The 71,174-nt window shown below is 48.5% G+C and overlaps 2 protein-coding genes across 3 annotated transcripts; one reads left to right on the top strand and one right to left on the bottom strand.

Annotated features, from left to right (window-relative positions):
• Positions 1 to 9,011: 9,011 nt before the first annotated feature.
• On the top strand, positions 9,012 to 19,484 carry OTOP3 (otopetrin 3). Its single transcript, XM_039500753.1, has 7 exons — positions 9,012 to 9,408; positions 11,533 to 11,669; positions 13,610 to 13,668; positions 14,647 to 14,765; positions 15,736 to 16,377; positions 16,492 to 16,658; positions 19,314 to 19,484. Exons 1-7 carry the CDS (start codon positions 9,012 to 9,014, stop codon positions 19,482 to 19,484), a joined length of 1,692 nt encoding a protein of 563 aa, XP_039356687.1.
• A 4,686-nt stretch (positions 19,485 to 24,170) lies between these two features.
• On the bottom strand, positions 24,171 to 68,970 carry HID1 (HID1 domain containing). 2 transcript variants are annotated; one of them, XM_039502125.1, is made up of 19 exons: positions 68,722 to 68,970; positions 57,215 to 57,364; positions 53,846 to 54,016; positions 49,651 to 49,764; positions 44,177 to 44,283; positions 43,043 to 43,159; positions 41,208 to 41,430; positions 40,403 to 40,459; positions 40,154 to 40,294; positions 39,071 to 39,161; positions 38,361 to 38,512; positions 36,933 to 37,011; positions 36,017 to 36,181; positions 33,913 to 34,140; positions 32,063 to 32,229; positions 28,179 to 28,259; positions 27,657 to 27,748; positions 27,041 to 27,199; positions 24,171 to 26,538 (listed from the first exon to the last, which is right to left on the bottom strand). In XM_039502125.1, exons 1-19 carry the CDS (start codon positions 68,785 to 68,787, stop codon positions 26,475 to 26,477), a joined length of 2,424 nt encoding a protein of 807 aa, XP_039358059.1. In that variant the 5' UTR covers positions 68,788 to 68,970; the 3' UTR covers positions 24,171 to 26,474. The 2 variants fall into 2 exon arrangements, with proteins under 2 accessions (XP_039358059.1, XP_039358061.1); XM_039502127.1 differs by having other exon boundaries at positions 32,096 to 32,229.
• Positions 68,971 to 71,174: the final 2,204 nt, after the last annotated feature.

Raw genomic sequence — 71,174 nt, 5'->3', positions numbered from 1 at the left:
GCTCAATGTCTCTCTCTTACAAAGTTATGTTTACAGAGGAAAGAAATTTCAATGTACTGAAGAGGAAAATTGCAGAGCTGATGAAAATTAACAATCATTTCCCGAGGCTGTTTGTATATTTCTCAAATAAAAGAATAAATGAAAATCATGCTAGTTTACCGAGCAGAGTTTCTTTTTCACCAGCCAGCTGGAGTCACGTGGAGGTTCGGCCCATGTCACACCAGAGTGAGAGGAAAGAACAAAGATTTTGTGATAGTTGAAATATTTTGCCCCAAAAAAAGGAGTTCACATTTCAAAAATTCATAGATTTTAAGGCCAAGAGAGACAGTTAGCACATCTAGTCTGACCTCCTGTATATTGCAGGCCATAGAATTTCACCATTTACCTCTCTATGGAGTCCATTAACTTGTGTTTGACAAAAGCTTATCTTCCAGAAAGGTGTGCAGTCTTGATCTGAAGACATCAGGAGAGAGATAATTCACCACTCCCCTTGGTACTTTGTGCCAATGGGGAATCACTCATTAGAACGGGGCTTCTCAAATTGGGGGTTGGGACCCCTCGGGGGTTGTGAGGTTATTACATGGAGGGGTCGCGAGCTGTCAACCTCCACCCCAAGCCCCGCTTTGCCTCCAGCATTTATAATAGTGTTAAATATATAAAAACATGTTTTTAATGTATAAGGGGGGGGTCACACTCAGAGGCTTGCTGTGTGAAAGGGGTCCCCAGTACAAATGTTTGAAAGCCACTGGGTTAGAAAATGTGCCTTATTTCTAATCTGAATTTGTTTGGCTTTAACTTCCAGCCATTGGTTGCTTTTCTTTTAGTCTTTTTATGAAGGCAAAGTCACACTAAAATATCAGCCTGCTACATCGTATATTACCTATTCGGGATCAGGTTAATATTCAGAGAACCTGGCTAAAGATTCTGACTTGCTGGTGGGGGAGTCCTCTTCTAAATACCCTTCCTCTTCTTAGTTTTCTTCTTGTGTATGTACTTGATGTGAAAGCTTTTCCATCATGAGAACAGTCCGTATTTTACTATACCACAATTCCATGGGGTGGATGTGTCACATTTTTCCAATAATTTTCAATACAGAGTCTAGCTGCTAACAGTGAAAATGAAATTCATTTGCCATTCAGTTTACAATGCAGATCCTTTCCTAGATCATTAAGCAAGCAGGTCAGGGAGGGATGTCCCAGCCATTGATTCTTGTAATGCCGTTCTCCACTACACTCAAAGCCCATTAGAACTTTTTTTAAGACCAGCTCTTCAGAGGTTACAAATTAATATGTAAGAGAAACAAGTGAATGAACTGGGAACTGGCTGGACAAAAGAAAAACTAGCCAGAATCTTAAGTTCTCCCTCTGAAGAATTTACTACTGCTGGTGAATTGTACTTTTCTTATTATTTGCCATCAGAACATGTTACCCTCTGTCAAGGTTACAGGGCTGGCTATAACTCGGATCCCTCTCTGGTCTCTCTAAGTCCAACCCCACAGGCATCAGGACCCCCGCTTTCCGCTCTCTTTGAGCTACAGAACCCTGTGCATCACCCGTACTTCCCCAACAGGTCCGAATGAGTTCAGGTACTTGAATTTCTTCCCTTCAGGAGTTGTCACCAATGGTGAATAGACTTAATTGATTTTAACCACAGGAACACAAAGCATAAAACATAAGAGAAAAAAAGATTTAAAACCAACAAAAGATCTACACTCATCTATCTTAACTAGAGTCCTAGGCCCTGGCAGACCCTAACCTCTGGGGGCCTGGGTCTCAAATCATCAATTTTTTCAAATCAAAATATTTGCAACATTAAGATATTTATACGTTCCCCATTAGTAACAGAGCACCTCACAGTCTTTAATGTATTTATCCTCACACCATCCCTGTGAGCTGGAGCAGAGCTATGAACACTATTTTACAAGAGGGGAAACTGAGGCACCAGGTGGCTAAGTGACTTGCTAAGATCACGCAGGAAGTCTGTGGCAGGGCAGACTTATACCTAGGTCTCCTGACCAGCATCTTAACCTCTGGACCAGCCTTTCTTTCATGGTATCTCAAAGTAAAGCCATTTTGGAAGGAAAAGAAATCAGCTCTCTATTAGGGGCTGCAGCTCCTGGCAGCATAGATGGGAGATAACCAAACGTCTGCATGGGACACAAACCAAACAACTATCACATCAAACAAAGAGTCCAGTGGCACCTTAAAGCCTAACATTTATTTGGGCATACGCTTTCGTGGGTAAAAAACCCACTTCTTCAGATGCATGGAGTGAAAGTTACAGATGCAGGCATTATTACACCCTAACCCTAAGCCCAAATTGATGGGGTTAAATTTGCAAATGTTATAGACTAGGACATTCTATAACAGATTTAAAAGTAGCCATCCTTGAACAAAAAAACTTCAGAAGCAGACTCCAAAGAGAAACTGCAGAACTAATGTTCATTTGCAAATTTAACCCCATCAGTTTGGGCTGTGGCTGGCTCACTACAAAAGCAACTTTCCCTCTCCTGGAATTGACACCTCCCCATCAACTATTGGGAGTGAACTACGTCCACCCTGATTGAATTGGCCCTGTCAACACTGGTTCTCCACTTGTGAGGTAACTCCCTTCTCTTCATGCGTCAGTATATTTCTGCCTGCACCTGTAATTTTCACCCCAGGCATCTGAAGAAGTGGGTTTTTTATCCACGAAAGCTTATGCCCAAATAAAACTGTTAGTCGTTAAGATGTCACCGGACTCCTTGTTGTTGTTGTGGATACAGTCTAACACGGCTACCCCCTGATACTTAACATCAAACAAAGCAACTCGAGAGCTGCAGGAGAACAGGGACAAAGCTGGAGCCTCGCCCTTACAGTTCGGTTGCTAAATGCAGAGTTAGGAACCTAAATAAAAGGAGCCTGGTTTTCAGTGGTATTGAGCACCAACGCACTCCCATTGGTGTCAGTGGGGTTTGCGGGAGCTCAGCACCTCTGAGAAGAAGGCCACTATTTAGCCTGAATTTGGATTGAGGAGCCCAGGTTCACTCGTGTTTCAGTTTGGATCTGGATTTCACAGCTGGGCCCTTCCCCATTCACCAGCTCCAGTTCCAGACACCCCTGAATTCTGAGGAAGGCCCCATCCAGACGTAGAGCTGGGTTTGAGGGCTTCAGCCCAGCTCTACCCAAACCTGAAAGTCCCACCCAGATCTAATTCAAATCCGGGTGCCAGGAGAGGACACGAGTCACTTGGGCCTGAGCCATCAAACGCACAAAAGCCAGGACCTTTCGCCATGTACGTACACAGCGAGGGAACCAATCTAACAAACAGATAAGAAATTGCTTTATGGCAGGTGAACAATAGGGAGAGGAAAAGGATGTGATTAGGGCCCGACCTGAGTCATGGTGTCACGGATACAGAGAATCTGTCCCTCTTCCCTGATTTCCGAACCATTCCTTGCTCCCAAGGTCAGTTTTTGATTTAGTCAAAGGAGAGTCAGTGGGAGGGGGAGATAATCACCTGTTGACCCAACAGTTCAGCAGCCACATGGGAGATGTGTCCAGTCCACTGGCCGTGGAAGAGGTCGGCTGCTCAATGCATGCAGGGACGGGGGAGTTGTTGTCAGGTTTGAAGGTTGGGAGAGTGGGGTCAAGGCAGGGTGCTTGTTAAGGGCTGAGGGGTTGGATGTTTGCTGGGGAGAGGGTGGCATCTGGGAGGGGACTTCACCAAGGGGCTGTAGGTGGGAGGATTCAGCTGCTTGAGGTGGGGGAGAGACCAGGTTGGGTCTTTGCTGAGGGGTGGGGAAATCAGGTTGGCTGCTTGCCTGGGGACAGGTGGGAGCCAGAGGTGAGGCTTGGTTCTTGTTGAGGACTGGCTGGGAGGGAACGGGGCAACTCCAACACAGGGCCACTGCCCAGTTATTTTTGCCCACCACGTTGGTTGGCTCCCCCACCTTCCACTGCAGCGAAGGGAAGGGTGCACGGAGAGTTCTCTGGGGGAAATGGCACAGACTGGGAGAGGCGGCCATCATCTGAGAGCCTCAATCACCGTATCACACCAGAATCTCAACTGCCAATTAGTTCCACACTGAGACGTCATCCTGGGGCATTTATCTGTGGAGGGGAAGGGTGTGGAGCTGATCTGTGGAGTGTCTTAGGCAACAGGCATTCCACAGAACCCTCTTGGACAAACACCAGAGCTTCACCTACTACTATCTTGGCTCTGACTTACAGTTTGACTATGCAGATACGCTCAGAGACACCCGTAGCTTTATTAATGCTGAGTGCACAAAAAAAGCTGTTAATCAGAATGCTGCAGATAATGGAGGGGGAGAGGTTATTTCTGGTATTAATGACTTTGATTCAGCCCGTGAGCAAAGAAAGCCGTCTCTATGCTAGAAAACTGCACCTGTTTAATGAAATGGACTTAAAAATTGAACTCGTTAATCCGGTGCAACCCCCAATGTAGATGCACTTAAGTTGGTTTAACCCTGGTTTGTATCGATTCAACTTGAATCCATTTAAAAGCTAGGGGAAATACAGTTAAAGAGATGCGTGTTTCAACATATACAAGGCCAGAATCTCAGGGTTAAGCAAAGGTGAACCAGTTGGGTTTCAGGGTTTGTAAACTCCCAGCACTTTTCAAGCGTTGAGTTTCATGAAACACTTAAAAAAAAAAGTTTCACGGTATTCAAAACCTTAAACTGTTATTCCTCAAGGGAACTTTATTTACTTCTTTTCCTTCCCTGGGGAGCGTTCAGCTCTTAGGGGGGTTGATCTGGTCTATTCGAGTGGCTGATCACCCAGTTCCAATCCCCATCCAGGCTTCCTCGAAGCTACAGGGAGGGCGGGATTTGGAGCTCTGGTTCTAAAGGTAGAATCTAGGATTTCCGCAAAGCCAGTTCCCGTCTTCCTGCCCAGGAGATACCCACACCCAGCTGCAGAAAACTTAAACCTGCAGTTTTAAAATCCAATATTGCACCAAGTGCTCTGGAAAGAAGATTCTAGGTTTGTTATTATCCTACCTGGAAATCTGTTTTTTTCTGCTAAACATATAGGCTACCAAATGGCATCGCTGGGTAGCCCAGTGGCCTGCTAAGCTCCAAAATGGGCATTAAGAAAGGAGTTTGATTACCAATCTAAAATGTTGATTGCCCATACATAAGACATGCCAGAACAGACAGTGGTCCGTCTAGCCCTGTATCCTGCTCTGGCAGTGGCCAGTACCAGATGCTTCAGAGGTAGGTGCAGGAAACAGTGTAGTGGATAGTGATGAAATTACTTGTTGATAGGGGAAATTTCTTTCTACTCCCACCTCCCCATCAGTTACTGGCTGGCTTATACCATGAAGCATGGTGGTTTATAACATGCAATAATATCTTAAAACGCCATTCCTAGGACAGAACTTTGGAGCACTTCCGCACTTGACTTTTTAACAAATAAATCATTCCTGTCCTTGTTTTCTGCGCCTTAGCCCGTTTCTGACCCAGGACAGTACTTTGCATCTCACCCCATGGCTCCTTCCTTTCCTTATCAGTCTCTTGCGCAGGACTTTGTGACTCAGAACTCAAAGTATGCTGTAAAAGTGACAACCCCAGAGCTGTAACGCTAGACATTTCTGTTCTTAACAACCTCTCTCCCAGTGTCGTTTCACCTGTATCTGCACCCCATCACACATGGGCTTTCAGGGAACACAAACTCAGCTAAGAACAGCACAGTATTGTCCCTGGCTTCCAACCAAAAACAGAGGTCAGTTCACGTTTGCCAAAAATATTCCAGTGGCCTAACGAAACTCACCTTCAGTAGGGCTGGGAGCATACAGCGGGCTGAGAACAAGCATTGTACAGCTCAGATCAAGATGAGCCCAAAGCACACTTGAGGCTCTGAACACCCCAAAACTTTGTGTTATTGGAAATTCAGATCTGGTTCGGAATTCCTCCTTTGGAGCCCATCTCTCATGTCAGGCAGTGATACAGGTAACTAATCTTCACATACTCCTGTGGTTCGGTTTGGAGATGCGCCTAAGAGTTTGCGTGTTTATCTGATCATATGTCTAGCCACACTGTGCTACACACCTCTCCTGACCACCATCTCCCAAGATTCACCACCACTCCTGCTTCTGGCAGGTTTGGAAATACCTTGAGACCAGTTTTTTCCATTCTGAGCCAGAACCTCAGCTGGTACAAACTGATGTAGCTCCATTGATTTGAAGCTGAGGCTCTGGCTGTGTATCCCAGCCTTTCCGCTTCCAGAACCCAAGAGAACAGCTCAGAGACGTGCAAACAGCACAACCAGGTCTCTAAAAACCCTCACACTTTGCAAACTCAGGTAAAACTCACCTGGTTTTGGTATCACCTAAGAAAAAGCCACCTCCCTTTTGGCCTGTTTCTCCAGAAAGACTCAGAGAAAATGAAAAATGGTGGGGGGTGCAAAGAGATCCAAAAAAAAATTTTTTTTTTTTAAACTTGAAAACCAGTTCAGTTGAGGTTCATGATGAGGCCAGGCAGAAAGTTCCGGTTGTTTTAGTCAGCCCAGTTTGCCCATTATCCCCCACCTGGAGCTCCCTCGAGTGCATCAGTGAGGGAGAAGTGGCTTTCAGACACTGCAGAGCTTCAAAAGGCATTAGTCACTTCGGCTTGCGGTTTTCACCAGTCAGCACATCCTGTGCAGAGAACTAACAGGCAGTTGACACGGGCTGGCCAGGCAGGTGTTTAAGAGGGTTGATTCCTATTGGCTGCCCTCAGCCGAACTAATGAGCCTCTCAGCGAGGTCATTAATATAATGACAATAATATTCCAAAAGTAAACAGGCAAAAATCAATGCGCTGTGAGAGCCCAGGTTACACTTTCCAGTTGGAAGCCTTGCCTGCCTGCCGCAGCTCTTCAGAGAAGCTTGGAGAGGGCCGGGGCCGAACAGCTGTCATTGAGGGGGGTGATTTTAGCTTTGCCTGCCTGGAGAACGTAAAACGGGTCCCACCAGTTGCTGCTTCCACCCTGCGGATTTCAGCAGCCCTCGTGGAGGTAAGAACGTATCTGAGAGCTCTGGCCAGTATGGACGCCTCTTCTCGGCTTCTCCTTTCTCTGGGTCATTCCTGGGGATTGGCTGAAAGGTTGGACGTGGTCCTGTGCTTCCCACCGGGTCCCTTTTCTGCTGGCTTGGGGAATCTTCTCCAGCAGGACGGATGTATTTTGATACTGTTATTCTGGAGGTAGCTCCAGCTAGGAAGTGTCTCCGCCCAGTCTCTCCCTAACCCACCCTCAGCCCAGGCCCCTTGCTCTCCGGATCACCCCCTGAGGGAGTGAGGGTGGGATTAGCACCAGCTGCTGAAATTGGGCTCTGAGACGATCTCCTTTCTAAGGAGGCCTGGGTCTGGGACCAGGTCTCCCCCAAAGCCAGGGGGGGATTTATCACCACCCTGAAAAAGTGGAGAGAGGGGGGGTTCTGGGATTTCCACCCCCTGACAAAGTGAGGGGTTGGGTTTTTCTTCTAATGCTGTGGATCCCTTTCAATCAGAATGAGATTTGCCCCGTGAGCAAGCCCCTGCCTGCCCAGGGATCTGTTTTCCCCTGGTGTATTTAAGCTGCCCGGAGCAGCTGAATCAGCCTGGGTCCATTGCTTGGAAGACGTGTATAAATTACCCCACTAACGGAGCAAATCATGCTGGGTCTTTTAGGCTCTAGCAGGGTCTTTTCACCTGCTTTGAACAGAACATTTTCTTAGCCCTCAAGAGCTGCATCGTAAGATCTCGCTTAAGCACCATTTTAAGCACCATTTGATGCATTGTCTCGGCCTCGGAGGCTGTTCTTCTCCCATGGTTCTTGCTGTAAACTACAGCTAGGTCCAAACTGAAAAGAGCCCCGAAGTTTGAGCCTGCTCAGACCTGCCGGGGTTGATTTGGGCCCTTCTCTGTTCAAAATCTACCATCTCCTAGGGACAAGCTCCGGGTGCTTATTCTACCATCTCCCACTGCATTTCGGGGGGAAGAGGCTTCCAGCTCTGTCCCCTTCCTGAGATATGACTTGGGGGTGGAATGGGGGGAAAGGGCAGTCAGGATCTTTTGCTGACAAACTGGTGCAGGACCAGGCAAGTCTCACACATCTTTGAAAGTCCCAGTTCTGCTTTGTGCTCCTCGGACACGTGCAGGTTGGTTGTCTCGTGCATTCAGTAAGAATAGCATGGGGTAATTGTCGGCAGAGATGGGCCTCAGTCGAAATCTCATGACCAGATGGAGCCCTGAACTTTGGAGAAGTTCTGATCCGGATCCAAACTTTGCAGCCGATCTAGATACTTATGAAACAAGCTGAAAACCTGGATGCAGAGTTGGACTTGGAAGAAATCTGGGGAGCAGGGTGTGAATAGTGCTGCCTGTCTTTGGTACCCTGCCCCAATGCCTCAAGGTACCTTAACCAACAACAAAAACTTCAGCTGGCCTCACAATGCTTCCAACCGCATGTGATGGTCACATGGGAGTATCCAGACTTGACAAAGGGCCAGGATCACACATGCAGAATGTAAAAGATAATGCATGGAACATGCCAAACTGCCTTTAACCCGACATTTATGTTTTCATCTTTCCTTCATTCTGGTGGGGATCTTTGCTGGTAAGGGTGAGGCCACTTTTAACATCTGAGCCTCCAGCTGAGAGGGTCTGGCAGTGAGCCGTTTCCTCCCTCTCTGATCCTGCTGCCAGAGAGGAAAGATGAACTCCTCCTGCGAGCTGCAAAGCATGCACAAGGGGTGGAGGCCCCAAACGAGGAAGGTCCCCAGGAGCACTTGCTTTTCTTGCACTCAAGGCTTGTCCTGGGAGGATTTATGTAGATAAATTGTGCCAGGGACTAAGCTGAGACCGCCAAACTCATCGCACATGTGACTTTATCTCCATGTGAAGTCAAGTGGCTCAGTATGTAAACAGCAGCAGCCCCTAACATCCTTTCCATCGATGCTCTTATTAATCCCCATTTGTTTAACCATGCAGGGGATCCCAGCGTGAACTCTTCTTCTGACCAGACAGCAGAAAATCGTGGCTGCTGAGACATGGCTGGCAAGGAAGCCACACGGCAGAGGCACCTTAACCAGGATACTGATGGCGAAGAGTCAGCATCCGTGCAGGCCGAAGCCTGGAAGATCCGCTACGAGAAGTGCTGGCTGCACCGACGCTGCTCCTCGCTGCTCCACAAGGACAAGCAGGCTCGGAAGGCCGGGCAGCTGTTCTCGGGGCTGCTGGCCATGAACGTGGTGTTCCTGGGCTGCGCCTTCATAAGCAGCATGATTTTCAACAGGGTGGCAATTACCTTGCGTGACGTCAGGATCTTCCTCTCCATCCTCAAGCTCCTGTCTCTCTGCTGGATCATTTACTACTTGCTGTGTACCAGCAGGAAGCCCCATGCTGTGCTGTACAGGGACTCCCATGCCGGGCCAGTCTGGGTGCAGGGTAAGTGCTGCACACAACCCTCTTACCTTTGTTCAGTGCCTCGCACTCAGACCACTTTACACACCAGGGACCACTTCACCCACCATCAGAATGCTGCCACCTCTGGCACAGCAACCCAGCATTTCCTACCGGTTAGAGCACAGGGAACGAGGCGATCCGGGCTGTCTGCCACTGTCTCAATCTGTGACCTTGGGCAAGTCATTTCGTCTCTCCTCCTCCCCCCCGCCCTCCCCAACCCTTCACCTCCATGTCTCAGTTTCTCCATCTGAATGGCTGGGGTCATACGACTTCACTGCCTCTCAAGGGTGCTGGGAGGCTTCAGGTCCTGGATGTTTGTCAACTGCTTTGAGACCCTCTGATGAACAGACACTAGGGAAGTGCCAGGCTGTTGTTCTAAGACCAGGAGCCCAAGACTCCTGCATGCAGCTGGAGCTCCGGGAGGAATTCAGGACAGCAGAGTGTAACTGTCCACCTTGGAATGTATCCAGGAAACCAACCACATCATCCTTCCTCTTGCAAAGCGAGAGCCTGGGGACCTCGCGGGTGTCTACACCACAATTCAACACCTGTGGCTGGCCCGTGTCAGCTGACTGGGCTAGCAGTGCTCAGGCTACAGGGCTAAAAGATTGTGGTGTCTACGTTCAGGCTCCGGCTGGAACCCAGGGTCTGGGACTCTCCCCATTCACAGGGTCTATGCTGCAATTTTATAGCCCTGCAGCCTAAACCAGAATCAGCTGCAGGTGTTTAATTGCAGTGTAGATCTACCTTTAGTGATCACAAATGGGACGGACACCATTATAGCTAACAGCACTTTCTGCAGCAGAGCACAGTCCGCCCCTTCGGCCATGCTGGCACATTGGCTCATACTGAGTCAAAAGGGAAGATTTCTGCTTAGCAAATCCCCTTCTTGCAGCACCAGGGTTTTCCTCGTGGAGCTCCCAGCCAAGGCCTGACCAGGCCCAGCCCGCTTTAGTTGATGAGATAACACCTCCAGATTGCTCTGTCCTTGGTTTATTAGGGCCTTTTAATTACTGCACTGGCTCAGGAGTAAAATGAAGCACTAAGGGCCAGATTTTCAAAGGGTATTTAGGCATCTAAAGATGCAGTTAGGTGCCTAGGGGGATCCTTATATACCCCTAACCAAGTTAGACACCTACCTCCCCTTGATTTCAATGGGAGTTAAGCATGTTAGGTTGAAATCAGTGGGAGCAAGGGACCAAGCTAGAGCTGAGACACATTTTTTGGCCAAATAATTTGGTTTGTTTGCCAAAAAATGCGGTTTCGGGGTTGGCTGAAGCTATTCGTGAAATTGAGTCGAATTTGGCCTGTAGCTCTGGAAGGCAAACAAAGTCCAGATGTTTTGTTGCCACGTTTTCAGAACTAACCACTTCGATTTTTTTGGTCTCCAACGTTTCATTCGGAAGCTGACCTAGGTGTTTTAAAAAACTAAAGAAAAGGGTTCAAACACTTGAAAGCCAAATGAACACGTGAAAGATGGTTTGTTCCAAGTGAACTTGAAACAAAAACATTTTTAAAAAATTGTTTGGTTCAACCACCAAACTGAAAACTCAGTTCTTCACTCAGCTCTCCACCTAAACTGCTGAGAAGTCCAGTAGGTGCCTCTCTGCATCCTTAAACACCTAAACAGCTTTGAAAATTTGACCCTCAAAGCTTTACTGAGCGACATCCAGCGCAGCTAGATTTCTACCCAGAAATCCTCACTCCCAGTGAACTAGTCTCTACTGGAGCACCTTGTGCAAAACATGGGATGAATTCCACCTCCCACACACATGTAATCCAGGTGAATGGCATGCGTTGTTCATGTAACTTAATTAGAGACTGAGCCAGTATTGCCAAACCCAAGTGTTCAAAAATCGTGATTCAGGGATCCTCACCCCACCCCCCAAACAATCATGGGATTTTCAAATTTTCCCAAATTTCGGGGCACCTGGATCCAGGATTTGAATTCAGGCCCACTCCTGAAGTTCCAAAACTAGAACTCTCCCAGCCCCACAGAGTGCAGGAAGCATGAAAGCAGGAGATGTGGTGATGGTTGCTAAACCTGCACCACTTTCAGCTTACTCCATGTATGGACCCTCGCTCACGGTTTTACTGTTTGGACAGGGTCTCTAGTGCTGTTTGGAGCCTGCACCATCCTCCTGCATGTGTTCGGGATCGGTTACAACGTCAGCCACATACATTGCAAATCCCCACTGGAAATCCTGTTCCCATGCATAGAAATCGTCTTCATTTGCATTCAGGTATGGAACGTCATCTTCTCTGGAATCCAGTCACTCCACCATATAGCTGGGAGGCAGGGAAGGGAGGGAGAGAGAGATCAGAGGTAGGGGTTTCTTGTTAAAAGTATTTTTAGTGTCAGTTATTGTTTTAAATACCAAACCACATACAGTGCCAATACATGTGGCACAAATAGTACTCAAAGACATAAAAGTAAAATCATTACTGTGATAAAAGACAATAAATCTATCATGGGATTTAGTGGAAGTTCCCCTACTTCCTTCTGCAAAGTCAGTAACAAGACAGAGATAAGTGAAAATCTGGTACATTACCCCTCAACAGCCCAGACAGCTGTCTCTGCGCTAACGTCCCCCAGGAAGCTTTTTCATTTGAAATCAGGATTTCTCTCTGTTTGCAATTGCCAAACCCCAATGGCAAAATCAATTGCCCATTTAAATTATTTAGACGTGCTTTGCAACCAGAAGTTCTGTAAATTATGACATCTCTGTGACCTAAAACCATATACGCAAATTCTCCAGATTCTATTAGAAGCAAACTCCTGTGCCTAGCAGAGCGAATGGAAACATATTTTCAAGTCTCTCTTTTTGGATTAGATTCGTACGTACATGTGCCCTCACATTCACACAGGTATACAGTTACACGTTAGCCAGACCTATGGTATATCTGTGCTGCATGCTTCCTTTGGCGGCATGTTACATCCCTGCATATCCCCCCTAGCATGGGTATAAGTAGCAGGGTAGACCATGAGGCACGGCTTAGGCAAGTAAAGACACCCCTGAGAGCACAAACCCTACACCTTCTCTACTCTGCCTCCCTGTTTACACTGCTATTTTTAGCAGTGGAGTGTCTGCTGCCTCCCTACTGCTGGAGCCTTTCCTCACTGCAGGGAAAGACTATGGCAGCTCCGGCCAGGGGGTTTCCAGGTTGCTTCCTCCCCACCAGGGCCTTTCCTCACCCAGTGAAAGGCTCTAGCAGCAGGGAGCTGCTGAAACCTTCTGCCACTGCCAGAGGCTTCCACCGATGCATGTTGTTACACACTACTACAATGTGGACGCATCCCAGCTTTTCACTGTGCGTGTAGCTACACGTACACCACATGCCTCCAGCACTGGTGTGTAGTGTAGATGTAGCCAGATATGTCCCCCGCACACACACACATTAATAGGTATTATGCACATGGTATTAATACTGGGTATGTTATTCTCAGTATTAACGTTGGGCAGTTCTGCTAACTGACGCGTATTCGGCTCACTTCTGTCATGCTATCTAGCTATCTATCCCACAATGCTCTGCAAATCTAAACGTCGCTTTTGGCATTAGCAAATAGGAAACCTGTCAAGGACAAGATACCCGAACGGTGTGTCCTAGTACAGGCTGTATTGTGACTCCACGGCCCCTCCTGGCCTTTGGAATGTGGGATCCAAAACAAAAGATAAGGCAGGAAGACATTAATACAGAACAACAAGGTAAAAAGCTGATTGGTGGATTTTAGTCTTGGGTGCTGTAAAAAGTGCTTTTAGTTTGCAAACCACCCGACTATAAATATGGCCAATTAAAATGCCTATTTCGGAGCAGCCCTTCTGTGTAAGCTGAACTGCAGGCTGCCAGAGAGCTGCTTCCTGGAAACAGCAGAGCCGTAGGTATTAAACGGCTACGCTTGGTTCTTTGGTCTTTTGAATATTATTTTCAATATCAAACCGCAAGTGTTAGTCAAGCAGCTGGCTGCACTTTAGACAATACATGTTTGCCCACGTGCAGATGCTGCAAAATGGATGCATATGCACACATAAGCTCAAGCACTCCTGTGCCCATTCACACACACGATCACAAGCACTCCCACTCAGACGCTTGCATTGGCACACGCTCCCACGCCCGCACATCTGCACACGCACCTGGTGCCAGGTTTACAATAGGGTCATTTGATTGTTTCTGTTGCTTTCAGACGTACCTTTTATGGCACCACTCTAAGGACTGTACCCAAGTCCAGCACAACCTCACCAGGTAGGACGAGAGAAGGAGGGGCCTTGTTTAATAGCCCTTCACGTTACTTTGAACGCTCCCATACCTGGCCTTTCTGACTCCACTTTCCCCTCCTCAGCAGCCCTCCCAGGGGCGCCTTATCATCTGCATTTCAGCTTTAAAGATCTTTGTTTCTTAAAACTGAGGGATTTTCTCTTTAAATGCAGGGCAGAGCAATGTGTCACTCTTTCAAATGGGCCTCGGGTGGGCTTTGCCTTCTGAGCCATCTTCTTGTTTGGTCTGTGTGGCATTGATTTCCTAATCCCGTCTCCAGTCCACTTGAATTTCCTCAGTGGAGGATAATGACCTAGTCGACATGAATAGGAGGTTGTGGATTACAGTGGAGAGGCACAATCCTTGCAGGTAGACGTACAAAACTGCGGCACCCACATTAGAGCTGACATCCATGCCAGTGCTGGGGGCCAGCGGGATTACTGCCAATTCCACCAAGCAGGAAAATTCATCTTTAAAGGATGAGAGATTTCACAAACCAACCCCCAACCTCAAGAATCTGTCTACTGCATGGGCTTGCCGAGGCACTAGGTTTTGACTTGACCTCACCCATTTTCATGACGTCTACATGGGTTAGTCAGCTTTCTTCTGGCCATCACATGTTCCCATGACAGCCGCAAGCCCCAATGGGCCCATTGCACAGTTCGCAACTGGTTTAAGAGGTCAGGTGTAAGTCTAGTGGACGTGAGAACCTGTGCAAATTACTGCAAGTGGGAATGGCTATGACTGTGTGGGAATGGGCGTGCTTATGTGTGCAAATACATGAGTGTGCATGCCTGAGTGTATGAGTAAGCACCAGTGTGGGTGGGTGTGCCCATGTGAGTGCAGGTGGTACCATCCAGGTTGGAGAATGGGTGTGCACCATAGAACAAGGAGGCACTAAAGGCAAAAGACCATAAGAGACGCTCTCAGGTGACACGCTGTAAAAGTGCTCTTTCCCTTTTACAGATGTGGACTGATGCTGACCATGGCCACAGACTTCCTCCTCTGGCTGTTAGCGGTGACCAACGACTCTGTTCACAGGGAAATTGAATCTGCACTCAAAGGTCTTGTACAAAATTTTCCAGGCATGGCTCATTCTTCACTGCTTCTTAATAGCAACAGGTAGATGAGTAGATGGAGAATCCACCAGGTCAGCACTAGCCCTTTGCCTCAGCCATTCAGTTTTCTGGATCATCTCCACTGGGATGCATGGCTTCACTAAAGCACAAGGAGTTGGTGTCTATTTTTCCGGGGAAACAGGAAGTTTTGCTTAACTGCAGGTTGAGGTCACCCGTAGAGATCTAGATTTTTTAACGATCCGTACTACAGTTTGTGGGTCATTCGGAACATGCTGATTTGCCTGGAAAGCTATTTAGCCACTAAACTTTGGAGATAAAGAGCTCTCCTGGGAGAAGGTCTAAGTAGAGAAGGACAGAGAATACATATTACACACAGGGCGAGGGCTACACGTAGTCATGGTCCGGGACTGGGTCTGGTCTCTCCTTCCAGAGAGAGAGAGAGAGAGAGAGAGAGAGATGCCCATCAGTTCCCTAAGTGACTAATTCATCATGACACAGCAGAAACCTCAAACCCTCAGGCCGATGTTGCAGACCTTTATCAGGGGGTCTTAACCTCCCAGATGCACGTGAAGAGAGTTTAGTGGATTGAGCAGGGACAGAGGAATCAGAAAAGCCTTAGCACTGATCCTGGCTTTGCCGTTGGCATGCTGTGTGGCCTTGGACAGGTGACTTCACCTGTCTGTGTCTTGTACAAATGGAGAAACCAAGATTCCCCCCCTTCTAGGGTGGACTGGGAGGGCTGATTAGTTAGTGTTTGTACCGGGCTTAGAGCATGGGAAGGGCAAAGTATTATTACTCTGAATCTCCCGCCCCCCGCCAGACTTGAAGGCTCATTTGGCTTCACGCAGGTCATTAGGCTTTCTGGGGCAGGCAGGTATGTAGGACCTCACTGCAGGTAGCCGGGAAATAGACAAAAAAAAACTTCCCAGGCTACTCGTGGCTCCCAAATGACCCCCTTCCTCTTCCCTCACTCCAGGCAACGAGTCCAGCTCATGCACATGTCCAAACACAACAGCCTGCCTTGTCTTCCAGAAAGGCTATGTCTTGCTGTACCCCTTCAACCCGGAATACTGCCTCATCGGCAGCTCCATGCTGTACGTCATGTGGAAGAACGTGGGCAGGCGCATCCCTCCCCACCACACCATTCATGCCAAGCCCAATTTCAAGCTCCGTGGTGTCATTTATGGGCTGGTGCTGGGCATATCTACATTGTTCATCGGGATCTGCATCTTCATGACCTACCAGATACAGGCTACCAGCTCAGCGCCTAGCGAGGATACCCTTGTGCTGTATTATTCCTACTACGTCGCGCTTCTGCCGATGATGACTGTGGGTGCCGTGGCTGGGACGGTCATCCATGGCTTGGAAGAGCGTGAGCTAGATACTCTGAAAAACCCAACCCGAAGCCTGGATGTGATCCTGCTCATGGGAGCAGCCCTAGGCCAGATTGGCATTTCTTACTTCTCCATTGTCGCCATTGTGGCCACCAACCCCGGAGACCTGCTGGACAGACTCAGCCTAACCTATGCGGTCAGCCTCATCATTCAGCACATCACGCAGAACATCTTCATTATCGAGGGGCTTCACCGGCAGCCTTTGGTGGAGGATCCTGATGCCAGCCCGGCTGGGCCCCACACACAGCACTCGGGTCCATCCAGTGAAGAGACGGCCGTGTCACACACCAGCCAGGAGCCCACGCCGCCCCCTGGCAACAAAGAGACTGAAGCAAAAGAAGGTGAGAAGCGTGAAGACTGTGACCCGAGAAGAGTTTACCCGCTAGAGATAAGGCAGCAGCTCAGGAGGGTTTCGCATGCCTACAGCCATACCTACGGCCGCCTGAACTGGAAGAGGAAAGCCCTAAAGGAGATCTCAATCTTCTTGGTCTTGTGCAACATCATAGTGAGTATCTCTCTCGAGCTGCCTTCTCTACATCCCGGGCCTGGAATGAGACCATGTAGACCGGAGAACACCTTGGTTCTATGTGTGTACACACACACACACACACACACACACACACACACCCGGAGCGGCTCCAGGCACCGGCACACCAAGCACGTGCCTGGGGCGGCAAGCCACAGGGGGCAGCCTGCCCGTCGCCGTGATGGCAGCAGTCAGGCTGCTTTCTGCAGCATGTCTGCGGGAGGTCCGCCAGTCCCGTGGTTTCAGCGGCAATTTGGCAGCAGGTACGTTGAAGGCGCCGGACCGGTGGACCTCCCGCAGGCAAGCCGCCGAATCCGCATTACCAGCAGACCTCCCACAGGCAAGCCGCCAAGTCCGCATTACCAGCGGACCTCCCGCAGGCAAGCCACCGAAAGCCGCCTGACTGCCGTGCCGGAGGCGGCAAAATACATAGAGCTGCCCCTCCCCGTACCTTCTCTTTCCTTTCAGCCATCCATTTTTCCCCAGGCCTGCTAGTAACCTCTTACTCACCAGCACTGAGGCTCATGCTACAGTGCAGACAAGGTTTCCTGTTAACCTCTCACTCCGTTGACCCTAAAATATCTTTTTAAAGTGAATGACTCCAGCGTGGCTGGATTTTCTGTACATGAGTCGGGGGGAGATTTTCACAGAACATAGGCAGCTAAAACCCCCTCAGATGCCCTGATTTTAGGTATATTAGAAGTTATTAGACACATTTGGTGTTGAATAAAAAGTGCCTAACTAGAAAAGTGGGAAGCACAGCGGATAGTAGTGGATCCTTGTCATCAAGAGTCTCCAGTATTAGGACCTGTCTGCAATGACACCCACACAGCTAGTTACAACCCATTTCCATTGTACAGAATAGGCAGGACCTTAACCACATCCTTGAACCGTGATAAAAACTTTGGACAGAGCTATAACATTGGCTTGAGGATGCAATTAAAACTTAGGTGGCTCCCATCTGTCACGGTTTCTGCTGTCCCTTCTCCGAGTGTCTCTAAGTGCACACACACGGGTGTCAGGCCTTTACCACTCCCCAGGTGGAATTCTGCAATCCACCCACTCGTAGACCAGGGCATGGGATACACCCTCTGGTTACCAACTGTGGCTGATTCTGCAGGTCCCACTGGGGCTGGCCCGTGGGAGAGTGTCTCGTTGGGAGCCGGTGACAGTGTGCATTTGCAGGGAAACAGAAGCAGCTTCTTCAAAACAAAGCGTGATTTATTCTGCCCCCAAAGGGACACAGTGCTATCAGAAGTAGATTTAAAGACCTACTTGCATAGTCCTTTACCCAACTTCCACCTCTCCAGCCAAAGCTCTGGCAGGTCCATCTTGGAGTTGGGAGAAACAGCTCATTGCTTCCAGCCTGCTTCCTCGGCCTCTGAGTGAGTCCTCTCAGCTGTTTCAGTGACACATCCTGGCCAGCCTTTCTCAGCTCACCCCCTTGCAAATATCCCTCCCTTTCGGCAATGGGCACCTTTTTAACAGGCCTTTGGATCCCAGGCTTAGCCTTGGGAAGAGTAAAACATCCTAGCCTGGATGAAGTCAGCGAGGTAACTTCTGCTTCCAGCTGTTGGCCCAGCCTTTATCTTAACTCCGCTGAAGCTGAGGACCCGAGAGGCTGTCGGTGTTTTACCTGGCCTGCTCAGTTCTATAACTCCCCCTTCACAGCTGCCTGTCAGTTAGCACTGTGCAAGCAGTCAGGCCACAATACAACAGGGAAACCGAGTCACGCAAAATAGTCATAAAAATGCTCCATTTTCCAAGTTCCTCATGCCAGACACATGAGAAAACCTGAACCAGGCTGTGGAGGCAACTGTGTTGTTACTGAGTCTCCAGACGGGGTTATATTAGAGACACGGTTTTACTTGGCAGAGACTGCAGTAGTGTAAGGGGAGGAAACATCCCTCTGAGATGTCTTCTGTTAGGGAGAGGACTTGCTCTGTTAAGCAGAGATAGAGTGACCAGATGTCCCAATTTTATAGGGACATTCCCGATTTTGGGATCTTTCTTACATAGGCTCCTATTACCCTCCACCCCCGTCCCGATTTTTCACATTTGCTATTTGGTCACCCTAATCAGAGATACCCCAGTGACTGCCTCAGCCAGCCCTGCATCCATTCAGCACCATAGGCTTTTGAGCATACCCAGTGCCATGGACTATGCTGAATATATATAGAACAATGGTTTTCAACCAGGGGTACGCATACCCCTGGGGATACACAGAGATCTGCCAGGGGGTACATCAACTCCTCTAGATATTTGCCTAGTTCTAGCACAGGCTACCTAAAAAGCACTAGTGAAGTCAGTACAAACTAACATTTCATAGAGACAATGATTTGTTTATACTGCTCTGTATACTATACACTGGACTGCAAGTACAATATTTATATTCCAATTGCTTTGTTTTAGAATTATATGGTAGCCATGAGAAAGTCAGCAATTTGTCATTTGCCGTGTGCTGTGACACTTTTGTATTTTCACGTCTGATTTTGTAAGCAAACCGTCTTTAAGTGAGGTGAGACGTGGGGGTACACAAGACAAAGGGGAACAGTAGCCCGGGAAGGTTGAGAGCCACTGATACAGGACACCCTAACCTCCTCTGACCTCTGCTCTTTGTAACCCCCCTTCTAGCTGTGGATCATGCCCACGTTCGGGATGCACCCCGCCTTCGAGAACGGGCTGGAGAAGTCGTTTTACGGTTACTCCACCTGGTTTGCCATCGTGAACTTCGGCCTGCCCCTGGGTGTGTTCTACAGAATGCACTCCGTCGGGGGGCTCCTGGAGGTGTATGTGTCATCCTGAACCAGGTCCAACCCTCCCTCACCCAGCGGTGGAGGGAGAAATGGCGCTGAAGTCACGCGGCAGTAGCCAGATGGGGGAGACTTGGGAACAAAGACACCCGTGCTGCCCGCTCACTTTCATTCTGGCTTTCACTTTGGCTCCTCTGAGCCCTATTTCTCAAGGAGTTTCAGATGAAAGGGAAGTTGTTTTGTGTTTTGAACATGCTGGTGTCAACTTTCTCCATAGAAAAACAAAACAATCTAGACCAGTCTGTAAAATACCGTACTACTCAATGGAAACAAACTAGTGCCAGAATAATAGGTATAATATAGTTACTGCACTCAGGACACTGTATGGTAATTAATGGGACTTTAACCAGCTCCACCTTCAACCCTCTGAACATAAGAGCCGCATCATGATGCACAGACTGAAATGCACTCCACAGAACCTCTGAAATCAAGGGCAGGAACCCTATCAGCAATCTGAGGAAGAGGCCACAGAAATACCCTCCTGGTAAAGGAAAAATGAACAAAAATGCCCACTTTTCACATGGCTGTATGGAAGTATAAGGTTCATATGAGCACCTACGGAGCGTGGTGTAGTGGTTAGAGCAGATCTGGGTTCTGCTCCTGATTCTGACACTAACTGTGTACGTATCCTTGGGCCAGATGCTCAAAGATATTTAGTTCTTTAAGGACTTGTCTACACTCGAAATGCTACAGCAATGCGGCTGCATCTGTGCTGTTTTAGTGCGTCAGTATAGATGCTACCTATGCTGGCAGGAAGGGTTTCCCCGTCAGCATAGGTAATCCACTTCCCTGAGAGGTGGTAGCGAAGTTGACAGAATTCTTCTGCCAGCCTATCGCTGTCTACACCAGAGGCTAGGGCCACGCAGGGGGTGGATTTCTCACACCCTTGAGTGATGTAGCTGGGTCGATCTAACTTTTTAGTGTAGACCTGGCCGTACTCTCATTGAATTCAATGAGACTTAGGGCTGGTCTACACAGGAAACGTACAGCGGCACAGCTACATCTCTCGGGGATGGGGATTTTTCGTTGCCGACCTAACCCCGGTGTAGACCACGTTAGGCGGATGGAAGAATTCTTCCGTTGACCTAGCGACCGCCTCTCAGGGAGGCAGATTAATTACAGCGACTGGAGAACCCCTCCCGTAGCTGTACGAGTGTCTACGCAGAAGTGCTACAGTGTCACAGCTGGAGCACAAAAGCTGTGCTGTGCCTGAATACCCTGGAGGATCTGGGCCTCTGGGATCAATTTTCAGAAGTGCCGAGCACCCACAACTCTAATTGAAGTCAAAGGGAGCTATGGGCACTCAGCATCTCTGGACATCAGGCCATAAACTGCCTCTATGTCCCCATCTGTAGAATGGGAATGAAACCACTTACCCCTTTTAACTGGGCTCAGTGAAGGTTCTGACAGGCATTCGGAGCGCCGCCGGTGGAACGCGCTAGAGAAGCGTTATAGTTACCACTTAGCTTATACTTGACATTCCTCATTCCTGCTTTTTATCGAGTGTGTTTCTTGTTCTCTCATTAAATGGAATCAGCTCTTCCTTTTGCGCTAGTGAAGGTCACACCATTGCTTGCCGTTTTGAAAGCCTGGCTAGGGGCAGTGCCCTGGCCTGTGGTACACAGGAGGTCAGACTAGATGATCACAATGCTCCCTTCTAGCCTTGGAATTTAAGAAAACCCTAAAATAAGCTGCTAATAATTCTACTGTGACCCCTCCCTCCCTTGTGCTTTCCACAGTCTATATAGGACGTAGCAATGTGCATTAACCTGTGTGCAAATCCGGGAGTAAAAATGCACCACACTGTGTTTGCAGCAAAGAGTCCTGTGGCACCTTATAGACTAACACACTGTGTTTGATGAGAAACACATCAGGTGTTTGATTTACCAAAGGTGCTTAGGTGGGGAACTGGAATGCAGAGGCTAGTGGTGAACCTCGTGACTGAGGGCCCACTGAGCTCAGTGAATAGAAATAAAGACAATGTGAACAGTCACATTTTGCTGTTGCAGTCTTTGTTTCCCCCTTTGCTCACAGAGCCTGACCTAAAGCCCATCGAAGTCAATGGAAAGCCCCCCCATTTGCTGCAACAGGCTTCGGATCCAGTCCTTCCCAAGTACAAAGATTATATAAAGATGTAAGGGCAGGTCCCAATTTTACAATCAATCCATCTTTTCTTGCTATCAAAATCCTTCATGTCACTTAACCAAGGTGATAGATTAAAGTGCAAATACCACTACCTTTACTGCTCCCATCCAACATAAATCAGTCTAAAGAAGGGTTTGGCTAGGTTCAGAGCTTGGATTCTCAGGATTGTAACCTTGTATAAAAACAAACTCCCAGTCAGGGGCAGAGAGAGCTAATGGCACTCAGAAATGCCTCTCCGAAGAGCCCCTGACACTGGCATCCCAGGGGGTACAGATCACAATTACTGCAACTAGTCTGGAAGTTGCAAGTGAGACAGGTCAAGTGAGCATGGACTTTGCCTCAGATACTTTTGCTAAGCCTTATGTCAACAAAAAATGTCAGGACAAATTACAGCTGAATAAATTAGGCACCAATAAAGTTAATTATTACTTCCATTTCAGTTTGCACCAGGAATCTCACCCAAGGAACACACCGGAGGTCCTTTCCTTTCAAATGAAAACAAGTTCTCAAACCTTCTCCCTTGTTTGCAGAAGACACTGGAGCAATGAATGATGGATGTGCGTGGGGAAGAGGAAAATGGCTTGAGAAGGTCACGCTTGAGTTGATAGGGCCTAGCTGATCAGGGAGTTCTGGAGGCCTAACACTGAGATACAAATACTAGCACTTTGCAGGCGTGTCTACACAGCAAAAACACACCCGTGGCAGCGAGTCTCAGAGCCCACGTCTACAGACTCAGGCTCGCGGGGCTCACACTATGTTGTGTAGATGTTCTTGCTCCAGGTTGGAGCTCGGGCTCTGAGACGCATCCCCCTCAGAGCCCAAGTGGGAACTTGTAAGTGGCTATTTTTAGTGTCGTAGCACAAGCCCTGTAAACCGAGTCTGTAGACCCAGTTCTGAGGGTCGCTGCCACGGGGGAGTTAGCAGCGTAGATGCACCCTATATGTACAATGAACATCTACACACAGCATGAGAGGGAAACTGGGATGTGGTCTCTTGTGGCAACATCATGAACTTCCCTATGAAGTCTCACTGACCAGTGATAAAGAGGCCAATAACTGATCAGCTCTGGAACATAGGAACTGCCAGACCAGATTGGACTAATGGTCCAGCTACACCAGTATCCTGCATCTGACAGAGGCCAGCATCAACTGCTTCAGAAGGTACAAGAAACCCCCTCATGGACAATGCTGGACTACCGTGCCCAGAGGGGAGGTTTCTCTCTAACCATAGACAGTTTGTTAAGCCCTGAGGCACAGAATTTATATCCCCCAAATTAGATAGGACAACAAAAATCAAAACTCTAGCTGGAAAGGATCCGGGGCTTTACAGTGGATCACAAATTGATTACGAGTCAACACTGTGATGCAGTTGTGAAAAAGGCTGATATCATTCTGGGATGTATTAAATGGAGTGTCGTACGTAAGACACAGGAAGTAACTGTCCCGTTCTACTCAGCACTGGTGAGGCTTCTGCTGGAGTGCTGTGTCCAGTTCTGAATTTAAGAAATATATGGACAAATTGGAGAGAATTCAGTGGAGAGCTACAATGATAGAAGGTTTAGAAAACCTGACCTATGAAGAACAGTTAAAAAAAACTGGTCATTTTTAGTCCTGAGAAAAGAAAACTGAAAGGGGAACCTCATAAGTCTTCAAATATATAACGGGCTGTTACAAAGAGAACAGTGATCAATTGTTCTCCATGTCCACTGAAAGTAGATCACGAAGAATTAATCTGAAGCAAAGGAGATTTAGGTTAAACATTAGGGAAAACATTCTAACTATAAGGGTAGTTAAGCTCTGGAACAGGCTTCCAAGGGAGGCTGTGGAATCCCCATCATTGGGGGTTTTTAAGAGCAGGTTAGATAAACGTGTCAGGATTGGTCTAGGTCAGGGGTCGGCAACCTTCAGAAGTGGTGTGCCAAGTCTTCATTTATTCACTCTAATGTAAGGTTTCGCGTGCCAGTAATACATTTTAACATTGTCTCTTTCTATAAATCTATAATATAGAACTAAACTATTGTTGTTTGTACAGTAAATAAGGTTTTTAAAATGTTTAAGAAGCTTCATTTAAAATTAAATTGAAATGCAGGAGCCCCCCGGACCAGTGGCCAGGACCTGGGCAGTGTAAGTGCCACTGAAAATCAGCTCGCGTGCCAAAGGTTGCCTACCCCAGTCTAGGTTTACTGGATCCTGGCTCAGTACAGGGGGCTGGACTTGATGATATCTCAAGGTCCTTTCTAGCCCTATAGTTCTTTAAGTCTATGTACTCATTATTCATATAAGTATCCAATCCTTTGTTGGAATCCTGTGAAGCCCTTGGCCTCAGTCATTTTAACAGGCCCTATTCGCAGCATATCAAGGGCAGGAATGCACAGGTCAGGTAAGTTTACCAGAGATAATGAGGTGGGAAGCCACCCGTTGCAAAGGAAACCAAGACACCATATCCTCCAGTCACATAAATCATGCAGTAGGCCCCCAGAAGTAACACAAACAAGATGATAAACCCCCTCTGGGACAGAGAGTCAAAGCAGGTGCCATGTTTAAGATAATTTTTATATCTCTATAGGTGAGCAAATAGTTTACAGTGCAATTTGATTTTCATGGAACAAAGACTGAACTTGAAACATCAAGGAACATGAACTTGAAACATCAAGGAACGTAAAACTGCAGAGGAACTCACAAAGGAATAGAAGATACACAAAGCAAATTGAAAGGACGGAAGATACCACAAAACCAGTGTGCGTGACAGGGGCAGGGGAAAAGCAAGCGTCCGGGACACAAGAAGTCCCTTGTCCAGCTGTGAGGTGCAGGTGCGGTACAATCAGATGTCGGCCCATCATCAGGGCTCCATCAATCACATTCTTCCGATGAGAGATATTCCAAGCAAAATATAGACTTCAATCTGTAAATGTCTATACAGATGGGGGAAGTGGAGGGTGGAAATGATGACAAAATGCATTGGGAGTGGAGAGAAAAAGGTTCCCTTCATCTATCCCTTGTCCTTCAAGGATATTCCAGGCTATACTCCAGTACCAAACTGGGCTGAGGGGTTTAGTCCCGTTCCAGCACCACAGGAGGGGGACTGCTTTGATACTAGATCAGTGAGCTACCCATACTAAACCAGAAAGAGGGCTACTGCACAGTGGCTGCTCATACCACAGCATGGACCTGCTCATAAGGGGAAGAACTACAGGGTGGCTGCCCCCATAACACAGCTGCCCCCTGCATACGGGTAGGGAGAATGGTTTACATGGAGTCATCTACAGCAGTGGTTCTAAAGCTAGGGATCAAGAATGGCTGTCCTTGGCGGTCTGCAGAATGAAACATTAAGGACTAAGCAGTAGGGGAGTTAGAACTTGGTCCATGAGAGGATCCCCCTTTTCCTGTGGCTCATGTCTGCAACATGAGGACCTTCCAGTGGAACAGAAACATCTCTGGCTCATGCCTTAATCTACAGAACTGCAACCCTGCACTGCTGCATCAAGCATGGCACCACAATATCTTGTGACTGAGGCAGATGATCTCCCAATATCCCTGCAAACTACAGGTTCCCACACTTACCATGCCTGGGATCCAAGACAGTCTAGCTTTTTTAAACCAGAAGCCATCAAGGCCTTCTGAAGGATCCAACTTCACCCCAGCGGTCACTCCCACCAGTGTCTTGCTGCTTTTTTCCTGCTGCCTTCAACATGCTGCTTAAGACTTCCCTGAGACCTTCCTTCAACCCCTTGCCCTGAAAAAGCAATGCGCAATTGATCCCTTCCACCATTCCCCTCATGCTGTGACAACATGCCCAGCAAGGAAGGTGGGATATCGCTTTTTCCAAGGCTGGACAATGCTGTCCCTTCAATCAATGGGAAACAGCTGCTGGAGGGTGACACAAACTGTTCCTTTCTCCTTGCAAGGAAAAGTCTGCTGATGCCTCCGGGTCCAGCCCTTTCCTCCCAGCCTTTGCACTGACCCCCTTAGTCTCAGGAAGGTATTCAAAGTGGCTTTGGACACATACACTCTGGTCATTTAAAGAGCCCACCTCTAAGGGCACAGCATCATTCCAGGCCTGCAAACCTCCAGGGCAGTGAGTGACAGAGTGGGGAAGAAGGGGAAAGGGCCAAGCTTTGGACTTTGCATTGAAGCATTACAGCAACCAAAGGGGAAGGAAAGAGGGACTCAAAACACAGACATGAAGTGGATGAACAAATAGATTCCCTTTAGCATTCCCTTTTCATTCAGCTGGCAAATAAAGATCCTCCAGCCCTGCTATGGACAGTGAGGAGAGGCAGCAGCAAGATGACCTGCAACCTGATGGAGTCTTGGAATAAATTCTTTGGAAAGAACCACAAAAACGATGTATTTCTACAATAAAAAAAACCACGCACCTCCCGCAGCAGCAGCAGCTTCCCTCGCTGACCCAGTTTAACTCTTTACATTCAGAGTCTTTTAATCAAATGCTGAATCTGACCAGGGGGTGAGGGAGCGGAGGTCATAGCCTCCAGCTGGTCAGGTTCAGGTTTGTCTCCAGACCGAAGCCAGGAGTGAGAGAATGACAGAAGAGCTAAGAATGGTCTGGTTTCCAGTGCAAAAACCACAATGGACACTCCTTAGGCATCTTTCACTCAGGGTTCCTGGGGAGGGATAGGAAGGGAGGCGGGCTTAGGGGCCGGTATCTCTGAGCAGATCCTGATTAAAGCTTAAAATGACAGGTAGGTAAATGGAAGTGATTGTCCTTTTGGTCTCTCAGCTGGCTGTGAAATGCAGGAATAGCTGTGATGGAGCAATGCACAGCGAGGTCCTTGTTTCCAGTGTTTCTCTCTTATCAGAGGTAAGTGCCTTCTTTCATCTTAGACTCGCTGAATTTCAAATAGCTTCACATCCGTGTCATACCAGATGGGGGGATCCACATTCCTGGAAGAGAAAAAGACGGTCACGTCACTTACTATGAAACAAGCTAATGTTAATGGCACTAAAATCTTGCCAGCTGGGATAACAAGAACTGAGACATTTACCGCTTGGCAAAGAGGAGAATGCAACAGCTGTGAGCTCCCGCAAAGCCGGCACTCCTGGCCCAATGCCCTGCAGCGCCTCCTGTGAGCAGAGGCAGGGACAGGAGGAGCTGCAAGACCCCAGGCAGGCAGCACTCCTCCATCATTTCCCTGCAACACCTCCTGCTTTGAGATGCAGGCATTGGAGCAGTTGTGTTCTCCCACTGCCAGCGTGTCTACACTATTCCCTATAGCACCCGCTGCTGGAAAAGGAAAGTCATAGAGTAGCTGCAAGTTCTCCCAACACTCTACACCGGCTAAGGGAGGGAGTGTCTAGGGCTGGCTGCTCTACACACTAGGGATTTGCACCGAAACCTCGCTAGTGCTAGGAAAAGATGGGCTAAGAACGCATCTAGCTGGTTTACCTTAAATAAATAACTCCCCACATGTAGGTTCGGAACCACATGGCAGTGCCCGAGTTAGCCTGGTACTTGCGGATCAGGATGGGGTGAGGGACAGGTAACAGTCCCACTAGAGTGCCATGCTGCAAGAACTTGAGGATTTCAGATTCATCTGTGAGGCCCCTGCAGAGAGAGCGAGAACGTGAGCATCCAGGATATCGTCAATTGCCATTTGTGAAATCTGCTGCAGCAGAAAGTACTGACCCAGGCAAACACATACACGTCATGCATGGACACACACACACACACACACACACACACACACACACGACTCCTGAGCTGCTCCCACTGAAAAGAGGAGATCGTGTAAATGACGAGATAAACAGTAAGCTTGGGGAGAGCTCTAGCACCTGGTATCTGCTGGAGTTGAAATCTAACTGGATGTACCACCAGAGTAAAGAAATACATGAACTGGAATTAGTGGCCTGATTTCCTGGGCTTTAAGCATACACTCAAGTCCATCACTGGTTAAATCCTAGATTGTCTCCCAGACGACATCATAGCCTTTAGCCTCTCACAACCAACCTCCAATCAAACCCCTGCAGCCTCCCAATTACATAACACAACACAACACACTTACTTATCAATGCAGATCTTCTCCACCTGGGGAACCAGCACCTGTAAGAGCCGCATGATTGTCTGCAGAGGCAACTTCGATTTCCAAGACAGCACCTGTGGGTGAAACCCCCCCAACAAGGAGATCAGTGCCCCATGGAGAAGGGTCTGAACAGCTCATGGGTTATGTTAGTGCTTAGCATTTCAAGTATCTCTGCTTACAGTATGTTGAGTATTCAGATTTGGAAGTCCCTGAAGAGGGATGTGCAACTAGTGGGATAAACAGCGAGTCAGTGGGAATCCCTGGAGAGGGATCTGTCCACACTTAGGGTCTCTCTCTAAGGCCTATCACATTAGTACAGAAGCCTGGATATGCACCAATGGCCTGACCTAAAGCTCACTCTATGGGAGTCATTCCCCTGGCCTCTCAGCAGAGAAATTCATCTGCAGCAGTATCCTCAGCGCAGCTGGGACATCCCAGCTTTAGAAACAGGAGCTCTATCCCAATCCCCTTCCTCGGGCATTTCCCCATCCCTGCTCCTCTCACCCAGTCAGAAGTCGGCGTCCACTGCCCGCTCAAGGATGCACTGGACAGACGCCTTCGATCCCGTTTGGGCTGCGATGCCTCCTATTAATATACAATCAGAGTCAGTATGAGCATGGAATAGTTAGCAGTATCTGTTTTCTGTTGAACACCATCTCTTTCTCCTGGCCACCCTGGAGAATCACTAGGCAAAGCAGCCTGGCCATGTCCTCCGGGAAAAGGTACCACCACCAGCATTTCATTACCCATTGTTCGGTCTAATGCACTAGCCTTTAACTGTGAAATGGCCTGGGTTCAAAGAGAGATTAGCCAGGGGTGAAATTGCACGAGGAAGTGTCAAGGTTACAACTCTGGACACAAACCTTGATGTTGCTACTAAGCCCATGAGCAGTGGAATAGTTACGGGGACCTATATGAGGGGGAAAAGTGAGTTTGGGCCTGTGTTTTGCTTCCTTCTGATATGGAAAGAAGGTCTGAGTCATACAGGGATTAAACAAACAAAAGAGAAGCCAAAGCTTCCAAAGCAACTAGTGATTTGGGGGTGTTGCCATTTGTTGCTGCCCAACTTGAAACACCTTAACAGGGCCCAATTTTCTGAGACTGAGTTAGCAGCACTTTGTGAAAAACAAGCCAGGCCTCTTTAGGGCGTCTTCAGAGAGAAACCAAAACATAGGCCCTAAAAATCACTAGTCACTTTTGAAAGCCTTGACCAAAGAGTTTTAAATAGTCTGATTACAAATCTCTTCCCCTCTCAGCTACTCTGGTTTTACACCCTTGAGACTAGTGCTGTCATAATCCTCCTAGTTCTGTGGTCACTCAAGAGTCTGCCATGTTTTCCTAGAAGACTAGACCTGAATCTCTCTCATTCAAAAAGCTGGGAAAATACCCCCTTTATAAAATCATTTCAGACCTTCTTTGTACAGGGTAAAAAGGAGCCCAAATGTCCTTTGCAAGTCACCTTTATATTGTCACTATTAGGGCTTAGTGTCAACACTCCCCACTGAGTTTAATGAAACCAGTTCTCACTTCCTACGGTCATTGGCTTATCTATACTGGCAGAGGCAGTAAGCCAGCTCTGCGTGGGTTCCTGCAGGTCATCTTCATAACCAGAATCCCAGAAGTGCTGGTACTTAGGGGCAGAGGGAATGTCACTGATCCTCCACAGAGGTGTGATCATGCACACAGCTTATTCCACAGAACCCTGGCAGATGAAGGCCTAGATTTGTCCTGCTGACTCTGATAGAACTACTCGTGTGCTTAAAGACAGGTGACTTGAGGCCAAAACCAGCACCACACCTTATAGGATGAGGGCATCAGGAGGGTCAGGAAAACAAGTCGGGGGAATCTCAATTCTCTGGAATTCTATTTATTCTGATCTATTCAACATCTGAATGATAAGGCAGTTTTGCAATGTTTGAAGTTATAACATCCTTATAGTTCAGCTTCAGTATCCTGTTTCAATCAAGCTTCTAAAAATAAATTCATAAAAATACCTGTTTTAGCAGACCTGCCCTAGCCCCCTTCCTCTTTCTCTCTCTCTCTCATAGTCCTTCCCCACTTCCCGCCATCGCCTAGCAGCTGACTTGCTGCTGACATGTTTAGGGGACGTTGGATGGAATTATGCTGCAATATGTTAAACAAAGATGCTTTCGAGATGGTTCCCACTGATAAGAGGAGATCATTGCAGTAAGCTCAACGGAGGGTTTTAACTCAGTCAGTGTGGGCAGAAGATTGAACTTCACACTACTGGGCTAAGGGTCTTGGGAGTGGGGGGGGGGGGGGAGAGCATGGAAATAGCCAGTTTAGAAAAGGGACATGATTTATGCAAGTGTTCCCTGCTCACGCTGTTTAGATGGTCTGAACCAACTAGATCAATGTGGATCCATGGAGACAGGCATGTGCCCAAACTGAAGTACCATGTGACTGTACTGTTATAACCCTGACCCTTCCTCACCCCACCACTCCCTAGGTTTTGCTGCTCATCTCATCGAGTCTACTGTTTGGCCTCAGCCCTGCCAACACTTAGGTATGCAAGTAGTCCCCAGGGACTCATGCACATAGTTACTCACATGTGTAGGTGTCTGCAAGATTGGGCTCCATGGCCCCAGTCCTGCCTTTTGAGACACGTGATCAGACCCCCTAAGCCCATGTATAACTAAAGCCCCAGAGAGTCATTAGAGGAGAAGGGGTCCCTTGCTCAGTGCATTAGACCGCAATGGTGCCTTTGAGCTGCTAAATCTCGTGATGCAGGAGTTGTTCAGCGGTAGGCAGCCAGCTGGCAAGGGAAAGGGAATTTGCGGCAGCCCAAGTGCAGATAAGCAGCAGCCTAGCCAGAGCTCCCCATGATGGTCATTGGACTGGGTCCTATGCAACCATCAAGGTGCCCATGTTGGAAGGTTTCACACATCTCAAAGTCCCGTCCCAAGCAGCCACGGGGATGAGGGGACAAGGGCCGTGAACAGCCTGTGATCTTTAAGGCAAATCTGTGACAACGTTTCAGACCGAGAAAGCAGTTTACATTCTCAGGGAAAAGTGAAGAAACTGGATTTGTTTTAAAGGAGAGCTGAGATCAGCCCTGACAGCTTCACTCTAAGCAGAGGTTGCCTGTGTTTGAAAGAGCAGCCTGCACATTGCAATGCTGAGACAATCCAGGGCTACTGGTCCATGACTAGGGCTCTTAGGTACTAATACAAATACTAACTTCACTGCAGATGGAGTTTTACTTTAACCAGGTTTGCCCTAGGCAGGTTCCAACACATACATACCAAACCAAACCACTGCCCCCTGCCCACTTCGGTTCTACACTGGGTGAATTTATATCGGTGCGATTGACCAGCCATTCCAAACAAGGCTCAGGGAACCCAGAAGAGAAGCTGGGGAAAGGTCACATATTGCAAAGGTCACATATTGCATAGTCTTGCCCTCCAGTTGCCGGAGGTGCAATGTCAATAGGGAAGCAAAACACCATGGTGGATCATGAGTAGGAGAACCGTGTTTTCTCAAATGCAAAACACCACAAAATAAAATGAAAAACTATTCAAATGACATAAAACGAAAGCTCCACTGCGGTGGCTCCTGTAGCTCCTGTCCGCGGGGCTGGGCCCGGCTCCCTGCTCCAGACACTGCGATGTGGCACTGCCAGGTCACACCACCGAGAGTGGGGAGTCAGCCCCAGCCCTGCAGGACAGGAACTGCCACTACAGCATGAGTGTGGGGCAGTTTGCTCTACACCTCACCCCCCATAGTGCCTCACACCCCCAGGGGGCAGGACGCCAGGATAAAATGAAATAGCAAGAAATTCTTGAAAACTAAAATGAAAGATTATAACAAAACTTAGAAGAATTTCCCGCTCTAGGAACGAGTGCTTACGCAGAGCCATGTCTATAAACATGCCTTCCCTATCAGAGAGAGGGCCCATATGACAGCACACGAGGTGTGCCCTGAGAAAGAGCCTCAGGGTTTGCAGTATTGCACGGAAAGGGCTGGCTGAAGAATTAATGGCATGCAATAAAAGGGCAGACTGGCTCTGCTGGAACTGGAATAGTGCAGCTTGGTGGTTCTTGACGGGAAAGTAGCAGGACGACTCTGTGACAAAGGCCTGGGAGTCCAGCACTATGGAGATTCACAGAGCGTGAAGCGTCTCCTTAGCACAAACGGTGGAACTGCTGCTGCGTTAGATGAAAGTCTCAGTCAAGCCCTATAAGGAGAGAAGGCAAGGCTGGCAGCTTCTGTGCCACAGTGTCCTTGGGCTACGGGTATTTTTAAATTCTACAGCTTTGCAATCTGCTTTAAGACCACAGACTTTACCCCTTGGACGAAGGCCATCCTGTCAGGGCCTCTCCTTTGGGGTTCATAGACTTTCACCCATTCGGTGCTGTTTTACAGACCTTTCCATGCAGGAGAGGAGCACAGGGCCTTACCCCGCTCCAGGACTCTGTGTCACTAATGACCGCAGCCGGGCTACCCTCCGAAGGAGACTGTGAAGACTCTGGCTCTAGGGAGCGCATGGTCCCGTCTTCTGATACCTGCGATTTCTCTGTGAGCTTGTCAATGCCTGAATTCAGAGGGAGAGTTAGAAAGTCTAAGCAAGAGCTCTGAAGTGGCCTATCCTTCAGGTCCTACAAAAACAAATTCCCTGCACTTCTGTTTCCACCTGAAATGCTCTCCCTTTACCTACATGGGATGATGGTTATGGCAAAGGAGTGACTGTGTCTACAGGAGCGAGAGTCACTGGTATAACATCAGGCGTGAATCCAAACCGATAAACTGGGGCCCAAGGCTGTGTGGAGCCTCCATTCAGCCTAAGAGTGGCTTATTTCAGTTGAGTTAAACCCGTCCCTAAGTGAATTAGGCTAAACTGCATCGAGCCACTCTTACCCTGAGAAAAGTGTGCCCACAGCTTTCTGCCCTACTAGAACATAAGAACGGCCAGACTGAGTCAGACCAAAGATCCACCTAGCCCAGTATCCTGTCTACCGACAGTGGTCAGTGCCAGGTGCCCCAGAATGAATGAACAGAACAGATAATCATCAAGTGATCCATCCCCTGTTGCCCATTCCCAGCTTCTGACAAACAGAGGCTAGGGACACCATCCCTGCCCATCCTGGCTAATATCCATTGATGGAGCTATCCTCCATGAACTTATCTAGTGCTTTACTGAACCCTGTTATAGACTTGGCCTTCACAACATCCTCTGGCAAGGAGTTCCACAGGTTGTCTGTGCATTGTGTGAAGAAATACTTCCTTTTGTTTGTTTTAAATCTGCTGCCTATTAATTTCAATACCACTTCCTTATTTACTTCCTCCACACCAGTCATGATTATATAGACCTCTATCATATCCCCCTTAGTCCTCTCTTTTCCTAGCTGAAAAGTCACAGTCTTATTAATCTCTCCTCATATGGAAGCTGTTCCATACCCCTAATCATTTTTGTTTCCCCTTTCTGAACCTTTTCAGATTCCAATATCTCTTGTCTGAGATGGGGAGACCACATTTGATTGCAGTATTTAAGATGGGGGCGTACCACTAATTTATATAAAGGCAAAACAATATTTTCTGTCTTATCTATCCCTTTCATGATGATTCCCAACATTCTCTTAGCTTTTTTGACTGCCGCTGCACATTGAGCAGATGTTAATAATTTTTAAACCGATATAGTTACACTGGTGCAATTTCCTCCCATAGACAAGCCCTTAGACTTTTCCAAAACCCAGGCGAAGGCTGAGTCCTGGCCACATCTTGTAGAGAAGGCCTCTAGACCCTCCTCACCAAACCCCCACTGTCAGGGCCGGCTTTAGGCCTATTCCACCAATTCCCCTGAATCGGGCCCCGCACCTAAGAGGGCCCCGCGCCCAGTGAGAATCCCTTCCCTGGCTAGAGGAGCCTTTTTAATTTTTACTCACCTGGTGGCGCATTGGGTCTTCAGTGGCACTTCAGCAGCAGGTCCTTCACTCTCTCCGGGTCTTCGATGGCACTTCGGCGGCGGGTCCTTCGCTTACTCCGGGTCTTCGGCAATACTTCGGGAGCGGGTCCTTCAATGCCGCTGAAGATCTGGAGTGAGTGAAGGATCCATCGCCGAAGTGCCGCCAAAGACTCAGAGCACCGCCCGGTGAATACAAGCCCCACGTGTTTTTTTTTTTTAAGTCATTCCTGCCAGGGTCCCATCGAAACTGTTTGAATTGGGCCCCGCACTTCCTAAAGCCGGCCCTGCCCACTGTAAAAGTGATCCAAGGCTGACCTGGAGTTGCCACCAGACTAGTCTTCAGTGTCCCTGGCTCAGCAGGAGCAGCTGGGCGGGACCCTTCCATGGAGAGCCCATCTTGGGAGCTGGTGCGAGAAATAGGCTCTGGAGTCTTCTTCTTGCGCTGCAGAGCTTTCTGGATGGACTGAGCATCCGTGGGCAAGTTGGCCAGCTGGTGAAACACATTCCGCTTGCGGATGATGGCGTAGACCAAGTTGGAGTTCCCTGAGAATCACAGCAACAAAATGAGCAGAGAGAAAAGATTCCAAGATCTCTCACATAATCTACCACCAGGAACCTGGGCATCCCAAAGGGAACACAGTAACCCAACATGCATTAGCAGGGCACCTGGCAGTTGAGAAAGCCTCACCTCACCCTGCAAAAGAGGAAAACTGGACTTGCGCCCTTTGTGACATATAAAGATCTGAGAAATTCAGATCCTGTCTAGGCTGGAAGACACTATGATTCATTATAAGGTTATGTCATGGAAATCATGGATTCTGTGACTTCCAGAGACCTCCATGACATTTTTAGCTTCAGCCCCAGGGTGGTAGGAGCAGAGCTGTCAGCTGGTGAGGGGCACCTGGAGCTCCCAGCCACCGTGGGCAGAGGTGGGGGCATCTCGAGCTCTGAGCCACCATGGGTGGTGGGGACTCTGGAGCCATCAACCACTGGGGCTGCAGTGGGGACCCTGGAGCTGTCAGCTGCTGGGGCTTCAGCAGGGACCTCAGAGCCGTCAGCCGCTGTGGCAGTGGGTGCTGGACTCACACCACTGCAACAGGGCTCGGGCTCTCTTCCTCCCACAGGGCTCGGGCTTCAGTCATCCCCTCTCAGACTCCCTTCTATTATTTTCAGTAAAAGTCACAGACAGGTCACGGGTTTCAGTGAATTTCTGTTTATTGCCCGCAACCTGTCCGTGACTTTTACTAAAAATAACCGTGACACAATCTTTACCTTCACTGTGACGATTAGAGAACTAGTGAAATGAGGACATCACAAGAGACAAGAAAGTGACATTTCAATAACAGAGCAGAAGGGATTTTTGGTCAGACTGTTTAAAACTGTTTTCTGTTAACACAAATTTAATTCAAGTGCCTAGTTAACATTTTCGAGAAAGGATGTCTTTGTTAATGACCCCACATTCTCCCTCTTCGATTAAGAGCTCACAACATGTGACCTCCAAAAGAAAAAAACAAAAACAAAAAACCCCACAGGAAAGACCAGAGTCAAGATGCCTGATATTCCCAAGGGGAAAATAAAACAATTAAAAAGAAAAAAACCCCACACATACACCCACATCCCCATCATGGACTGTTTTTACCCACCACAAAGCACTATAAAAGGGCACAACTCCATTGGTTAAAACAGTCACTTGTAGAAAAATGGGGCTCTCTTTTCCAGTTCTTTTTTATTTTTGAAATCACTGCACTAACTCCGAACAGGAGACTCCAGGAGCCCCTAGGAGGCTGTCAGACCCCATTCCATTTCTGCACAAGTCAGAATGGTAGACGGGGCTGGAACTCGTTCAGTAAATATTCAACCTCCTCCAAGCAATGAGGAGTTTCTCCTCTAACTGAGGAACATTTCAAACACCCAGAGCTGCAGAGCTAGGAGGCACATTTAAAAACTCAACAAAAAAGTGGGGAGGCCGTTTTCTTCTCTCCTCTACAAAGCTGAACAATTTAAGCAGTTTGATTCCATCACTAAGCCATGTTTCTGGGTATTCTCACCCCCCCTCACACACACTCACTATTCCCATCATGTGTGTCTTACACTTCAAGGGAGGTATCCTGCTCACCCTGTCATCCATCTCTGGCCCTGTCTGTACAGGGGTTTTCTTTGTACTGGTAACTAGCAAAGCCCCATTTTGCACCAATGTGGTGTGTCTACATTAGGGCTTAGCACCAAAGTAGCTACATCAGTGCAAACTTCTCTAATCTACACAAGCCTGCTGCTAGCTGGTTTCTGCACCATCTTTCTTGGGCAAAGGAGAGTGAACAGTTTGTAACTCAGAGCAACATTTTCTCTGAAATTCCTCCCTAGGCAACTTGGGCTGAGACAGCAGAACGAAGTCAGGGCTGGCTCACCTTTAGCCACTTACCGTCAAACTGGTACTGGATGATGTTATTGAAAACCTCCAGCAGGAAGAAGATGAGATGGTGGTTCTGGACCGTGGAGAAGAGGAACCAGGTGGTGGAAAAGGCCTCCAGGAGGTGCAGCAGCTTGTTGGCAGCAACCATGGAAAGAGATTTCAGGTAGGGAGACACTACGGGAAGGGAAAAGGGAGGAATGGGCAGAATGGAGAGAGAAGGCTGATCAGCAGGAGCAGGTTAGTTGATCAGAAAGTCCCACTGTAAGTCCTCACTGATCTGCCCACATACTCCTTACTGACAAGTCTCATGGGATATAAGAGGGATGAACCCAACAGGGTCCTACAGAAATCACTCTAAAAACCTACAGAATTGAAGAGAGAGGGAGAGATTCTCTCTATAGGTTTTTTAGAAAAATCATCCTATAGAAGAGACATCATTGGCTATAATTCAGACCCAGCTACAGTACCTTCGTCGGAAAACCACTGGCGCCACCTGCTGAAGAAGAGTTAGTATTATCCCTCTTCAGTCCTGTCCCAAACACTTCATTTAGCTCTTTTTGCCCTTGTTTAGGTTACCCCTCTAGGCCCTTCTTCCCACTCTCCTCTGCAGGGAAAGCTCCCAGGGGGAGGGGTCTAATTCAACAGCCATCCAGCTCCAGCCAGCACTCCTTCCACCCAGCCCTATTTCCACAGGTCCCTCTCCAGTGAAGTGGTGAATTTCCAGATCGGCTTTACCCCAAAAGCTGCAGCCCTGCAGCACCTTGCTGCCCTGACCTCTGCTGCCACTTTCTATGCTGGCTACAAGTTAAACTGGAACAGCAAATGCTACCAAACCTAGGCAAGTTAGGTTCCTACTCTCAAATTACCAGGAAAACCCAGATCCCTCCCTCCAGAGGCTGCTTTACTCTGAGTCGGGGCTGCTTACCATTCACGATGATGGTGAGCAGGCAGTCGAAGAGGGGCTGCAGTCGCTGGTGCCCGCTGGTTATGATCTTGTGAAAGACCTACAGCAAGGAAGGACTTGAGCAATGGGAGAGCCAGCACAGCTGCACTGTTGAAACAACTATCCCCACAAATACCAGTCCCACCCCAGCTTCCTGACAACATCATTCCTAGGCTGGGCCCGTGTACTCTGCAATTACACAGGCATGGAATGCAGCCCTTGCCATAGACTTGTGCTCCAGGAGTCTAAGCTTTCATTTATACAGGCTCCTTTCCAGCCCTTACGGTTAAGGGCACATTAAAAACAGAAACTGAGCGCAAGCTGACACGGTGCCATCTTCCTGAAGTCTGCAGACAACCTGAAATAAGAGAGGTGTGACCTGCCCTATTAATCTCAATAAGGTGTTAACCCTGAAACCTAGTGATGGCATTTAAACACCAATCTGAGCTAACAATTTCACTGCCAATTTTAGCAGAAACATCCAGTTAATGTGCTTATCCCACAATCTCAAACTGACTCCCATGCGTCATCAAGTGCCAAAAGCCTCAACTGCCCCCTAACCAGCTGAGAGAAACTTCATCTTGCCCCCAACCTGACTCCATTACAGTAATGCATTGTCAACACAAGAGTCTGCAACCCACTGAAAAGTTAGATGCGGTATAAAATAAATTGAATTTAATATAAAATAAATAGCAAGGGGGACACTTTACTGGCTGGGTTATTCATTTTCATATTTCATTCAGTACAGGCCTCCATTTTTTAAGTCTACCTGAAGCTGCTGCAGAACTAGAGCACAACAGAAACCATGGGGCTTTGCAGCAGATTTCAGCCCCAGCTGCCAGAGTACACGGGCTTTGCTCACAGGCATTTCTATGGTGCTCAGCACCTCATACACATCAATGAGCAAATTTAACCGCACAATAGCCCTATGAGGTGGGGGTAAGTCCCCACTTTTTACTTGTCCCCATTTTTACAGCTAGGGAAACTGAGGCACGGAGAAGTGAAATGACTTGTGTTTTAAAACAAATGACCTGGAACAAGACCATTGTTCCCTTTCCTAAGGACCAGTTCTGCCCCAGTGGTGCTAACCCCACCCCACCCCATCACTTCTTTGGGACGCCTGTCCACCTCCACATCAGTACCCTGCCCTTTGGAATAACCATCCTCTAGCAAAACCTCTCCTCTCATGCTCCTTGCAAGACTTATCTTCTCACTTAGTGGAATGCAAGGATCCCACTAATGCTCAGACACTTCAGTGACAGGCACCCAGGTCTTTCTGGCTCCTCACTGGCTGGCAGCCTAGGGTGTACCAGCGTTCGGAGGGTAAAAGCAGGAAGGGGATTGGTGAAGCGTGGCTGGATGAAGCAGGAGCTAGCAGAGGCAGGCAGTGCCAGCCAGAGCCATACTCACTATGATGAGAAGATCCGCGTGCGTCCCTGTGAAGACGGGGATGTCCATGGGCACTCGCACAGAGTACGGCTTGTTCAGGCGGACACCAAAGTTACGTTCCCCACTGAGCAGCAGTAGGATGAAGACGCCGATGTGCATCAGTCCCACTCGAGCTGCAGAAAGAAGCACAATGCTGAAGCCGGCTGGCCAATGGAGAAGGAAGAGCAGGGAGAAGAACGAGACCAAAGGAGAAACCACAACATAACCCAACTGCCCATACAGGGGCTCTGCATGGGAGGACCCTATCTCCATCTCCTGCAGCAGCACAGGAGGGCAAGGAAACAACCTACTGCCAGAAACTCCTGCTGCCTCCAGGAATGGAGCTGGAAGAGGAAGGCAACAAATCTCTCCTGCTTCCACCAGCCTGGGTCCAGAACATTTCTGAGGTCGGCCCCAGGATACTGAAGGATTCGCATGGACCCATTTTTTCCTCCATGAAATTCTTGTGTGAGGCCTAAAGTCTCTGAATTGCAGACACCTGCCCTCATCCTCCTCTCACTTACACCAGTTTAACCATAGTAATTTTAGTGGAGAAACCCCTGATTTACTGGGGGGGAGGTGAGAGCAGAAGTGGGACCCACTGTCTGTCTCTCTCTCCAGAGGGATCAGGGACACTCTTCCAGACTTGAATCTGCAGCCCAAGGCTTTGGAACAGCGGATATAGAACTTACATTGATCTGCTCTGGCATCATTGAGAAAGTAGAGGATCGGAACCAGGATGTCAAGCACATCACTGCTCTTCAGCACGAAGAAGAGGAATTTCTGAAAGAGAGGGAAGGAGGTAAGATGATCTCAGACAGGTTCTGTTTTCTCCAGAAACTGTGCTGTCAGAGGTCCTGGTATCAGCCCTGACAAGTCAGTCAAAGGTGCTTTCACATCCCAGCTAGAAAAAGGAGACCAACACCTAGACCTGCATTTCCAGAAGTGGCTGCTGGTTTGAGTTATCTAGGGCCTGATTTTCAGAGGGACTGAGGATCTGTAGGTCCCACTGGAAGGCTCTATGTGATGCGCACCTAAAATCTGAGGCATCTAAATCAGCGGCTGCTTTTTAAAATGTGACTCTTTGGTCGCTGATCCCAGCCACCAGTTAATGAGAAAGGAAAGGAACAGGGCAGCCTCTCTGCTGGGTCTAGCCATCCAGGCCTGCATGTGTCCTGCTTCTGGGGGAGCAATCCAGCCCTTCTGTCTCGTGGGGATTTAATCCTTTCCCTTTTAAAATCTTGTTAGAATTTTTTCACGCACTGCTCTGGGTTTCACCCTAGTCCTTGGTCAGAGGAGTCAGAGCCCAGCTGTCATAAGATCACCCTTAAGCCCTCAAAGGGACCGGCATAACAAGTCAAATGTTCACATCTTCCTTCTCATCAGGGACCAATGCACACAGAGCTCCATGGTTTATGTAGTCACCACTAACTGCTGGGCAGGGGCCAATGCAACCGGAGGTCATGCTTCGTGTAATCACCCCTAGCCACTTTCCAGGTGTCAGCACAGCCAGAGCTCCTTGTGTCACGTGATCACCCCTAACCTCTCAGCAGAACCAGCTCAACTGACCACGTACATCACATGCTCACCCCTAAACGCTTGAAATTTCATTAGTCTAAAAAGACCCATCTTTGGGCACAAGCTCGGGTCTCCCCAGAAACCCTCTGTTTTCTGAGGTCACCAAGCCCCTCTCCTATTTCTGTCCCCACCTCCTGGTTCCAACACTGACTCGTAATCTCTGTCTCCCTCCCCACACAATGCTAATTTATCTGCACCTTATTAAAGTCGCAGAGTTTCCAGAAGAGAACAAGGAGCTCCTGATGGAATTGGATCTTCTTGGCTGAGTTTGGCAGGTAGGTCTGGACCAGTGGGTTCGAAAGCAGACGTGCCACTCCTTTGAGGATGAACTGGAAGTCCTGGGACACACAACCGAGAGGGTAAAGAAACACCAACGTGTGGTGGCCTGAGTTAACCTAACATACAGGAAATCAATCAGGAAGGATCTTAATGAAGGAGCTCCTTACCTCCTCTCTGTGTATCCTAGACAAATAATTCACAAACAGGTTGTCTGGCCCTGGAGGCTGCATTAAAAGAAAATTTAAGAACCCCGTATTAGTAACAGAATTTCCTTGGGAAGCCAAGTGTAAGCACACAGCAAGGGGATGCTCACCATCGCCACCAGTCAAACCACCAACAGCAACTGGGGCCGTGGGCTAGTGACACTCGCATCAGCTCTCGGATTGTCAGCTTCTCAGTGAGTGACCCAAATACTTCCATTTCTAAGTGCCAGGAGACCGGATGGCTCGAGGGATTGGGAACGGGGTAAGGGACTTTCACCTACAAGCCACTGTGACCAAAGTCATTCTCACCTGATGGCTGTTCAGTGGCCTATGGGAAATAGGTTGGACTGTGTCAGACTGGGTCCTAGTAGACAAGTGTCCATAGCATAAACCCCATCTCAATTGGCCCCAGAGAGGAGCAGAGAGGCCAAACGGGGTCGTGGGGAGGGACTGGACTTCTCTGTAGCCTTAAAGATGGCCTCTTCAGGTCAGTATGGGGAGACCTGTACTGCCTGTGCTGTATATAAAGAGAGGACTGCAGCCTTCAGGGACTTGAGGCTGCTGGCATCACTCACCAGCATTACCCATCCACACACCTGCACTGTAGGATATGAGAAAGAGTGTCCTAGCTGGGACGAGACACAAACGTGGGTCTAGAGAAGCTCTTGGTAGAGAGGAGGCAGCATCAGAAAGACCTAGAAAAAAGATCTGCTGCAAAGACACTAGAGATGGGGGGGCAAGGGCGAGAGAGGAACCTGGTGTAACTTACATCCACGTCATCCATGGCGGTGCCGGTAGTGGTGCCATCCACTGTGGGGCTTGAGCTGGTGGAGGCGTCATAGTCCAAAGTGACTATCAGCACCTGGGCTGCCTCCTCCACGAGGGGCTCCCGATAGTCGGAGAAGAGCAGGTGGTTGTAGGGGATCCCGTAACCCACTGGGTCGTAGGCACAGACGATATTCAAGAGCGAGGTGAAGAGCGGCAGTGCATGCCTGCAAGAGAACTCCAGAGACTTAGGCTACGTCTACACTACAAACTACTCCAGTATAACTCATGATCCACACCCCTGAGCAACGTAAGTTACACCGACCTAAGCGCAGGTGTGGACAGTGCTATGTCAGCGGGAGAGCTTCTCCCACCAACACAGCTACTGCCTCTCGCAGAGGCCAGAGTTATTAAACCAGTGGGAGAGTGTCTTCACTAAAAGTGCTGCAGCAGCGCCACTGTAGCTGCTGTAGTGTAGACATAGCCTCAGAGAGAGGCCGCAGAAGGTACTTACCCTGCACACTCAATATCCTGATCAATGCCCTTCCAAAAGGAAGCAGGCTTCCTACGCAGAGCACAACCACCAGCTTAGTTTGAGAACCTACACAGCCATATTCAGGTGTGTAGGGTGGAGGAGGAGTCACTTATAACAGTGTATACACAGCAGTCAGAATATGAGCCTCACAGACAGAGCGTGGGTAAGAAAGACAGGGCAGGCTCTCAATTTAAGTCCTTACCATGCAGGACATGGGGGCCATCTGTCTCAAAGATCTGGCAATGACTTACTGAGTCTTTCACCCCAAAGCAGATTATTGGTTCAAATCCACAGCAAATAAAAAGGGATTACTGACGGCTGTTTGGAGGCCTATGTGGAATGAGTTTGGAGGTCTCAGTCTAGTTCCCAGAGACAAGTGTGTACATCACAAAAATCACCCCCCACCTCCACCCCCCGTTTGACAACTGGGTTGTCAGTTTCAGCAGAGGCTGAAGATTTAATGGGCCATGGAAACTGATCTCCAGTCTCATTTCTAAATGGTCTCCCAGATCAAGATTGTGGTGTTGGATGGTGGACTTTTGCGGTGGTCCTGTCTAGGGGGGTTGCCTGTTCTGTGACCCAGTAAAGGACTTCAGCCTCCAGGGCTATCAATGCAGCACCCTTCTCCAATTAAAGCAATACACACACAAAACATAAAGATGGCAGGACTCTCGAAGCACTCCAGACAGAGGGATGAAGCTGGACTCCTTCAACCTGTGAAATGTAGCGTCAAAGAAACAGCCAACTGTCATTTTGCCGATTGATAGTCAAACAGGAGATTCATTGCTCAGCCAGTAGGGGGCAGCGTTCCACTACAACCAAATGCAGCAAACCAGGCACTATACTCATTACAACTAACAAGGTGCCCATATTAACAAAGAGGGGAAGTGGGGAACCAAGGCAGGGAAAAGAACAGCCTAGTCATTGGAGACAGGCTTGAGAACCAAGGATGCTTGAGTCCTACCCACTCAGCTCTGCAACAGACTCCCGCCAGGGTCTGGGGCAAGGCACATCACCTCTCTGTGCCTCAGTTTCTCCACTTGTAACACAGGGATAATACTGACCTATCTCACACTGGTGATTGTGTGTAAGGTAGACAAAGTGGGCCAAGTATGGAGAAGGAGGTAGGGGACAGAGTCACATGATGAGAATGTGCCATGAAAACAGCCACCACCTGCCCAGCCTAGGGAGGCACATTTAAGCCTGCTACGCTTCATAAACTATCCTGTGTATTGAGGAGATGAGCTGGGAGCAGAACTCATCCCCTTCCCCCACCCCAAAGCACTGCCCTCTGTCCCTCTCACCTGTTCTCTGTGGAGCAAAAAAACTGCACCCAGGGATTGGCATTGCTGCTGTCCGAGGAGGGGGGGAGGTACATGGCCTCCGAGAAACATGTCAGCAGGAGTTTCAGCAGCTCTGTCCTGAAAAAGAAAAAGCAGGAGGACAAGTCCTGGAGTCCTTTGGGTAGAGAGTCCTCAGTTACATCCTTGGACAGCTATTTCCAAGCCAGCTGGAAACACCCTTTTAAGACCCCAGACACAACCACCATTCTCACCAGCAACAGACCCTTAAGGGAGTCTCATCCTCAGCAACACAGAACCCTTCTCGGTGGGTCTGCGGTGAATTGGGCCACCCAGCAGCTAACACACTGGAATCCAGGTAACTGCCCCCACCACACGGACCAGAACCTGCCCCTGCCCTCCATGCATCCCCAACAACTCCCCTCAACAGCTTTACGCCACTCAGCAGCCCTTCCCTGCAAAGGCCCCATGTTCCAGTCAACAGAGGCTGAACGTGGCTCCCTTCAGGACCTGTCAAAGCCATTCCGTGCTACCCAGGCTGTGGGAAGTAGGGGTTGAATGGGAAACCAGAGTGAAGCAAGAAGATCCTCCTCCTCCTCCCCCAGCATGAGGAAGCAGGTGCATGACCTCTGCTGCACTCCCAGCGCCTACTGCAATGGGGAGCCCAGGGTCTGAGCTTGCAATCCCAACATGACAGCGTATTTTGCAGCCACTAGGTACTTCCCTGCTCTGTACTACAAGTTCTGTTGGTATAATAGGTAGCAATAAAGAGAAGCATCCCCAAAACAAGGAGCAAATCCATGTGGGAGTCACAGATACTGGCAGGGGCATCATTCAAACAAATTGGGGGGTGGGTTGTGTCACCACATAGAACATTGTATGTGATTATATCATATCCTGCACAGTCGTAGAGGTGAGGGGTGGGGGTGGAGGGGAGTGGAAGACAAACTTATGAAAAGTCTGGGGCATGGGCAAACCGAGCTCTGGTGGGACAACTGCACCCCCTTGCCCATAGCAAATGACAACCCTGGACACCCGGGGAAGTGAATGAGCAGATCCCAGCTCCATGCGAATCTCCATCAGGGCCCCACCACACACAGCCCGAGCACATTGCCCTGCACCTCTGGACTGTCTTACCGGTTTAAATCATGGTTGTAGTTGGGCTGGGGGGAGTGAGCAAAGCCCACCCCAGCCTCCCAGATGTACTCACAGCTGTCAATAGAGTGGATATCCTCCGCTGTGTCCTGTGGAGAGGAGAGAGGTCAGAGCTCTGGCATGCAGAGGCTTGAGTCAACAGCCCACTGGGGAATGCGGTAAGATGCCTGCACTGGAGGAGCCATGGTGCTAACGAGTCAAAACATACGTTACTCTTAATTGTTTGAAGTATTATCCCCTCCCCAACACACACTCCCACCCTCTCGCCCCCCCCCCCACTCCCAAAAAAACAAACCCAACAGTGCACAGTCCAGCTTCCAGCACTGTTAGCTCCTTGGGGCAGGGACTGTCTTTTCATTATGTGCATGTACAGCACCTAGCACACTGGGGCCCCAATCCCTGCTTGAACCCCATAGGCCCTACCACAATACAAATAACATCACTATTATCCAAGCAACTTCTCTCCCTCTGGCAGCTCCTGGTATTGTTCCCAGCATGGATCTACAGCTTCCCCTCCCCCACAGGCACTCTTGTAACACTAGGGGATGAACTCCGAGCCCCCTGGTAGCAGCCCCGGCCCATCTTTCTTTGCCATAGTTGTTTGCAGTTGTTTGTTCAGAACTGGATCCCCCACACAGGCACTTTGTGGAGACAAATGGCCATTGAAAGCAGCATGTTTACTCGTCAGGAGCAGCCAGGGTAAAAGGGCCCAGATGAATGCATTGACATCAAGGGCTTTTGGCACATTTAAACTGTCCCTTTCAGTGCTTTAATTAAGCAAATTCTCTGTGCTGCCTTCTTCCTGGTCCACTCAGGAGCAGGAGTTCAGTTTACAGGACAACTCTTGCCGAATTACTCTGGATTCCCATAAGAACGGCCACACTGGCTCAGACCAAAGGTCCATCTATCCCAGTATCCTGTCTTCTGACAGTGGCCAATGCCAGGTGCTTCAGAGGAAATGAACAGAACAGGTAATCATCAAGTGATCCATTATGCAACATTCTCTCCCACACTTCCAGGATTGCTCTCAGTATGGAGAAGTTCAAGTGCAATCACACCACCATCCCTTCATTCCCAACCACGAGTTCCCACAAAGCTAGCGCACAGACACCTGCTTCTGCTGGGACTGGAGCAACTGCAAGCTCCCCGTGCCGTCACGGCTCCTGTACCACCCCTTCAGCGCCTCCTGCTGATAGAGACTGGAACTCTCTTGCTGCCGGAATTCCTGCATGACCCCTCACAACAACTCCTGCTGGGACTGGAACAGTCATGAGCTCGCCTGAGATCCCCTGCACATACAATCTCATGTGTGTGTGAGAATGTGTGTGTGAGAGAGAGAGAGAAAATTCCATCCCTGCTCTCTGATGATTAAACTGCAGTCAGTTGGGGAGTTGAGCACAGGAGCCATATGCAGTGAGAGAGACCACACCGACAACCAGCCAGCCATAAACAATTCTCCCCTCACTTAGGCCCAGTGGGGATCTAAACCCTGGGGGTTATTTCAGGCCTCTGCCTATTCATCTGAGTCCATGCTACATTGTTTGCTGATTAACATTTTGGGATGTTTTAAATGATATTATTACCCTATTACTGTCGTTATTGTAACAAGAGGGAGCACAAAGTGCAAGTCATGGGTTCTTTGGAAACCCCCATTTCTCAGTGAATTTTGCAGTCATCACACACACCCTAGTTTGATGTGATGCTGATGCTCCTTCATAGGTATATTTTTAAAGGAGGGTTCCACTTTGCTGTCTTTACAGACAGGGCCTGGAATAAATACTGCAGTTTTTAGAAAAAATATTCAACATGGGAGAGGCTAAAACCAAACATAATAGCCCAAGGTCCGACTTCCAACGATGAAGAGCACCTATACACGCCTTTGAACTTCATGGAAGCTGTAGGTGCTCTGAAGGTCAGGCCATCTGGCTTGCAGCTCAATTGCTGCGGACAATACAACTTTATGAAGAGGAAGCTGAGACTTGACAGGCTCCTTCTACTCACTTGAGTTACAATCCCAATGAAAGAGCCCTGCGGTTGTGCTAACACTGGGTTAATGCTGTCCCTGGTGTGTAACACATGCTGAAGAAAGGAACAAGATACTAAAGTTCTCCACTCTTGAGGGAACAATGGAAGAGTGTGTGTTTGCCAGGATGACTGCATTTTCTGCAGGGGTTGATCTGTAATGATGGAATAGTGCCAGCCATTCTAGCTGGTACTTACCCGGCCGTATCAGACCACCCGGCTATTGCTGCTCTTCACCCAGCCTGTACCAGGCAACTCAGCTCTGAGCTCAGTAATGGTATCACAGGCCAATCAACAGAAACTTCCTGTGTCATTATACATACTTGGCCTGCAGCTTGAAGTCTATCTCCTCCTTCATGCTACAGACTCTCTTTGTTACCCAGTGAGAAGAGGGGAGGGTTAGTAATTTTAGAGTTTTCTTACTCTGAAAACTTCCAAGATTGACCTGCAGAGAATTCAGGGGTTAACCCTTAAACATGCTGCCAGTCAGAGTTCAGAAGATCATTGCTGTTATTCCTCTGCATCCACAGCATCAAGCAGAAGCAGACAATATTTCACAGAATTTCTATAGCACCTTCCACGTGAGGACTCAGCACATTTTACAGACATCCAGTAAATTATAGCTCCTCTGTGGCATAGGCGTTATCCCTACTTTACAGACAAGGCCTGGCTCTTCAGCTGCTGTAAATGAGTGTGGGTCCACTGATTTCAATGGAGTTTTGCTGATGTACACCAGTTGTGGGTCTGGAAGAGTGACTTGTCCAATGGTCTGTGGTAGAGCCAGGACTAGAACCAAGGTCCCTGGCTCCCAGACCTATATCATCTTAGGGACAAGATCATCATTCCTCCATTCAGGCAGTACTGAATCCAGAGACCAAAAGCATGAGAATTTCTTCTATACCTTACTAGACTGCACTGATATTTCCTCAAAAAGCCAACATTAGATACCCTCAGCTGCATGTCGGAGTCAACAAGCTGCTCAGGTGCGCCTTCAAGGCAAAATGAAGAGATATGCAAGTCAATTCCTCCCTTTTCAGAGTAGGGCGTCTTAGAAAAATCAAGGCTCTTGGATCTCATCACTCCACTGACACTGACCCAGAAAATGGATTGACTGTCGTATCTAGTCTGATGGGGGAAGGAATAGGATCTTAGCAAGATCTAGTATGTGAGCACAAACCAAGCAAGGCAGATATGATGCAATAACACCTTTTGTGATCTAGGACGCGTGGAAAAGGTAGGGATTAAATTAATTAATTTAAGACCAACTAATTACAACAGTGTCTAACATTGGCCTCCAAGCCAAGGGCTTAATTCTAAGAGATGCTGAGTGCACCCAACTCCAGTGAAAGTCAGTGGTACCTCCTGGTACCTTTGAAAAATCAGGCTCCAAATGTGGAAGTGTATCGCACCAAGGTTCCAGCTGCTTTTACTACTCCAGTACCTCACATTCCACTCAGGAGTCCCTTATTTCAGCCTCATATTTACCTCCAATTCCAGAGGGACCTGGCGGGATCACTTGGAATTTCATAGATTAGTCTGATTTTAAAAGCTGAACCATGAGAATGAGGTTACAAAAATGTTATTGATACCAAAGAACTGAACCTCCCAGCACTGCAAGGTGTCTACATGGTTAGGTATACAATTCCATTATTTCTGGATCCCAGCTCTGGGAAGCCTAGCAGTGGCTTCTAGCTGACTACTAGCCTGGGACAACACCAGGTTGATCTTTTAAGATATCATGATGGGTTGTTTTAATCAATGCCCCTTTACAACAAATGGACACCATGGAGCGAGTGCTGAGCACTGCAGAAGGGCAGAGAGGGCAGCTCCATCATTAGCCACAGCAAGTTCATATCACAGTGGTGCACCATTCTGCTGCCTACAGCTGTGCAGAACAGCCCTGAGACCCTTCAGGATGACTTAGCAAGTGACACACGAGCCCTTTCATCACAGCCCATCTCATACAGATTTGGTCTCGGTTTTCCTGGATATCCTACTTCAGAGGTAGCTCTGAATTCCCAGTCACAACTGCATCCCTCTTTAACATGGCAACAGGGTCCATGGATACTATAGGTCCAGGTTGTAAGACTCCATCTTAATGGTCGATATGGTTGAATTAGGATGGAGCATCACATGTGATTTATGAAGGTTGCTTGGATCATGCCTGAACACTGCAAGGCCGGATTTGTAATGCTCAGTGCTTATGTAGTGCTTCATGTTTTCATGTTAGTACAAACATTAGCAAATGAAACCGTAATCTCCACAGGCTCTCTCATCAAAGATAACAGAGTCTGCAATTTGCTCCATTCGTTTGGCTCCTGACAAGATGACAATGCAGACATCAATGGGGCAAAGTTTGAATGTCACAGCTGGGTAACATAATAATAATAATAATAATCCTTAGCTCTTATATAAAGCTTTTCATCTTTAGCTGTCAAAGTGCTTTACAATGAAGGTCAGTAGCATTATTGGCACACAGAACACATTGTGGAGGCGGAATGAAGGTTGCAGGCACAGATCAGTGGCCTTTCAAGAATGTTACAGTTCAAATAAAACTTCAAATGTTAGAAAACCGGGAAATACTAAGTTAAGAAGGGAGTTCCTTTTGAAATCAGATCTCAACTTCAGAAATGTGGGGCTGCTCACTAGATCTCAGCTAGGGAAGCCCAGGAAATGCCCTTTTACTTTTCAGAGGGATTTTTGTTACGAAGTGGCAAAGATACGAGAAGGCATTTGGCCTCTTAGGTGAGCACCTCTATTTTTAGGTTGGCAGAATCAGGAACTCCTTATCCAATTCTATTTAAATTTTGTAGCATAATCCCACCTTAGCTCCAGATGTTGCTCACCAATTTGGACACCAGTACAACTTTTTGTGGATTTCAGTGAAAGAGGCCTCAACCTCAGGCCTAGCTCAGTTGTATCATTGCTGGTGCTCCATGATCTAAGTTCTTATATGGCTCCCACCAATGTCATGTGTGAGCTCCTCTTGTTTAACAGGACAATGCTGCCCAGAGTAGGCTTATTTCAGACCACAGGGCAATACAGCACTCGCCACTGGGCAATGAACCAGTGAGGTTTTTCCTCAGAGCTCTTTACTGAGCAGCATGTTTCACAATTCATCCCTGTTATGTACCAGCACACTGGCCTTCTGTCCCGCCTCTCTCACAGAGTAACCAGGTCGATAGGCCTAGTTAAGAACCATCTCCTCCTTTCTCAGAATCCATTCCATTTCCATTTTAACTGGGTGATCTTCCACTTGGCACCTTTCCTCTGCATCTCGTCAGCCCATACCCACCAGCTTTACCAAGATGGACAGGAGGGAAACATAACCTGGACTGGTATAGAGAAAAGATGGCTGCCTTATTAGAAATTGAACCAAAGCCCAGGCCCGCTGCTCAGCTACCTGGAGCTAAATAGCAAATCCCCCAGCTTACCACAGTGCTCTTCCGGTGGCTTTGGACAGTGAAATCTGGACAGAAGAGCAGATCTGCAATTGCCAGGAGCAATGACTCAGCCAGGGGCCGGGCATTTTCATCTTCTTCATCACCCTGAAAATGATAAATATGGTAGAATATTCTCAGCCCAAGCTTGAGAGTCAGTGCACAGTAATATTCATAGAACATGGCAGCAGGGGAAGGAGCACTTTCCCCAAGAGCAGGCAGGAAAGAGAGATGGGGTGGGGGAAAGGAAACAGGGAGAGGTAGGCAACCCACCCATAGGAAGGAGTGAGAAGCCACCCCTGAGAGCAGGCAGGTGGCAGATGTAGTCAGAGAGGGAGCAGTTTCAGTGAGGATGGGCCAATCAAACAGCTGTGGGAAGGAAAAGGACTCAAGGCCTAAAGATGAGGGGGGACATGGAGTTGCCTCTTTGGGCTTTGTTGGGGGTTACAAGAAGTCATCAGAGAGCTATTTGGCTGCTTGGGATGCTCCGGTTAATACAGAGGAAAGGAAACCATTTACCGAGAAGAGGGACCACAGCTGTTAGGGGAGCAAAGAGACACCCCACCATGACTAGTCAGGTGATCAGATCATGTACAACGGGGCACAGGGATTGGAGTCACCTAGCAGGCAACAAAAGCCTTTCAGAGCGGAGTGGCCTGTCCAGAACAGAGGGGCTGCTATGGAGACGGGGCCCTAACACTCAGCTAGGAGGGTGTCTCAGTCAGCCATGGCAGAGCGAGCAGCTGCCTGCAGAGTGGATTTTTCTCTCTCTGGCATTCAAAGCAAACCCCAGACTATCCAGAGACAGCTGCTAGCATCACACGTGGTTACTCCTCTGCAGCCGTTGCCAGGGGAACGTCTCCAGTAAGCCACCAGCCCTGCCATTCAAAGAGCATCCTGGATGTCATGTCTTCCCCGGTACGGCTAAATCCAGGCTTCTGCCAGGAGGGGGCGAGGCGCACAGCAGCTTATCGGTGACAGCCAGGCCACCGTCAGTGCGCAGATACACAAAGCCCTTAAATAACAGCAGGCAAGCCAAAGGGAGATAATAGCCTGCACTGCATTGACGTCTTCTAATGCGACATTGGGGAGGCCAATAACAGGATCTCAGATGCAGGAACAAGGCCGGGGGTGGGGAGCCAGCAATCAGCAGAGACGCTTCTATTCCAGCTTTGAAATCAGAGATGAAACAGAGGAGCCTCGAGGTCAAAATGGATATAAAAAGGACAATCTGCACCACCTCAGCCTGGGCTTTCAGACAAATCACCTCCCCACTGGGGTATCTGCCCTGCAGGCAGCCATGATTCAGACAAAATAGAACCAGTAGACCCCACCCACCCTGGAAGCTGGGGAAGGTCCCTGGCTCCCAAAGAGATCTCCAGGAGTCTCTGATCACCTCCTTCTCCTTCCCCATCCCCTCCCCTCTCCCCAACTTCCAGAACTTATATCTGTCATCCACAACCCCCAGGGATCTTCGCTACTTCCAATCACAACCCCAACAAACTGGGGTCTACCATCCACTCCCTCCTCCCAAAACTGATATCTGCCACCCCTTCTGCCTCAGCCACACACAGACCACAGCCCCTTCCAGGTGGCAATCCTGGCCAAGAGAACTGTACTCGGGGCCCAGATAAAGGGGCTTTTTCCACCACACGTTGATGACCTTCACCTCAATGAAAAGGTGGGGGACATGTTCATTTCTGTCCTCTCTGGTAATGAGCCAAGCATCCCAGCAACTCCTCCCCCTCACTCCCCAGTTGAGAAGGTGGAGCCGCCCTTCGACATGCATTGGGGTTGCTCCCAAATTGGTGGGTGAGGTGGAGATGAGGTATGACTACTGGATCGAATTGATGGCTTCCCCACAGCATCCCAGCCTTGAACAAGGATCTCCTGCCTCACGCTCTGGCCAGCCTTATTCAGCCTTATTCATTAAGATTAGATCAGTTTGAACTGCTAAAACTACAGTGTTAGTTCATTCACCATTGATGGGCTTTGACTCATTGGAGGGGCCCAAACGCATTATGCATGAGGCATAAGCTCTCGACAAATGGGCCAGGAGAAGGTCAACTGCACAGTCAGTCCTTGCTATACCCACCCCCCACCCTCCCAAGAAGCCAGAATGCCTAGGGTCAATCACTGATGGCCCAGGCAGCTTCTGAGTAAGGTGCAAATTCAGTTCCTAACAATGGCCTGGCTGTATCCCCACATGCAGCACATTGTGTTGTCCTTCCCAAAGCAAGTCTAATCACCCAGCACACACAGACTCAGACCCCCATAGGATCCCCAGACACCTGCCCAAACCCACAGCAGAGAAAAGGGGCATCAAACCTGCCTCCTCCTGCTGCCCAGAACTTCCCACTGAAGTGGCCATAGGCAAAAAAGATTAGAAGGGACAGGCTGAGACAGCACAAGGTTCCGGCTGCACCAATACTGCGTCCCCCCCCCCCCACCTTTGCAAATCTCTGTTAAACCGCAACAAAAAGCGCTGCAGAACACTCAGCTTATGGTGAGAGCAGCTGAACACAAAAGGACCAGTCTGCAGATGCAGAGTCTGCAAGGACAGTGCTGCTGGTACATTAAGAACCAGCTACTGTACCAGCAAGTGGGCAAGGCACAGTAACTGCTCCCCTCCTGACATGTCAATTTTCACAGCAATAACGACACTTTGCACTTCAGCCAAGGATCCCAAAGTGCTTCATAAACATTCCACCTCGACTCCCCCTGTGATGAAGGGAAACATTATTATTCCTATTTTACAGATAGGGACAAACAGAGGCAAACCAGGAGGTTCAGTGACTTGCCTAAAGTTCCACAAGTCAGCAGCAGAGCCAGAAATAGAAGCCAGGATCCAATTCTCAGTCCTTGGTTCCAACCACTAGATCAGAGGTCGGCAACCTCTGGCACGCGGCTCGCCAGGGTAAGCACCCTGGCGGGCCAGGCCAATTTCTTTACCTGCTGCGTCAGCAGGTTTGGCTGACCGCGACTCCCACTGGCCACGGTTTGCTGTCCCAGGCCAATGCGGGTGGCAGGAAGCCGCAGCCAGCACATCCCTTGCCCATGCCGCTTCCCGCCACCCCCATTGGCCTGGGACGGTGAACCGCAGCCAGTGGGAGCTACGGTCGGCTGAAGCTGCCAACGCGGCAGGTAAACAAACTGGCCTGGCCCGCCAGGGTACTTACCCTGGTGAGCCACGTGCCAGAGGTTGCCGACCCCTGCACTAGACCATAGTCCCAGCTTAAAACTGTAAAGCTCAGTTCATGAATGGGCCACTGACCATGACTCTTATGGCTTCTCTACACAATTAAGTTGCGCTGGTAAAGCTGGAATCTGCTTTTAAAGCAATACAGTTAAGCCGCTGCAAAAGGCTGCCTGGGACACTCTTATTTTGATTTAAGAGTGGTGTATGTCCATTTTAATTGAACCTGTTTCCAGTCAGTTTAAGCTAAACCAAAGAAGCCTCTCTTCAGGTGAAATAAGAATGTCCACACAGCCTTTTGCACATGTGTAGCTATCTCAGTTTAAATTGACAACTTAGGTTACATCAGAGCAACTTTCTTGTATGAACAAGCCCTTACCCACAGCTACACCCAAGTGACTGAAATGCTTCAATAAACGCATCAGCCTGAGCTAAACAAACAGAGCTGAGAAGGGGAGGAAGGCAACAGATCTGGTGCTGTGTTGTTAATTTCAGTCCATCCCAGCATCAGGGCTGGCTCCAGGGTTTTTGCCGCCCCAAGCAGCAAAAAAAAGCCATGATCGTGACCTGCAGCTCTACTGCCGCCGCTTCAGTCCTCGGAGGCAATTCGGGGGCTGGTCCTTCGCTCTGAGAGGGAGTGAGGGACCCGCCACAGAAGACCCGGATGTGCCACCCCTCAGCCTTCGCCGCCCCAAGCAGCTGCTTGCTGGGCTGGTGCCTGGAGCCGGCCCTGCCCAGCATGCTCAGTATGGAGGCAGCTACCGCAAAGCTGCCGCTTGCTGAGGGCAGGGGAGAAGCGGGGTTTGCCATCAGCACATTTATGTTTCAAGGCTACATCCTATCCCTTACTTCATTACAAGCCTTCCCACAAAGTTTGAACCCACTGAAACAAGGTTGTTCCCAACTAATTAATGTTGGGCCTACATGGTCTCTGCCTCCTGCAGCTTCTCCCTCCCTCCCAAAGAGGAACAGTCTAACCCAGTAGATACAGACCCCTCCACGGCCAGCCCCAGGGACAGTGGACCAGAAGAAGCCTCTCCAGTCAAGATCCTCGAAGATATAGGGCAGGATGCGGGTGAGGAGCCGGCTGCAGTTCAGGATGATTTGCTTCTCCTTCTCCGAGTGGCAGCCGCTCTCCGCTCCCTGAACCAGCTTCTCTACAGCCTGATGGCAACGAAACAAAGGCATTAATCTGGAGTCGTATGGTTTGCGGACACACAGGCCCCAGTGCCACAGAATTACAAACAGCATTTGGTTCCACTTCCCAAGAGCTCGCTATGGTTCCTCTGGGGAAAATCTCTCTCTATGTTGCAGTTAGAAACAAGCAGCAGAAATGTACGATTATTCTAAATGTTCCTGTGATCGCAGCAGGCATCTCTCCTTGTGCGGGATGTGGAAGCCAAGAGAATGCCTGTTGTTATTATTTATTATGTGTATTGGCATAGCACCTGGGAGCCCCAGCCATAGCCCAGAGCAACATTGTGCTAGCCCCAAAAAGCTTGTATGCTAAGAAATCACTTTCTTAGAATATGCCAATTGGAAATTGTAGATCTTCAAAACGGAGCCTCCTGCCTCCTCTGCCCTCTCCCAGAAGAAGTGAATTTAGCGCTGGTAGATGGTGCTGGATTGAAAGCCCTGGAGACTGAAAGTCCTCCGGTATCTACAGGACAAGCAGCCCAAGCTCCTACCACCCTCTCCATGTGCTTTAGCACTGACCCAGGGAGCCCACCTCTAGGCTAAGAGGGGGGTTCAATCCCCAGGGCCATCCAGTGCTTGGCTTCTCTGCTGAGGCCACCGACGACGGGAGCACTGGGGTCAGTCACACTGCACTGCTGGTTTTTTTGGGATGGGGACGCTTGTCTTGCCAAACAGCCACTGCAGCTTACTGGGGCCGAAGGCAAACCACTTTATTTGCATGACAGAAGGTGAAGCCCTTTTTCTCTCCTACCTGGGGGTCTCCTGTCCTGGTCCTTCCCCTCCCCTCTCAGATGAAAGCTGAGGACATTTACTAAGGATTTGACTTGTAGGTTTTAATTCTCAGGCTGTGCCTCTCTGTTGAGGTTCCCAGCCATGTCTCTGGTTCACTGACTTTGTCAGTTTGCATCACTGCCTCAGTGGACATATTTGTGCTACCTGGGGCCTGACTGTGCTCCGCCTTGGGACTGCATTTGAATCTATTGCCAGGAACAGTTACCGCTCAGTATGTTGTAACACAACCCTAGTCTGCACCAAACACAGCGGCAAAGGACATTATAATTGTGCCATAGCCCCATCTAAACCAAAGAAAATACAGCATTGCAAAATCCATTAAGACAGGCTCTACCTTGCAGCACTAAACCATAGTCCCAAATTGTGATACAGCCCTACCCACATCCACGTTGTTGCGTAGATCAGAAACATGGTTAAAATAATGCACTTAGCTCCCACTTGCATCACAAGAGCTAACCATCCTTTACCATCTGGAGGGACAACCATGCTGGAACCAGGCCTCCCAACACATTAGCCTCTATTGGGTAGAAGAGACCATAGAGTTGCTTTGTGGGGAATGAAGTGTGGCGTCAAAAGCACAGCACGGTTCTCTCAGAAGTCTATAGTCCGTCTACACTGGAAAAGGAAACCACGCTAACAGCAGCCATGGTGGGAAATGGCTGCCGAGTGCTGCTCTGCTAGATCTGCATTCAATTATTTCTGAACATGGTTGTTGTTTGCATGGTGCGAACCATAGTGCAGCAAGAGCTGGAAGCATTATTAGTGCCCAGGCCTTGCTAGGCAGGCTAAGTCTTGCTGATCAGACTGTTCCCCAAGCAGCAGCAGCCTGCCATGTCCTACTGGCTTGACAACTGACAAGCTCTGGTACTGAAAGAAATATGAACAGATGTCCCTTGTGTTGCACACGCCAAGAGGGCAAGGCCAATAGAAAAGCATCAAGGGAAGTGCTAATCAGAGCTGCATGGGAAACAGTTTTCCTGTCCAGCAAGAATTTGATATTTCAAAATTTGTTGTCCCATTTTGGGATGAGAAAAGTCAAAATCTTGGGGAGGGGGGGAGAGAATGAAGGAAAATAAAAATTCACTCTGGGTCATTCAAAATGTTTCATATCAATTTTGATCTTCTTATTGTTTTTGAACTTTTAGTGTAAATTAACTGAAATTTCAAAACAAATAGTCATTTGGAATCAAAGCAGACAATTGTCAAATCCAGATTGGATGTTTTGTAAAAGATCTGCTCTAATTCAAACAGGAATTGATTCAGGGAAGGCCTCTATGGTCTGTGTTATGCAGAAGGTTAAACAAAAGGATCCCAGTGGTCCCTTCTGGCTTTAGAATCTATGCAAAATTAAACTTTGTTTTGAAAGTGTCAAAAACGGGACACTGACATTTTCAGAACCTTTTTTTCCAAAAATGTTTTGAATCAGGAGATTCATTGAAATTGACCCTTTCTCACGAACTGTTTCAGTTTTGACAAATCAGCGTTTTCCAATGAAAAAACATTCCAACTCTAGTGCTAATGCCAAAGGAGACAGGGCAGTGAAATGGGGAAATAGGCTTAAGACTCTTTGTGGACACACAGGCTTAAAATTCTTTCCCATATTTATCCATCTTTGGCATTATTAGGATGGCCAACACCATAGTTAACTCAGACCCTTGGGAACTTTCTATGTTCCAGAAGCTGAGATTGTTGTTGAACCTTGAGGAGCAATCAGATGTTCTGATGAGAAAGCAGGAGCACTGGCTCCACCAAGGATACACCATGCTTGCATGCCAGGATCCTTAAGTATATGGCAGCTTATGTTTAAACCAAGAGTTGGGGAGGTGATGGGTGATGACTGAACTGATCAAATGCCAGCTGTGGTTTGTGGTAAACCAAAAGAGGAAATGTGAGCAAACCACCCATGCCCTGCAGGGCAGAGAGGGGAGCTGCAGTTAAACCTCAGGAGGATAAAGGGGCAAGCAGCCCTGAAAAGGACCACAGCGAGTAGGGTAAGGAATGGAATTTGCAAGGACTTGGATCACTTTTGTATCTGCTCCAAAAACCAACAAGCATTTCTGCTGCAACCATTTACTTGTTCATATGGATGATACTCATAAATGCCAAGTCTGGACTTGGCAAACATATGAGGATCTGCTAATCATAGAAAGCAGCACCATGGACTGTCTCCTTGTCCTGTGTTTGTAGAGCGCCCAGTACAACGGGATTCTTGTCCGTGATTCCTAGGAATGACGGTAATACAAGCGAGAGGCGCCTATTGGTGAAACTAACCCTTGTGCAGATCAGCTCAATGCCTATGATCCACTTCAGTGTTGGGACTCTGCACAGGGATGACTCTCACTAATTCCAGGTGAGAAGGAGAAGGCACCTTACCTTATAACACAGAGTGGCCAAGTTAGAAGGAGATTCTTCCCTCACTGCTCGGATTTCTGCAGCTGGCACAAGGGCAAAGACATCCTGCACCGAAGTTGCAGTGTCTGCCCAGAACTGGTCCCAGAAGGCATCATCCGTTGCCTCCACAGGCTGTGAAGAGACAAATCCAGAGTTACAGATGTGGATAGCAAGGAAACAGAGGACGAGATCACTCTACGGGGGCCAAACACAAGCCATTCTGACTTGCTCAGTGATGGAGCCAAGCTAGACCCAATCAGTGCTCAGGAGCTGGAAGGAAAGAATATGCACTGGTATCAATCCATCAGTACTCTACTGAATATTGGCATCTCTTGATACCAAAGCCTCAACTGTTATAACACACAGCTGTAGTTGGATCCAGAACTACTGAACTGTATATACATTATACCTGTGTTTATGTTGGAGAGGCCCAATGGGCACAGGCAGGCTCTTTACATGGCATATTTGTATCATTTGTACCAATATAGGACTCTCTGAGTCTTTTAAGGGGCCAGTGATAACGACAACCAAGAGAGACAGTACACAAGCATGAGTCCATGTACAGAACGGCGCGTCTGCAGCCTACGATGCACATGGCAGGCTCCGTGACTTTCAAAGCATGAGGGCTGAGCTGCTCTTTGCACTTTGCCAGTTCCTGGACGTATAGAGCTTACAATCTATGTCACGCCAAGGTGCAACAAGTGGATGAGACACCGGGGCCGAGAAGGGAAGGATAAGGCAACAGTAAAGCGGGCAAAACTACTGTATGAAACAATCAAGTTATCACAGTCTGATAGCTCCCTGCCCCTAGAGAACATGTCTGCTCCACATCTGGAAAAACACTTCTCCTTATCCAGTCTGCAGGCTCTATGAGGGGGAGACGTTCCTCTCTTCCGAGCACTGCTGTCTCCCTTTCAGAAGATGGGAGCACATATTTTTCTCCAAGTCCTTTTACAGAGGTTAGAACAGGAGTTCTCGTCCTTGGAAACAAGAGCAGTTTGTCAGGTTTCCCTGTAACGTCCATCTATACTCAGAAAAGTGACTCTGTGCAACTGATAGTGTTGGGTTCCAATCTTATTCCCTCCCAATCACTTACAGACCAAGTGTCCTCAATTTATAAGTCAGAACAATGGTTTTTCAAGCCGTGTTCCCTCTGCCGCTTGCATCATTACCACTAATAGAGATGCTAAAATTTGCAGGTCAGGTTAAGTGATGATGAACAAAGCAGATTAGACTCCACTTCTCTCTCTTGTAACTGTACTGGATCTACAGGGCTAACGGGGATTGTCAACAGTGAAACAACTGCCATGTTTTTCACTAGTGAACCGGAGACCCACAGGGCCCAGATATGCAGCCCTTCCCACTGCAATCAGTGCAAGGACTTGCCTGCGTAGGAACTCACCATGCTGTGGAAGGGTTGGGGCTGCAGGGAGCAGACACTCTATGTAAAGCAAGAAGGTGCCACTGTTACACAGGGCTCTTCTGAGCATCGGAAGCAAGTGAGCACAGAGCTCTGAAGAGCTCAGAAAGGGCTCAATATTTCATTCACCTCAAACCCAAACATCGCTCACCACTCAGAAGCCCTGTCACTCACAAGCCCTGTCACTCACTGCAGAAAAGCCTCGCCACAAGTGAAGGCATCTTTAACTAACCCATGGCCTGGGAGCGATCATCCAATTCAACAATGCTTCCAAGGTTTAAATACAGATGCGATATTCACCTACTTGTGTATTTATACTGTGCAGTGTGAAAGAGGTTGGTCAAGGTTTACTTGGTTAAAAATATTCTTTAAAAAAATATCCACCTCTCCACAGAAACATTCAAAAAAATGAGCCAAAAATAAGTCAGTTGTACCTGTTGCCTGACATGGCACCATCACTGTTGTTTTGAGGCTCCATGTATGGCTCCCACCCAGACCTGCTCCCCACTCAGGGTTAGTCTTTGATAAAACTGTGACGATCATGACCGATGCACACAAAGGCCCTGGATCCCACAAATGGAATTACATGGACCTGTGGACTCCTGTGGAAACACGCCAAAGTCTATGGGGCTCCATGAAGGTGCCCAGATCTGTCCATGTGGATCCAATTGCACAATCAGAACCTAGGTTTTAATCTGACACAGAATCCTCATTGCTGAACCTCCATTGGGGAAGCATGTTTCTATTTGGCGCAAAGCAGCAGTTTTCAAACTGCTCCATGGACCACTGTGGAGCACTTGCTGTGGTCCGTAGAGAGGTGGCTGTCCATGGTAGTCACTCTTGTTCTCACTCCCAGCTTCTAAGTCACATTAGAGAAGCTGAAATTACACTGACTACTTTGCTAATGTTATTCTTCCACATAAGCAGCGGCTGTTGGAGCCGCAAAGATGTTATGTGATGACAACTGAGATTGGAGATTGGAACAGTGATATCATGAGACACCATCCCTATGAAGACATGATCCACACTATGAAAAAGAAATGGGAACATCTCATTTAAAAGTGCCCAAAAGCCAGCCATAAGAGGCATGTGAGTGGCTGCAGCCAATGGCCATAAGAACTCAGTACCAGGATTAGAGGTCTGGAAGTCAGGACTCCTGGGGTCTATGTCCTGCTCTAGGTATACTTAATCCTGCCTCAGTGTGGGGGGATGCACTAGATGACCTCTTGAGGCCCCTTCCACCCCTACATTTCTAAGATTCTATGCCTGGCTTTGCTACCAACTTACTGTGTGACTTGAAGCAACACACTTAACCAATGGGCTTCAGTTTCCCCATCTGTCAAATTAAGATAATATATGTTTTTCTGCCCCTCGCTGGACAAGTGAGTGTTGTGAGGCTGTAAAGCATTGGGAGCTCCTTGAACAGGAGATGCTATGCAAATGTACAATATTACTGGATCACCAGAAGCCAAGGGGAATTTCCAGCATCAAAACACACTAAGGAGTGCTCAGTCAGTCAGAACGCCAGGTTGGCTAAACATTCCTGACCCTTAGGTTAGGAATAGAGGGTGCCTGGTGCCTCATGCAAATGACGTAATAAAAACTCAAAGACAAACAACAGCTCTTGCCTAACCATGCTTGTTCCGTGCAGTGAGTGGTTCCATTGTGTTGGAGTGCAGGGGGGAGAGATTAACATGAGTTTAATTTAAAACATTTTCCCAACATCTGCTACAAATTCATTGTTAATTTGTCCGCCTTTGCAACAAGCTTCTAAGTGCATGCAAGGATCCTCAATTAGAGGCTGCCTTCTTCACACTGAGACAGAGGGAAGCACTCAGATTCGCACTCTTCTAGCTGGATATGAGGAGGGAGCACCTTTTGAACTAGCAGCCCTAACCTCAGAGGCACTTAAGAGCTCTGTACAGGTGATGTGTCATTAAAACCCAAAGGCCAGAAAGCAAGAGGAGCAGGCGAGCAGAGCCAAAACTGGTAGAGCAGGTTCATTTCATTGTGGTTTTGTTCCGTAACACACTGATGCCAAGAACCTTCCTATTATCACTGCCCTTGTCTTGCTCCTGCCAGCCATGAAATGAATCCCCCAGGCTCTCTCCAACCTAGGAAAGAAGGCCCTTAGACACAGGTGACTGACTGCTCTAGTACGGAAACCCTTTTCATTTTACCAAATGGGCAGCCCAGCAAGTCCCCATCAGACCCCTTTCAAGGGATTTTTCCAAAGAATCCAGCATGCTGCGTCCCAAAGGAGATCGCTGTAAATGCTCGTGAGTTTAGGGCCAGCTCTGCAATAGAGCTCAGCTTATTAGTTGCACATGGGTGCTGCGCTGTTTTGAAAATTTGCCCACAAGTGTCTCAGTGGGAGCTGCTGGGTGCAGAAATCTGAGCCTTATTTACATGCCTAAAAGGGAGCTGAGCACTTGAAATTCTGGCCCTGAACTCTTGAATATCTCTAGTCCTAATTGTGTAACACACATAATATCTTACACTTCTATAGCATCTGCTATGCGGAAGGATCCCAAACCTTTTCCTAACTATATAATCACTTCATCTAGCACTGAAATGCATCCATCTCTGGGGTGGCACATAGCTGCTGTTTTACAGTGCACAACAATAGTGCAGATCAGTTTAAGACAGGAAGTAAAAACTAACATATTCAACCGAAACTACAAGGGAAACTTAGGCAGGTGCAATAGCAGCTGTAATTTTGATCAAAGCACTAATGCTAACGTGACGACTGCCCAATGGGTTACATTAACACACCATTTCCTGGTTCCTTCATAATCACAAGAGGTCAATTTTACATCGCCTCAAAACAGGTGGCACCAGCACCATACCACTCACTAGTACCATCCTGGGACATTGGAGAAAGAGTTCACTTTACTGAGTCGTTAACACCACTTCCTGCAGCACCTGGCTTTTTCTTAGGGGCCTCCCCTCCAAGTACTGCTCAATATATGTATGCTCATCCCCTTGACAGAGCACTACTGGATCTTTACAGAGACTTTGGTTTTGAGCATTGGCCTGCTAAACCCAGGGTTGTGAGTTCAATCCTAGAGGGGGCCACTTAGGGATCTGGGGCAAAAATCAGTACTTGGTCCTGCTAGTGAAGGCAGGGGGCTGGACTTGATGACCTTTCGGGGTCCCTTCCAGTTCTGTGAGATGGGTATATCTCCAGAGAGAGAGTCTCAGTGGGGATTAAATAGCAATTGGCCCAAACTGTGATTGAGTTCACCAGGTGTCCTGCGATCTGGTTTCTAAAGTCGGGAGGTGAGGAGGATCAGAAAGCTGCTTCACTCACCCGTCACGAGCATCTTAATCTGAAACCCTGATTAGAAACATTTAGGCACAGGATGTAGTAACAAACACCATTGCAGCTCGGCTCACAAAGCTGGCCTGCGTGTGCACACGGGGCCTTCGGAAAAGGATGTTTGGGCAGTCTTGCTTCACAAGGCTCAGCATCCCCACTGGCGCTGCTATAAACTTCAGCAGCCTTAACTCTTCAGAACGAGCACACAGTTCAAAACAATTGAGCCATTCTTGGTCCCGAACAGGAACACAGCATGGTAGCATGCATCAAACAACAGAGAGCCAGACTTCAGCACATTACAAATGAGCTGTGTTGCTCCTGGGAGACAAAGAACAGCAGGTGATTATCAGTGGGGTCACGTTGCAGCAAAAACCTAGTATTACAGGACTAACAGCCAGGTCTATCCTCTGAGAGCACAACCTTAGGTCATCTGGACAGAAAAGGCCTGAAGTCAATACACAGGCTGCCCCTGCTGCAATTCCCTAAAAGGAGACAGCCAACAGAACAAATATGCAGCTGTCTGAGCTGAGCTTTCCAGGGTAAAGTGCTAAAGAGAGGGTTGTTGGAGCCTGAAGTGGCTGTTGAGAGTACAGTGGGCAGAGTTAAGGCTGATGTGGCACATGGGGGTGGGGTGGAGAGGATTGCTATCTCCAACACAGATACAGAGGGGAACGTGGTTACGAAGGGTGTGGCGAGAGGGAAAGGGGAGATGAATGCACAGGGTTAGAGCAGCAATTATACCAGGCACCTTAATTGAAAGTTTAATGCAAAACTAAGACTGAGAAATAAGACAGAAAACATGCAGGAAAAGTTTGGGTTTGGTTTTTTTTATTGCGGGAATTCAAAGAGGAAGCAGCTTGGATGTCAGTGATCTTGCCAGTTATCAAACACTGAATCACAGCCCTGGAAAGGATCCCTGTGCAAACAGGACACGTCACAGGAAACAGAAGAATAGAGCTGCGCGAATAATGGCCTATAAACAGGAAAGCCCTGGGGTACTGCCCCACTCACCTGTTATTGTCATCATTGTGTTGATCTGGCTAACATTCTAATTTGCTGTCACTCAGACACCGACATACATGACCTCAGTCAGAGTCAACATTTACCACCTTATCCCAAATGCCAGTACTCAGCACTGCTGTGGGGTTATTCCTTTAAATAAAATGTTTGTCCCCAAGAATCAGGACTTAGCTCAGGACTGGCCTTACAATTTGCAAGAATTAAAGTGGCCTCAATTTGGTTTAGTTTAATTCACAAATTTAATTCTGAATGTGTGTGTCCACAGAGGGGTTTAATGCAGTTTAACTAATCTACTTTAAATTCAATTCAGATTAATTTCCCTGAGCATCCCTGTGTAGACAAGTGTACTCTGAAAGCTCAGTCAGCCACTTGCCTGACTTCTGTATCCACCTGTTGTCTCTTGTCCACTGCCTCCCCTCTCACCTCTGCAAATATCCAGTCTATTTGGATTATAAACTTTTTTGGGATAGGGACCATGGTTTTGTTCTGTGTTTGTCCAGCACCTAGCACAGTGGGGTCGTCTCCCATGACTGGGGATCCTTAGTGCAACAGCAATACAAATAATAAAACAAATCATAATAATTGATCACCGCCCCCAAGTCCAGAGGTGGGTTGAAGAGAATTAGTCCATGAGCAGCCTCCCCCATCAATCCCACTGTCAAAAAGCGAGATAAGGCCATGACATGATGGGGATACAGGGGACATCAAAAATCCAGGGCCCCAAGAAGTAACTTGCCTTGTATATGCTAAGGGTAGACACCACCCTCTCCTCTTGTACCCACAAAAACACCGAAGAGATGACAGTTTATGCAACCCCATAGAGATGAAATGAAGGAGAACTGCAATGTGAAGACTATTAAAGTCACCCTGGAGCACCTAACTGAGCTCCATGAAAAAGGGCTCCAGAGATCCCACCCACCCTGTAGCCTGGACAGCCTGATGGTTAATTTGTGACAACGAATAGGCATGTATAGGTGTGTCCCTGCTGTTGACCCAGGGTGCACACCCAAGGTTAAAACAGGTCTATGGATGGACCTAGTGCTAATGTTCCCAAGTGAGAGAGCCAGGAGCACCGGCAGCCTTTTTGGCACCCCAGACAGCGGAAGGTCCCGCCCCCAAAATGGCACCCCCGACGGAGGCGGCGGAAGGTCCCGCCCCCGAAATACCGACAACGACCGCGGCGGCCGAACATCCGGCTGCCGCGGTCGCCAACCCCAAATGTTAGCGCCCTACGCGACTGCCTAGGTCGCCTAATGGGTTGCACCGGCCCTGGAGAGAGCCCACTTTGATTTTAGCTGCCCGGGCCAGAGGCTGCACATTCATTTTGGGGGGCAGGTGTGGGGGAAGAGCATCTTGAACTTCACAACAGTGACCCCTTCAGTCAACAATTGACCAGCATGGAGAGATTCCATAGCAAGCCCTTTACTAGTAGTTCTCCACTACCAGAAGAATGGTGGCCATAACACAGGCTCTTGAGGAGGAGGAAAGGGGTGTCATGGAACTTGGGCAGGGTCATGGATAAACACCAGCTGTATAAAAAATATAGTCCTAAAAGCAGAGGTGCACTTGACAGATGAAAGGCTAACCCGTGCATTCAAGATTTTCTTTTGATGAAGCCAAGACTGAGTTGCTGGGAAATTTTCAGAACCAGGTTAATAGGTTACTAAACTGATCTCTCTTTAGACACAAGGCATTATCTTATCAGGCTCAGATTAACACCTTATCAAGATATGGCAGATGCACACCAGTGTGAGAAAGACTCAAATGTTTTTTTTCATTTGTTCCTTCTCATCTCTTTAAAAACAGTTACATGGCTGGCATTAAAACATAACAAGAAAATGTCAGAAGATCATGAATTTTATATTATCGACTGGTCACTTCCTGAAACTTTAAAGACAATTTCATCACTAATCTATTTAGGAAGAGGGAGAGTTAATTTGTCTAATGATTAAAGCACTCCTAGGTTTGATTCCCAGCTCTGCAACTGACTTGTTGTGATACTCTGGCAGGTCACAACTTCTCTGTGCTTCACAGTATCCATTTGTAAAATACCATCTAAGTAACATGAGTGTTGCGGGGGCAGGGAGGATAGTTCATTCATGATGGTAAAGCATCCCGAGATCCTCAGATGAAAGGCACAAGTAGTATTATTAAATGGGCATTAACAACTTAAAAATCATATCTAGACAAATTCCAATTATCCAAACGGCTCAGGAGACAGATCTGATTATAATGCAGGTATACAAGCATTATAAACAAATATCTTTCGTATGTGACTACCACCAATTTATATAATTAGAACTGAAAGCACTTTGAAAATCCAATGTACTTTTCACCCTTTATGCTATTTATTGGCTTTTAGCATTTTTCTTGCCATTAAAATTAATTAAAGTCAATTTCATTTTTGTTTACAGTCAATTTCACTTTAACATTCTGGACCCCACATTGTTTGGGTTGAAAGGAAATGTTTATTTGTTGATTTTTAAAAAACTGACTCCATGGGAAGTTAATTATAATTAATGGAAATGTTTCCAGTTTAGAAGAGCTTGTTTTTACAAAAATCTAAACTTGGGCCAAATCGGGACTCTCTTTAACCAGTGACTGAACATTGTTCTTAGCTGGACCATTTCCTGCTATCAAAGCCTTAGAAAACCACAATTGTGCTTTCCTGCTTGCTCAGCTAAAGGTTTTAAGTTACCAGTGATTTAATTAAATGTAAACGTCCATTTGTCCTGCTGCCCAGTCTTAGAAGAGAAAGTAGAAAGAGTACATATGCTGCTGAGAGAGCAATGCTTAGTTTGAGTAAATACCTGTGGGGAAACTATCCAAACCAACCCAACATTTTGTTTTTAATTCCAGCAACTCAGTGGACTGGGAGGTTACACAAGATTGTTGCCTCTTTAAGGTCAGAAGATTGCAAGAAAACCCAGCGTTGGGTATTGCGCATGCAAACACCAGTGCCCTTCTCAGGTATGTAAATATGGGCGTTTCACTACCCCACCCTCTTTTCCGCATGGCATACGTCTCACCTACATTTCTACAGACGCCTCTAACAAATCCAGCCAAGAACATAGATTGTCTTTGTTTTATTCAGTGTCACCGTGAACTTTATCTCACTACATATGTCAACAAACCAGAGGAGCCACGCAGCCTTCTGGGCCTACAGTACAGGTGATTGCCATGCTTAGAGCTTTCTTTGTAAGCTCCAAACATGACAAGGGCAAGGGTTTCATTCATTTTGCAATCTCTCCTTCTACAAACACACTTTCAAATGGTGGAAGGTGAATCCAGAATTGTACGGATTTGGCATCTATGACTGTATTAGCACCAAAATGAAGCTATTCTCTCTTTGTTATTCATTCCCCAAACCAAATCTTTGTCTCTAGACCCCTATGTTCATAAATGTTTCTCTTTACTCTGCACCTCTTTATTAATAAGTCTCTCTTCCCCCACCCTTCCCTTGTTTCTCTTCTCCTCCAGTCACCTTTCCTTCCACTACCCCCTCCAATTAGTTGTAGAGGATCTATAATCCCCCTGCCATCAGAAACCCTTCAGGGTGGCAGCTCTCCTTTGTAGCTCAGAAATGCTTAGAGATGCTAGAATCCAAAGAGTAACGTGGGCTGCCTCTATTAGACTCCCATTATCTGCTGTCCTAGAAAAGAAGACTTCAGCTCGGTCCCAAACCAAGATCCACAGCTGCTACTTCACCAGGGCAGCCACCTTCCCTATAATATACACTTCTGATTTTTGTTTTACTTCCTTCTCCCCCTTAAACCTATGGAGATACAGCACCTACTGAAGCACCACAGGTGTGATCCTCCTCTGTACAGGTGGCTCTTAGCTCTTCCCCAGCAGTGTGTCAGGATTAGAATGAAACTAACAACAATCACACCAGCTACATCAGTTTCATTCAGCTACCTCCTGTCCAACAGAAAGGATTCTCCTGAAGGGGCTATATGAAAATGCATAGACATGAGAAAAAGTGGAGGAATCCTCTGTTGATTTAAACCCTTGAGCAACTGAATGCCTTAAGAAGACAGAACCTGCCTTATCAGATCAGAAAATTGGTCCACCAAGCTTAGTAACCTGCCTCTGGCAGTAGCCAAAGTCTAATGCATCAGAGGGCAATGAAGAAAAACATAATGCACCTACGTAATTGAGCGACGTTGCATAGGGTGAAAATCCTTACTGACCCCTATGGTGATGAGCTGGTGCCCTGAAGCATAAGATTTGATTAGCATCTATTTCCCTTATTTTAATAAATGCATCTAACATCTAAAGATATGAGTTCATATACAGATTTCATCACAGCTAAAATTGAGTCCTAACTGGATGTTAATCCATGTCACAAAATCATCACACAATTTAGCACATAATTGCCAATCTCAATACAGGGAAGGCTCAGCAGTGGAATAGTATGGGCTGCTGGTGGTCAGGATTGAAATGCACTGACAGAGCAATATAGGGAAACTTGTACAGCCTGGTTCTAGCTATAGTTACTAGGTCCTCAGAACTAGAATCCCCCAGCTGTTGCAAATCGGCAGATATGAAACAGCAGAGCTGTAGGTTAGCACCAATACATTATAACCACGGGTCACAAATTCCAATCCTAATCTTCAGAAAATGGAGACACTCTAACTAGACAGCATAGCAAAGAGCAGTGTACTGGTGAATGTGCCTTTCTCCCACAGAGAATGTCCCTTTACTCAGGTTTTCATGCTTGCCCAGGTTCAGGTTAAATATCCCATGGCACTACTACTCTCCTCCTCTGTCCATGAGCAGTACTGCAAGCTAACTGGCTCTGTGTGTGGGATGGTGCTAATATCCAACAGCTGTTACACCTACAATCACTCTCACCTGTGCCTGGAAGGCAGTTATTATGGGGAGAAGCTCTAGGGGAGTTATAAAATTCATATTATTTATCCAGGCTGCCGGGCAGGGTGGCACAGATGTAGGGATATTGTGAAAGACGTGTGATGAGAATGGCTCAGGCACATGGGCAGTGGCTTCCGTGGCACTGCCCCCTGTTACCTTCTACTCGAGCCAGGCCCCCTCTACACGCAAGGCCCAGTCCCCAAGGATCCTGGCTTACCCCCACCCTTGCCAGTCTAAGTCCCAAAGGGGGACAGCTTTAGAATCTGGGAACACCCAACTGGCATTCCTTCTGGTGGGTGCTATTTAAAGGCATAGGGAGTCAGGGTGCCACCCTGCAGGGCTTTGAGGAAACCCAGCAGCTGTTATTAAAGGGCAGGGTTACCTCCTTCCAGGGGATCCAGGAAATGCAGAGAGGAACCTCCTAGGAGTCTCCCCAAGGGCCGCCCCCACTAACCACCCCAACATCCACCTGCCCAGGAGCCTCGGGGGTCCCCCAACCAGCCCCCCAAGGGCCTCCTCCAGTCTTCCCCTAAAGCAACCCCCCCAGCCGGCCTTGCCGCCCCCCCCCGCCACCTCACAGGGGCCTCCCTTCATGACCCTCCACCCGCCCGGCCTTCAGCTGCCCCCCCGGCCAGGCGGCTCCCACACGGATCATGGCGGACCCGGCCCCCCTATTTTCCCATCTGACACGGAGATCGCTGCGGCCGCTTCTCCCGGTGCCTCCCCCCGCCCAGGCGCGAGGGGCCCGACGAGCGCCCCCCCCCCCACCGGCCTGGATCTCCAGGCACACCCCGGCCCCGGCCCGGTTTCCCCGGGACACCTGGCCCCGCTCTGTTCGGCCCGGCCGCTCACCTGGGTCTTGGTGGTGAGCTGGATCACCGCCTTCCTGAAGTTGAGCTTGGAGTCGGCGTTGCCCATCCTCCCGGCCGGACCTGCCCGAGCCCAGATCCGGCTCCGCTCCCCTCCTCCCGGCGAGTCCCTGCGGCCGGCAGGGCCGTCTCCTCCCCTCCGTCAGCGCGAACAGCGCCGTTCGCCGCCTTCCTCCTCCTCCTCCTCCTCCTCTCCCTACGCTGCCTCCATCCCCGTCCCTCACCTGCTGCCGCGGCGCTCCCCGCCTGTCAAACCCAGCCTCGCAGATGCTCCAGCCGGCCCTCCCCCTCCTCCCGTCATCCCTCCCTCCCGCCTGCCACAGCACACAGCCCCTCCTCCTTTCCTTCATCCCTCCTTCCCTCCCGCCTGCCACACGCCCACAGCCCCTCCTCCTTTCCTTCATCCCTCCTTCCCTCCCGCCTGCCACACGCCCACAACCCCTCCTTCCTCCTCCACACACAGCCCTTCATCCCTCCTTCCCTCCCAGCCACACACAGCCCCTCTTCCTCTCCTCCCCGCTCCACACACAGCCCCTCATCCCTCCTTCCCTCCCAGCCACACACAGCCCCTCTTCCTCTCCCATCCCTGCCCTCATCCCTCCTTCCCTTCGTCCTCCTTCCTCCCCTCCACACACAGCCCCTCCTTCTCTCCCCTTCCCTTCATCCCTCCTTCCTTCCCTCCCACCTGCCACACTACACAGCCCCTCCTCCCTATTTCCCTTCATCCCTCTTTCCCTCCCAGACAGACCCTCCTCCTCCCCATCCCTCCTTCCCTGCTGCCACACACAGCCCCTCTTCCTCTCCCCCCGCCACACACCGCCCCTCATCCCTCCTTCCCTCCCAGCCACACACAGCCCCTCCTCCACACACAGCCCCTCTTCCTCTCCCATCCCTGCCCTCATCCCTCCTTCCCTTCATCCTCCTTTCCCCCTCCACACATCTCCTCCTCCCCCTTCCCTTCGTCCTCCTTCCTCCCCTCTACACACAGCCCCTCCTTCTCTCCCCTTCCCTTCATCCCTCCTTCCTTCCCTCCCACAGTACACAGCCCCTCCTCCCTATTTCCCTTCATCCCTCTTTCCCTCCCAGACAGACCCTCCTCCTCCCCATCCCTCCTTCCCTGCTGCCACACATAGCCCCTCTTCCTCTCTCATCCCTGCCTGCCCCCTCCCATCCTTTCATCACTCCTAGTTTTTCCCCCATCCCTTTCTCCCCCCTCACGCAGCCTTCACTCCCATATCTGGTGCTACCCAATCTTCTCCTCCATTCCAGTTTTTTTTCCATCTCCTTTCTCCCACAGCCCAGTCTTCTCTCAACCCTTCTCCTCTCCTACATGTACCCTCAAAGTCCCTATCTTACCCATCGTCCCCTCTCTTCCTTTTACTGCTAACTGATCCTCCACTCTGTAATCATCCTTCCTCCTCTGTCTTTTACATCCCTGCCAGTTCCACCTCCACACTTTCTTCTCCCTCCTTCAGTCTTTCCTCCTCCTCATCCCCTCCCTCCCTTTCATCCCCTCCTCTCTCAATCTCTTTCCCCTTCTGTTGCTCCCTCCCTCCCTTTTCATTTCTCCTCCTCTCGATTTCCCAGCACCCTTTTCCTTCTCCTTTCCCAAGTATATCATTCCTTTTCCATCTCCCTGTGTCACCTTCCTCTTCTCTGTTACACCCCTTCCCTCTTCCTCACCTGGCCTTTTCCCTGCTTCATTTGATCTCCTGCCTCAGCAACCTTTCAGAAGTGCTGTGCCGAGTCTTCATTTATTCACTTTAAGGTTTTGTGTGCCAATAATACATTTTAAACCTTTTTAGAAGGTCTCTTTCTATAAGTCTATAATATATAACTAAACTATTGTTGTATGTAAAGTAAATAAGGTTTCAGAATGTTTAAGACGTTTCATTTAAAATTAAATTAAAATGCAGAGCCCCCGGACTGGAGGCCAGGACCTGGGCAGTGTGAGTGCCACTGAAAATCAGCTCGCGTGCTGCTTTTGGCACCCGTGCCATAGGTTGCCTACCCCTGGTATAGATAGATGAGGATGATTTGTAGCTGGGAGCAGAATCTTTTTCACGTGCGATTATTTTTCATAGATAAGATTTTTTTAATTTGTTCATTAAACTGCCTGTGGAAAGGAGCTGGAGTGCAGGATCACCTGAGTCCCAGGCATGGATGTCAGACCCATCATATTAACTCAACAATGCAGGATACTCAAACAATCCCCAGGATTGAAAGACAATCCTTGATCCTCATCTGCAGCTTGATTAAAGGAAGGAAGGAGACTTACAAATCTGCTACTGATTTTTTTGAGGCTGTGGGAGGAAATAGGGAAGAAATTCCTTATCCCTCCCGCCTTCATTTCCCTTTTCCACCATCGCCCACGAGGCCCTCTGAATTGTGACCACCCATCTTCTAGTAGAGAGCCTCCTTGGAGCCAGTCAGTGC

This window comes from Mauremys reevesii, linkage group 15 (genome assembly GCF_016161935.1).
Source record: "Mauremys reevesii isolate NIE-2019 linkage group 15, ASM1616193v1, whole genome shotgun sequence".
Classification (NCBI taxonomy): Eukaryota; Metazoa; Chordata; order Testudines; family Geoemydidae; genus Mauremys; species Mauremys reevesii.
This window is presented reverse-complemented; position numbering and strand designations above follow the sequence as displayed.

Excerpts from the sequence above, each read along its gene's own strand:
- OTOP3 (XM_039500753.1), top strand. The coding sequence starts at position 9,012 with ATGGCTGGCAAGGAAGCCACACGGCAGAGGCACCTTAACCAGGATACT. Across the intron at positions 14,766-15,735 it reads TCTTGTACAAAATTTTCCAG|GCAACGAGTCCAGCTCATGC; the intron begins GCATGGCTCATT and ends CCCTCACTCCAG. Across the intron at positions 16,378-16,491 it reads GGTGGAGGATCCTGATGCCA|AAGGTGAGAAGCGTGAAGAC; the intron begins GCCCGGCTGGGC and ends CTGAAGCAAAAG.
- HID1 (XM_039502125.1), bottom strand. The coding sequence starts at position 68,787 with ATGGGCAACGCCGACTCCAAGCTCAACTTCAGGAAGGCGGTGATCCAG. Across the intron at positions 37,012-38,360 it reads ACGCGGATCTTCTCATCATA|GTCTTTCACAAGATCATAAC; the intron begins GTGAGTATGGCT and ends TCCTTGCTGTAG. Across the intron at positions 26,539-27,040 it reads TGGGGAGTTATTTATTTAAG|GAATGTGGATCCCCCCATCT; the intron begins GTAAACCAGCTA and ends TTTCTCTTCCAG.